The following is a 72,089-nucleotide window of genomic DNA, read 5'->3' on the forward strand; positions in this document are numbered from 1 at the left end:
ACTCATCAGAATCTATGATTAATAGCTCCGATGGGCCCTTGTGAGATTAAACGAAACTACTCTTGGCCCCACACTGTATGCAAGAGCGATACCGAGTCAGCTACGATTTTTTAAAATCGAATTGTATACGAACTATATGGGTATGAGAAGGGGACAGCTACAACTATTTAAGACATGGGTATATCTTCATGTGAGTATATGCTGCACAGAACGAGGCGGAACCGTTTGGCAGTTCTTGCACCGCAGTAGAGGCCTCTGGCCGCCTCGCGTCTTAGTTTCTTGCTCTTTTTTCAGGTTATTTTGGGTAAATTGTCAACGCCAACACCAACATACGTTAATGAATTGTATTCGTATTTGCCATAGATTATGAAAGCAGTTAAAAAAGGTATACCGTTCCATTTAGAAAAGCCGCACCGACTCCCATATGAAGAAGTTAATAACATTAACAAAAACAAACGAACGAACACCTCCGAACAGGCCTTAAAGGCCCAACGGTATTGACTGGCCGCCGAGTCATTCTCAGCCCTTCGGCGTCACCGGATGGGGAGGGTCACGTGGGCAGCACACTGCTCTCCCGGCCGTTGTCAATTATCGTGACAGGTGTCTCTATATCCCAATCAATTTGCTCCTCAATTGGTCTCACCCCGCATGCCAACAGCACTCGGCAGACTCAGACGGTAACCCATCCAAGCAACAGCGCTTAACTCCGGTGATCTGAAGGCAACCGATGTTACCACCATGTATCAAAATTACGCGGCCCTCTGCCTATTATAATTTGCCGAAAACATTTTTCGATTTATTGGAACATTTACGAAATACACTACTGGCCATTAAAAATGCTACACGAAGAAGAAATGCAGATGGTAAACGGGTATTCATTGGACAAATATATTGTACTAGAACTGACATGTGATTACATTTTCACGCAAGTTGGGTGCATAGATCCTGAGAAATCAGTACCCAGAACAACCACCTCTGGCCGTAATAACGGCCTTGAGCTTGGATGGCGTGCACAGGTACAGCTGCCCATGCACCTTCAACACGATACCACTGTTCATCAAGAGTACTGACTGGCGTATTGTGACGAGCCAATTGCTCGGCCACTATTAACCAGACGTTTTCAGTTGGTGAGAGATCTGGAGAATGTGCTGACCAGGGCAGCAGTCGAACATTTTCTGTATCCAGAAAGGCCCGTACAGGACCTGCAACATGTGGTCGTGCATTATCCTGCTGAAATGTAGAGTTTCACAGGGATCGAATGAAGGGTAGAGCCACGGGTCGTAACACATCTGAAATGTAACGTCCACTGTTCAAAGTGCCGTCAATGCGAACAAGAGGTGACCGAGACGTGTAGCCTATGGCACCCCATACCATCACGCCGGGTGATACGCCAGTATGGCGATGACGAATACACGCTTCCAACGTGCGTTCACCGCGATGTCGCCAAACACGGATGCGACCATCAAGATGCTGTGAACAGAACCTGGATTCATCCGAAAAAATGACGTTTCGCCATTCGTACACCCAGGTTCGTCGTTGAGTAGACCATCGCAGGAGCTCCTGTCTGTGATGCAGCGTCAAGGGTAACCGCAGCCATGGTATCCGAGCTGATAGTCCATGTTGCTGCAAACGTCATCGAACTGTTCGTGCAGATGGTTGTTGTCTTGCAAACGTCCCCATCTGTTGACTCAGGGATCGTGACGTGGCTGCACGATCCGTTACAGCATGCGGATAAGATGCCTGTCATCTCGACTGCTAGTGATACGAGACCGTTGGGATCCAGCACGGCGTTCCGTATTACCCTCCTAAACCCACCGATTCCACATTCTGCTAATAGTCACCACAACCAACGCGAGCAGCAATGTCGCGATACGATAAACCGCAATCGCGATAGGCTACAATCCGACCTTTATCAAATTCGGAAACGTGATGGTACGCATTTCTCCTCCTTACAGGAGGCATCACAACAACGTTTCACCAGGGAACGCCGGTCAACTGCTGTGTGTGTATGAGAAATACGTTGGAAGCTTTCCTCATATCAGCACGTTGTAGGTGCCGCCACCGGCGCCAACCTTGTGTGAATGCTCTGAAAAGCTAATCAGTTGCATATCACAGCATTTTCTTCCTGTCGGTTAAAATTCGCGTCTGTTGCACGTCATCTTCATGGTGTAGGAATTTTAATGGCCAGTAGTGTAAAAAGAGTTTTACGCCTAACGTCAGTTATAAAAAGTTGTCTGTCTCGATTTCTAATCACCAGTTGCTTCAAATTCTGTTTACACTCCACTCCGTTTCTGCTTTCTCCATGCTGATAACTTTCTTAAACATATAGTAGCGTCAAGTTTTAAATATTTGAAATAATGTAGGCAGGCAATAGAAAATTTTTTGTCTACTCACCGCTGTACTGAGCAAAATCAGGTACGAAACACGAGCGCGCTTCAAGTTGACATCGTCTCACCGAGACTGTTACCAGAACAAGGACGAGCGATTATCGTCTTTTTTTTGTTTCGTTCTTTCGTCGGTGACAAATGAAAGTGAGTCGGTAGCAGAGATATACTTGCTCGGGAAAGAGCCTCATCGTTTTGAAAAGAAACGTGAATGAAAAACCGATGAAGAGAACGCTGAGTTAAAAACGCTGATGTAAACAGGGTGCTCATATGTCACAGCCGTGTGATGCGTTACAAAGCCACCCTGTCTACAGTATACAGGCCGTTTCAGCCAAGTTCTTCGCCTCAGATTTTTTTCCAGAACCGTTTAGGACGCCATAATAAAGTTTTCAGCCAGGCGATTTGTTATGACGTTCTCTGTAAACCAGGCTTAGACTGTAGCCATAGCTATCTGTATTGCTGGAACGCTATTCCGGGACCCGGTGTTCCGGAGCCTTTCTAATGGCTTCCAGCGCCAACAAAAGTTTGATTGTCAATATTTCGTAGAGTTATTGGCTGAATTTAGAAATTCAAAATGCTGTCGTAATCTACTTATTTAAGGCATATAATCTTACGTTGAAAGTTTAACGCAGTATGTTAATATTGCAGTTAAGAACGGTGCAATGTCTTGTTGCAGCATTACCGATCATGCGCAAATATGATGAGAACACTTAGCGACTTTCAACAAACTTTACACATAATTTCAAACCTTTACAAAATCTGTAGTCCCAGAATCCCCCCCCCCCCCCCCCCCCTCGAACGATGAAGGTAAAAAGTGTGTCGCCTACTACATTTTCGCTGTTCATGCATTCAAAATTCATCACAGGCATACCGTTTTAGTATTTCTATACTACCGATTCTATTCGCACCATAGTTTGCAGACAGTATTCACGTATACCGCTGACATTATCTGCAAAATTATGTCATTGTACGACAGATAGTTCACGAGATATGACGTCATAAACGTTGAGACGCGGGGAAAAATAGGTTTTGCGTAAAACGGCGCGCAGTAAAACGCCAACATGACGCATAATGTGTGAATTTATTTCTTCTTTTCTACAAACTCTCTTCGCAACACAATCTGCGGATAGTATTTGCATACATTACGGAATGTTCCGCCCGCCCCTAGTAGCTGAGTGGTGCCGGCACGGTAGCTCAGTGTGTTCGATCAGGGGGTTTAGCTACCCTCTATAATAAAAAAAAAATGAGTGAACGGATCAACGAACAACCTGAACGGGTGTCATCGGTCGCCACGAACAAATTCAACGAACAATATAGAACAAAATGAGATAAAGAGAAGTGGTCAGCGCGATAGAATGTCAATCGTAAGGGCCCGGGCTCGATTCTCGGTTGGATCGGAGATTTTCTCCGCTCGGGGACTGGGTGTTGTGTTGTCCTAATCATCATCATTTTCATCCCCGTCGACGCGCTAGTCGGTGATGTGTCGTCAATCGAAAGACTTGCGCCGCGAACGGTCTAACTGATGGGAGGCCCTTGTTACACGACATTCACATTTTACTGACAGTACCAGCAAAATTATATAATTGTTCCACACTTTTTCAGGAGATATGACGTCATAAACATGGAGATGCGTCAAATATTAGCTTTCGTTTAAAGTAGAGCGCAAATTACCCAGACTAAAACATAATAAACGGCGAGTCACAAAGTAATTACAGAATTTGGTTGCCAGCGAGCATTGATTGAAATCAATGGAGAAATCTCTCACAATTTTTTTAATGAAATTGCCAAGGTAAAATGATATCTTTTGAATAAATTTGCATCAAAAATACTACTTAATATTCTGTACGATGAAATTGAAAAAAAAGAGAAAAACGAAAAAGTGTACGGGTTTGGTTTGAACCCGTACTGCTAGTGTTCTAACCGTGACCGTTTTTTGACAACCTTTTTTTTTTTTTTTTTTGAAGTATTGTTATTAAGAGTAGGAAGTTGTGTTACATAATGGTGTAACAAATAATAAACATAAACAGCTTCTTTCAGTAAAAAAAATAATGGACTGATCTCATGTTGTAGCTGGAAACGTCTTCACATTTTTTATTTTGTTTCATTTTTTTTAAATTTTTACAACTCAAAAGCAGGAGAGGAATTAAAACTGTTTGAAAAAGGGACATCTGAAAATAAACAAAATACACCTTCTTTTTGAGTTAACAATATCATTCACAGGGCGCTCTTCATTAAGAAAATGATACGTGTCCTCGAATAACTAAGGAGAAGAGAGAAAGAAAAGAAAATCTCCGATGGTGGGTGAGCATTGGAGCGGTCCTCTCTTGCCTCCGGGCACGTCGTCTCGCAGAAGTGAAGGAGATAACCTGTCACTGTGTGCTTCTTCATCGTGTTCAAACTCAGCTTCTCATACCCCAGGAAATAAGAAAAAAAACATTGTTTGGTATTTCGAGTCGAGCATAATCGCCGTATGTCGTTCATGCAGGTGATTCCAGAGGTCCAGCATATTCTTCGGGCCATCGCGAAGCAAATAATGCACCGCTTGCGCTCGTAACCATGTTACTGCTATCACCTTAGCTAGTGGGTAGGTCGTTCTGTCCGGAAAAAGAACAGTCATAGTGTCAATGGCTCGGAGAAGGAAGGAAACATATTCGTGATTAGCTGCCACATTTCCGTAGAGGGGCCGCACGTAAACTGGTGGGCATAACGGAGAGTTCAGTGTATTGATGGCGTGGAGGCGGAATGCAGTACCTTGTTTACCGTTAACAAGCAGGTACTATGTTGTTCGTGTTTTTGCGTCAAGGGTATTAGGATGAAGTGTCCGCTATATCACCGGCCAGTGGGTTGTGGGGTGCTGTGCTTCCACAGGGTTGGCGGAACGCCTGTTCCTGAGTATTCGATCGATGTCGCGCGCCATCGCCGGTCTATTGAGCGGTAGATCTGTCATAACGTAGCTGTATTCAAGAAAAAAATCTCTGATATGATGAAATGGTTAGGAAATGTTCTTCACCATCACCAGCGCAATTCGAGAAGCTGGTGCCAGTTTGTCTATCAAGATCCCGGCAGTTGTCTACACCACGTTTTCAACATCGCGCTGAGATAAAGCGCCACCATACGATCGTGAACGTGTACGAGCCCGGGGCCTCCTCTACAAGTGATTAGGATCAAGGCATCGTATCGGATCTTGAACAGTAATCCTGCGCTGACGAAATATCCAAATGCTGCCAATATGCGTCGAGCGATCGTCTTCGACATCGGAAGAGACTGTGCATAGTGGGGGATACGTGAAGCTAAGTTGGTATTTATGTAGGCGACCCGTGGAGCAACCTCATGAAATTGATTGCCGCCGTGCCTCTAACGTCATTTGTGAAGACGATCCCCTGAAACTTTATGCTTTCTCCTATCTGGAAGGGTACAACGCAGTCATCAGGTAATCTAGTCGCAATATTCTGTGTGACCGATTTGTCTACGTTCATACGGCTATTTTTAGCGGCGCCGTATCTATTGATCCAATTCAACGCCGCGTTTCTGTCGTTGCCAATCCACACCACCAGTAATAGTGTAAGTCCCGTGAAGTCCCATCAAGCGTTGGCGAATGCCGCTGAGAAGTGGTTCAAGGACCAGTGCATATACGATAGTGGATAAGGGACATCCTTGTTGGATTGATCTCGTAATAGTAAGGGGCCCAACCAATCATCCATTAGCAAACACTTTAGACGTGGCTCCGAGTAGTAACCCCATCAGCGTGGCGATGAAGGGCTGTGGGAATTTCATCTGTTCAACACTTTCTTAATGCAGGTATGGCTGACCCCGCCGAAGGATCGATCGAAGTTTATGAATGTCAGACCTCCATGTAGTTGACATACTTTCGCCAATGCGATCGAATCGCGGTATTCACTGAGTGCCATCTGGATGGTGCTATTGCTGCCTAAGAATGTCTGGTTCAACCACTGAACCATCAGGAAACAGTGGTTACAGCAGATGCCCTAACTACCCTAGCACCCTTCCCGTCAGAACCAAATTCTCAACTTATCCACACATTATCCCCACTACTCGTGGCATTTCACCGACTCCCGTAAGAGTTTCAGCCTGGTGTGTATCTGCTCTGAAGAGATCATTGGCCGTCTCCCCTTAGTTACACAGGGAGTTCGGATATTTTCGTTACGCACTTCAAGGACTAACAAAAGGGAGCGAATACATAACATTTTGAATAGGAACCCATGTCCGGAAGCATCATCCAACATTTTTTCTTTGTTTGGTCCATACTGCTGCCTCAGAAACTTGCCTACCCTACAATCTTAGAACAACAGTACCAGTACATACACTATGTGATCCAAGGTATCCGGATACGTGCCTCAAAATGAATTAAAAGTTCGTGGCTCCCTCCATCGGTAATGCTGGAATTCAATATGGTGTTGACCCACCCTTAGCCTTCATGACAGCTTCCACTCTCGCACGCATACTTTCAAATAGGTTTGGCAGGTTTCTTGGGGAATGGCAGCCCTTTCTTCACGAAGTGCTGCACTGAGGAGAGGTATCGATGTCAGTCGGTGAAGCCTGGCACGAAGTCGGCATTCCAAAACACCTCAAAGGTGCCAGAACAAGATTTTTCACTCTGCAGTAGTGTGTGTACTGATATGAAACATACTGGCAGATTAAAACTGTGTGCCGGACCGAGACTCTAACTGGGGCCCCGAGTTCGAGTCTCGGTCCGGCGTACAGTTTTAATCTGCCAGGAAGTTTCATATCCTAAAGGTGTTCTGTAGGATTCAGGTCAGGGCTCTGTGCAGGCCAGTCCATTACAGGGATGTTATTGTCGTGTAATTACGAATAACACGACCACACCATAACACTATCGCCTTCGAATTTTACTGCTGGCACTACACAAACTCTCAAATGATCTTCATCGGGCATTCGCCATACCCACACCCCGCCATCGGATCGCCACATTGTGTACCGTGATTCGACACTCCACACAACGTTTTTCCACTGTTCAATCGTCCAATGTTTATGCTCCTTACACCAAGTGAGGCGTCGGTTGGCATTTACCGAAGTGATGCGTGGACTATGAGCAGCCGTTCGACCATGAAATCCAAGTTTTCTCACCTCTCGCCTAACTGTCACAGTACTTGTAGTGGATCCTGATGCAGTTTGGAATTCCTGTGTGATGGTCTGGATAGATGTCTGCCTATTACACATTACGACCCTCTTCAACTGTTGGCGGTCTCTCTCAGTCAACAGACGAGGTCGGCCTGTACGCTTTTGTGCTGTACGTGTCCCTTCACGTTTCCACTTCACTATCACATCGGAAACATTGGACCTAGGGGTTTTATGAGAGTGGAAATCTCGCGTGCAGACGTATGACACAAGTAACACCCAGTCACCTGACCACGTTCGAAGTCCGTGAGTTCCGCACCCCATTCTGCTCACTCACGATGTCTAATGACTACTGAGGTCGTTGATAAGGAGTACCTAGCAGTAGATGGTTGCATAATGCGCCTAATATGAAAAACGTATGTTTTTGGGGTGTCCGAATACTTTTAATCACATAGTACATGTTATCCTTGCTTTTGTCCGGACACATTGGCTATACACTATCCATTTGTTCTGTGTTCTCGGCGAGGAAGAAGATGGCCTTAACTCTCCTCCTTTCTAAAAGGCAGCTGTTTTCTCAGAATAACCAGCACCCGATACACATGAACTACGCCAACGGAAGAGAATGAAATAGAATGGCAGTTGAAGATAGCAAAACGAAAGTTGAAGTCTTAAATTTCACTTTCAAGAAATCGTTCGCGCAGGAGAATCGCACAAAGATACCATTGTTTGATCACCGAACAGACTACCGCATGGGCGACATCCCTGACGTACAGAAACAACAGAAGGGTTTGAGAAAAATAATTCTCCAGTTCCGGGGGTGGAATCCCAAGTAGGTTTTTCAAAGAATACTCCCTTTACCTAGCTTGCATTTATCGCTAATCTTTCGCCCAGTGCAAAGTCCCAAACGATTAGGAGAAAAAGTGCAGGTGACTCCTGTATGTAAGAAGGGTAAAAGAACAGACTCACAAAATTAGCGACCATTATCACTAACATCAGTTTGCTGCAGAAACCTTGAATACGATCTTAATTCGAATTTAATAAATTTTCTTAAGATCGAAAATATGATGTCCACGAATCAGCATAGTTTTAGAAAGCATCGCTCGTGCGAAACTGAACCTGTCCTTTTCTTGCGGGATATACTGCAAATCACGGATGAAGGACAACAGGCAGCTTCCATATTTCTAAATTCCCGGTATGAGTTTGACACGGTACCCCAATGCAGGCTGTTAAAGAAGCTACGAGCATATGGACTACGTTTACAGACATGTGAGTGACTCGAAGACTCCTTAATTTGTAGAACCCAGTATGTTGTCCTAGACGGCGAGTGTTCGTCAGAGAGAAGGGTACCGTCAGAAAAGGATATAAGATTGGCTATAACGTCCTGTCGACATCGCGGTCATTAGAGACGGAGCATAAGCTTGAATTGGGTGAAGGACGAGGAAGGAAATCGGCCGTGCCCTGTTAAACAGAAACCGTCCTGGCATATGCCTGGAGCGATTGAGTGAAATTTGGATGCCCGGATACGGGTTTGAACCGTCGTCTTTCCAAGCGGGTGTCCAGCGTACTAACCACTGAGCCATCTTGCTCGGTTTATCGTCAGGAGTGCCGCGGGGAAGAGTGAGAGTATCCGTGTTATCCTCCATATACATAAATGATTTGGCGGACAGGGTGGGCAACAGTTTGCGGTTGTTTGCTGATTGTGCTGTGTTGTATGGTAAGATGACGAAGTTGGGTGACCGTAGGAGGATACAAGATGACTTACACAAAATTTCTAGTTGGTGTTATAAATGGCAGCTAGCTCTGAATGTAGAAAAATGTAAATTAAAACTGATGAGTTGAAAAAACAAACACGTAATTTTCGGATACAGCATTAGTAGTGTGCTGCTGGACACAGTTACGTCGTCCAAACATCTGGGCGTAACGTTGCAAAATCATATGAAATGGAACGAGCATGCGAGGGTGTGGTACAGAAGGCGAAAGATCGACGTCGGTTTGTTGGGAGAGTTCTAGAAAAGTAGTGTTCAGCTGTATAGGAGAGCGCATATAGGACACTATTGCGCCACATTCTTGAGTACTGCTTGAGTGTTTGGGATTCGTACTAGGTCGGATTAAAGGAAGTTTTCGAAAAAATTCAGAGGCAGGCTGCTAGATTTGTTGCTGATAGGTTCGAACAACACGCAAGTGTTACGGACATTCTTCCGAAACTCAAATGGGACTCTCTGGATGGAAGGCGACATTCTTTTCGAGGAACACAATTGAGAAAATTTGGAGAACCGACATTTGAAGGTGACTGCCGAACGATTTTACTGCCGCCGACATAAATTTCGCGGAAGGGCCACGAAGATAAGATACGAGAAAATAGGGCTCATACGGAGACATATAAACAGTTGATTTTTCCCTCGCTCTGTTCGCGAGTGGAACAGGAAAGGAAATGACTCTGCCACGCGCCGTACGGTGTATTGCAAAAAAAAAAAATGGTTCAAATGGCTCTGAGCACTATGGGACTTAACAGCAGTGGTCATCAGTCCCCTAGAACTTAGAACTACTTAAACCTAACTAATCTAAGGACACCACACACATCCATGCCCGAGGCAGGATTCGAACCTGCGATCGTAGCGGTCGCGCAGTTCCAGACTGAAGCGCCTAGAACCACTCGGCCACTACTGCCGGCGACTTGGAGTATTTCCTTACTTGGGTACGAAAGCACTAAGTTATGCATAACTCTGCGGTTCTATTCTCAAATAAATCTGATATTTTAAAAATTACATTGTTTTTCCAAACTACTTATCGGATTTTGGAGAGTGATACAAAGCCTGAATTCGTCTCTTTTAGATCTGCGATACCGACAGCAGAAATCACTAGTGTTCCATTCGCAAAATCGAAGCTTACACCAACTACCTGTTTGTCGCTTAGGCCTATCGTACAATTAATCTGAACGAAAATATAATTACGATATCTTAAAACGGATCCGGAAGTGTTTATCCACGACTCAGCCGAATCACCATATTTCAGACCAAATATAGGGGCAATTTTTCTCAGAAACTGTGTGTCCGACAATGTTCGGCTCAAATACGTTTTCGGCAAACCGATAAGGGCAAATAGAATCGTAAACCTTACATTGCCTGGAAACTGATGGGAAATTAAGAATACAAACTAGTTTCAGGATCCCAAATGCGAACTTGGAAAAAAGTTAGCATCGTTGACAATATCTCAAAAAATGAATATATTTGTCTAAAATCATTTTTCTTATGATAAGCCCCTTTTCAATGATCATCAGAAAACTCTTTCTGGAGCTGAAACTTTGAACAACGCTTAAGGAAAGAAAAAGGAAAGCTATAGGATAATAAATGTGTTTTTTTTAATGTCGCACGGAGGGAGAAACTTTTTCTTTCACTTGCAACTTTGTGTAAACTATATTTGAAGTTTTAACACTTATAATTGAAGAAAGCACTTTAAGGTGCAACACCTTGCCAAAACATATGTGCATATGGTGACATGAAATGAAGTAAAACAAGCACAGATTGTTGCACCTTCTCATGAGAGTACTACATTTTGCACCTGTCCTCTTCTGCTTCTTGCTTAAGCATCTTTCTCCCGATTTTTATCTGCGTTTTAATAGCTTAGACTTTTTTCTCTCTTCTTGACTAGGATAGTCAATAAATATTAAAATGAAATTTATGGAAAGCACTAGTACTTGTTTATACCCCCAGCAAAAATAGTCAACCTCAGTAACAATGGCCTACCTGTTGCTGTGAAATAAAATATATAAAATGATGCTGCAACAGTCGAAACATGAATTTAGTCAGTGCTGGCATTAATTTAAAGGTTCCTGTCTATAGACTCTGTATTGTCTTCTTGGCAATATCAGTGGTTTGCCAGTGGTTTGTCACAACAGAATCATGCCGAAGGTTAAGAAAGAGAAGAAGTGTGCTCTCTCAAAAGAATTCAAGATTCAGTTTATGTATTCTTATGGCATCGTTCACTGATGTGTCGTCTGCAAACTGAATATTGCAGTCGATGGCAAGCATCAGAGAAACAATAAACCAGCACATCCAGAACAACAAAGGTTAAAGAATATTGAACTTCTAAGTCGAAACCTAAGCAAACTATTCTGATACACGCCTTCACGTCATTATCTGAAAAACATTGACTGAATTTAATGCGGATCTTGCCATGACATTAATCCACTCAGGATTCCAATTCACGGGGTAAACAATCCTGCATTCAAATCATTTCTTGAGAAGTAAACACAAAGGTCAATACCGGATGAGAGCACTCTAAGAAAAATTTACATAAAGCCAATTTATGAGAACGTTTTAGAGAAAATAAAAGAGGTGGTCGGCAAACATAAAGTGGGATTCGTTTTAGAAGAAACTGTTAATGAGCTGCAGAGATATATATTGAATGAAACATCCTGGCAGATTAAAACTGTGTGCCCTACCGAGACTCGAACCCGGGACCTTTGCCTTTCGCGGGCAAGGGCTCTACCGTCTGAGCTACCGAAGCACGACTCACGCCCGCTACTCACAGCTTTACTTCTGCCAGTACCTCGTCTCCTACCTTCCAAACTTTACAGAAGCTCTCCTGCGAACCATGCTGCCAGGAAGTTACATATTAGCGCACACTCCGCTGCAGAGTGAAAATCCCATTCTGGAAACATCCCCCGGGCTGTGGCTAAGCCATGTCTCCGCAATATCCTTTCTTTCAGGAGTGCTAGTTCTGCATGGTTCGCAGGAGAGCTTCTGTAAAGTTTGGAAGGTACGAGACGAGGTACTGGCAGAAGTAAAGCTGTGAGTACCGGGCGTGAGTCGTGCTTCGGTAGCTCAGATGGTAGAGCACTTGCCCGCGAAAGGCAAAAGTCCCGATTTAGAGTCTCGGTCGCGCACACAGTTTTAATCTGCCAGGAAGTTCATATTAGCGCACACTCCGCTGCAGAGTGAAAATCTCATTCTGGAAACATCCTCCAGGCTGTGGCTAAGCCATGTCTCCGCAGTATCCTTTCTTTCAGGAGTGCTAGTTCTGCATGGTTCGCAGGAGAGCTTCTGTAAAGTTTGGAAGGTAGGAGACGAGGTACTGGCAGAAGTAAAGCTGTGAGTACCGGGCGTGAGTCGTGCTTCAGTAGCTCAGATGGTAGAGCACTTGCCCACGAAAGGCAAAGGTCCCGATTTAGAGTCTCGGTCGGGCACACAGTTTTAACCTGCCAGGAAGTTCATATTAGCGCACACTCCGCTGCAGAGTGAAAATCTCATTCTGGAAACATCCTCCAGGCTGTGGCTAAGCCATGTCTCCGCAATATCCTTTCTTTCAGGAGTGCTAGTTCTGCATGGTTCGCAGGAGAGCTTCTGTAAAGTTTGGAAGTTAGGAGACGAGGTACTGGCAGAAGTAAAGCTGTGAGTACCGGGCGTGAGTCGTGCTTCGGTAGCTCAGATGGTAACTCCCGCACTTTTACGGTTACGCCACACATGTGACGCCCGGTAGCCCTGCAGACACCAGAGTGGCAATATTAGTGAGTGAAGGTATTGAAGTTACAGACGTCACGTTTCTTCGCTCCGCGCGAGGAATAGCATTTACGGCACTCAACACCCGATTCATTAATGTTTTCGCGCCGTCGGGTACCACAAGACGTCACGACCGCGCCAGATTCTACTCCACAGATGTCGCTCCCCTTTTCCTTGGACGATACGACCACAGCGTCTTCCCCGGCGATTTTAATTGCGTACTTCACCCCAAGGACCAAATCCCACATTACATGCCTTGTCCGGAACTGGGTGCGATGATCCAAGAACTTCACTTGCGCGACACGTGGGAAAAAGTCCACGGTAACCGCTCTGGCCACACTCATCTTACCAGTCATTCGGCCAGCCGACTTGACCGCATATATGTGTCACAAGATCTCACACAAGGTGTGGTGGACGCCGAACTATGACCTCAAGCTTATTCTGATCACAGTGCCTATATCTGCACTATTCACCTACGCCCCCAAAAAGTCTGGCACAGCAATGGCTTTTGGAAGCTCAACATAACTCATCTCCAGGACCTGGATTGCCGTCGGCAAGTTGCAGCAACGTGGACTGACTGTGAACGCCGCCACCCACGATACACCTCGACCCTGGAGTGGTGGCTCCTCTGTGCCAAACCAGCAATCCGTAGGACACTTATGCAATATGGCAAGTACGTGACTGCGTGGCATCGACAGACCCTCGATTTTTACTACGTGGCACTCAGGGACGTCGACGCCTTACCCCCTTCCCCGGGGAGACAACATGACCAAAGCAGAATCAAGGCTCACATACTATCATTGACGACGCGCCGACTAGAAGGTGCAGTAGTCCGCTCGCGACGGCACGACCGAACGGTTGCAGAGGAACCCACTATGCACCACGTTGTGGCGGATAAGCGCCGACAATGCAACATTTAATCACACAACTCAGGACACACGACGGTCGCTTGCGTACGACCCAAGCAACCATACTAAAGGCGGTGGAGGATCATTTTCGCCATCTGTACAAGGAAAGAACCGTCGATGACGAGGCCACTATTGAAGTGTTACAGCAGGTAACACGTACTATCGACGAGGCTACTGTGAATGCACTAATAGAGGAAATCTCACTCGAAGAAGTCGAAGACGCCGTGGACAAAGGTGCGGTCAATAAGTCTCCTGGACCTGATGGATTGCCCATCGAATTCTACCGGACTTTCCGTGACATCATGATGCCTCGCTGGGTTATAATGTTCCGCGAACTTATGTCTCCAGACTGTGTTGTGCTGCCAGCGTTTGTAGAAGGTCTTCTCATACCGGTACACAAGCCAAGTGGAGGGCTATCGATTAACGACTATCGGCCGCTTACAGTGCTGAATGCCGATTACAAGATTTTCACCAGGATTATGGCGAGCCGTATTAAGACGATTACACATGGCCACCGGTGACTGCAGGGACGTAATAGCGATCGCTTCTGCGTGCCGTCTGAGAGCGGCGATCGTCTCCGTCGATTTCAACCGCGCCTTTGATAGAGTGCACCACAACTTCCTCCTACGAGTGATGGACTGTATGGGATTCCCCCCGGGCCTCATCGACACCCTACGGCGTCTGTGGACCGCAGCCAGCTCACACGTCCAGGTCAATGGAAGGACGGTAGGACCAGTACCCATTAAGAGGTCTCTACGACAGGGTTGTCCCCTTTCTACCTACCTTTATGCAATCGCACTCGAGCCACTCCTAGGGGGCCTTAACCACCGCCTATCTGACATCACGCTGCGGGACGTCACCTTTCGCTACAGGACATACGCTGACGACCTGCTACTGCTGGTTCGTTCCAATGACGAAGTTCAAAGCGTACTAACCTGGATTGAGCGATACGGACAGGCCGCAGGCAGTCTTCTGAACATCAACAAGTCGGCGGCGTTGGATATTGGGCGTGGTCTCGGACCGGAAGCCCTCGTTCCCCTCCCACCAGTTTCTGATCTGCGATATTTGGGAATCACGTTCAAGAAAGATGTACGTAAAACAGCTGCAGCAAACTACCGACGGTTATTACAGATCATACGCGCAATGGTGCGACAGATCCTGCTCCGGGACTTGAATCAGCTACAACGTGTTGAATACCTGAACCTCTACGTAGCATCAAAACTCAACCACGTGGTACAGGTCCTCCCACTACCGCTGGAGATAGGTCGCCGGCTTCAGGCGGCCTTCAGTTACTACGTTTCCGCAGGTCATATCTTTAAAGCACGGTACGACACTCTTACCCTCCCAGTGCACAAAGGAGGCCTGGGATTGGTCAACGTCAGGGCGAGAGCAGCTGCCCTTTACATGAGCAACATGAAGAAACGATGGAAAAGTCAATATACCTCTCTCACGGGTCGTTTACTACAGGTTCTGATGCCAGTCTCTAACGTCCCGCCGGTGTCGGTTGCGCACGTCGCACCACAGCTCTCCCATGTGTCGACCTTCATTCTTGATTACAGCTATGTCAGCTCGAACCTCTCCGCCACACGTCCACCAAAGGCGAAAGATTTTTATACCAACCTTCTGCGGGCTGTTCCCCATAACGTGGTGGAAAACAAGTACCCTACAATTCACTGGCCAAGAGTGTGGAAAACGATACACACAACTTTCTGTCATCCACGGTGCGTTCGAAGTGGTATCAGATCGCCAACAAAAAATACGCCACAAGACAACGACTTCACACTATTGGACTGGCAGAATCCCCTTATTGCCCAGATTGTCACCTTTCGGGTACCGATGAAGATGGTTTTACTTGCGCATCATCGTCCGGAGTTTGGCGACTAACACAGAAGATATTGGCTTGTTACCTTCGGGTCACACCTGATATAATTGAACCTCAGACCCTACTCTGTCCCGATGAAACTTACTTTCCGGCTGCAAAATATCATGCGCTTACATGGTTCAAAGGACTTAACCGTCGCCTACATCTTTAGCGACGGAGAGAAAGAGCAGCTTGATTATTGGTGGTTCCTACAAAATGCTCACAATGCCCTCGAACGCACACCGAAATACCGTACGCTCTTCGCAAATTATTTAAGCAGCGTTTTCGTTAACCCCCCCCCCACTCAGCTGGGGAGTGCCAAGCTGCGGTTAATGTTCTGCGCCGCATCACACTAACGGCTGAACGTTCTGCCTTGTCAGCCATGAGCGAACGAAGAGACAAGCTGCTGCAAGGATGCTGTTTTCCTTGAGGCACTAGCGAAGCAGAATGCCTCCGTTGCAGATGCCCTTCAAAGGCGCTATTGGAGATATCAGATAACGATGGCGAGGCTCCAAGTGGAACCAGCTACATTATTGAAGAACATTTTAGTTGGAATTACATCAGTGATTTATATTTTTATTTTTTGATTACTCTTTTATGCCACCTTTGTTGTTGTAACATTTACTTGTAACACTTAGTTACTAGAATTCTCATTTGTACAAGTTCCCTAAATGTAATCATGTAAAAAAAAAAAAAAAAGTGGCAAAGGATAGCCCTAACCTTGATTTCCCATATTTCCCCTGGTATATAGGCAGCTCTCTGGGGTGGGTTTACTCGGGAGCCAACGCCTGAAGTTGATCAGATTTTTTGTTATAGGATGAAAAGTTTTTTTAGTTCCATTTTCCTAAGGGGCTTTTCAAAGGGGAAAAAAAATGATGGTAGAGCACTTGCCCGCGAAAGGCAAAGGTTCAGAGTTCGAGTCTCGGTCGGGCACACAGTTTTAATCTGCCAGGAAGTTTCATATCAGCGCACACTCCGCTGCAGAGTGAAAATCTCATTCTGTATATATTGAATGTTTTTGTTTTTTCATTTTCTGGTGAACGAGTAAAATCCATGCTTTTTAAAATGTACCAACTCGAGAAGACAAATTCCTGCACGATAACGCAATCGTTCAACGACTCATGTATGACCTGTGGCCGGGCAGTATACAGTACGAAAGTGTCAGGCTTGTAGTAACTGATCAAGCACGCTACATGCTTTCGGCTTTCCAGCAATTGTCGGTCACATACCCCAACCTCAACCACGTGACATTTGTCGCACAGGGTCTACACCATGTTTGCGAAAGTATCTGGGAGAATTACTGCAGGATAAATGACTTTACTGCTGCTGCTGTGAAGAAGATTCTGGTAAAGGCTTCCAGTCGTCAAGTTTTGTTTCGAGAAATGACAGAGCTCCACCTTCCAGTTTCTTGTCATCCCAAGGTGGTGTACTTGAATAACATGCGCAGCTTTCTTATGCGAAAAATTTGATAAAAACAGGCCCTTCATGTGTGTATCTGGGAGAATTACTGCAGGATAAATGACTTCACTGCTGCTGTAAAGAAGATTCTGGTAAAGGCTTCCAGTCGTCAAGTTTTGTTTCGAGAAATGACAGAGCTCCATCTTCCAGTTTCTTGTCATCCCAAGGTGTGTACTTGAATAAGATGCGCAGTTTTCTTATGCGAAAAATTTGATAAAAACAGGCCCTTCATGTGTGTCCTAGAGTCAATGGATGCAGCTGCTATCAAGCAGGCCCAACTACTAGTCAATAACGAGTTGGAACTTTTTACATTGTATGGCTACAAGTATTTTTCTGGTGTAATTCAGAGTTTGGAAGAAGAAGGTATGGAGAAGGTGGAACAGTGGAAGAAGCTGATGGGTATTAGGGCATACTTGATGATTTTGCTCGAGACTAATTCGAATTAAATTTGAAGAACAATCCAGATGTGTAAATCTTTGCAATTGACTGAATTTCCTTCATAGGTGCTTTCAAGATATGCTCCATTGGTTTCTGTAAATGTCGAGCGAAATTTCTTCGTATGTAAGAAACTATTGAGCTTAAACGCCAGGTACTTAATGTCAAAAACATTGAAACCATATGTAGCGGGCAAGTGCTCTACCATATGTGTATAACAAAACCATGTAAATGAGACAAAGAAAGTTAATGTAGGTGGCTTCACCGCAAATAAAGTAATTTCATCAGCACATTTTTAGACCTTTTCGTATATATTTTCAGAACCTTTTACCCCCTTTTCCTGATCATAATTGGCACCTTAAACTTTTTTCACTACTGACGCAAATCATTAGAAAAGCCACATATTACGGTTTACAGTAGTAGATGTTCAAAATGTTTTCTGCCTCTTTGAAACTGTGTGTGACAGGGAGGCGTATCTTTCGTATCGTCTCGCATTGTAGGACAGAACTGATGGGACAACGTCTTTGACGAGACCTCGAAATGAACAGTCAAGGAGAGCTGCATCTGGCGACCCTCGTGGCAAAGTGAATCGCTCCTCCTCTATCGATCCACTGATCAGCAAAAAGTCGGTTTAAGGTTCGCTTGCACACCGAAGAAAAGTATGCTGGACTCCCGTCTTCCTGCAGTTACATACCAGCCGTGACGCTTGTGGAACATCCAGTAGCGACTTTGTCAGTGCATCTTTGAGAAGTTAAGTGTAGTTCTCACATTATATTGTTCATCAAAACACACCAGGTCTTTACGCTTCAGGCGTGGTCGTTGTGTTACTGACATTTACGTTACATTTATGTGCATTACATTGTTTTGAAGTTTGTACAAAAGATATTTTATTGTATCCTAGTATATACTTGTGATTTTACAATTAAATGAAAACTTTAAAAAAGTTAGATTGAGAAGTTAGAAGACTTTAACTTAAGATTATTTGATTAGGAAGAAAAAAGTAGAACATAAGATAGACAGTGCCATTCCAAATGCGTGGACCTCGGCAGTAAACTTCGAGCCACTTGCCTCTGCATGGTATACTGATTTCTAATCCTAGTGATCTCGGGTATCTGCTAATGTGGAGTCGCTGCCTCAAGTCTGTCTACTATGAGATTCTGTTCCAGTTTAATCAAAGTCCTTGTATCGTTCTGTGTGTTTGGTTAGACTGTTTCGTTTATCTCCGATGTACTGATCTAGTGCTACTACTTCTACATTATAGCTAGTTACAGGTTTAATGTGCCTATTTAGGAAATAGTCCGGAGCGATATTAGCTACTAGTTATGGTCTACATATGTTACTTCTTGGCGTCTCCTGATTTGGGAGTTATTAACTGTCAATATGTCAGTGTTGTGCGCCCCGTTTTGCTTCCACTGCATCGCTCATTAATTGTAAATTGTCATTGTCAGAGTCAGTGTTTTCGTTCCTTCCTGTGTCAGATATTTCCCATTTGTTATGTTCATCTCAGGTAACTGCATGTCAGGTTCGTCTGTACGGTCTTGCTTCTGTGTATTCGCCATGAAATATTGTATACATGATGTAGTGTCAGCGGCTCTGTCTATGTCATGCTCTTCGTGTGGATCTCTTATCAATTCATAGATGTCGTCATGTATGAAATATGGTAAAGTAAAGTTGCGGTAAGATCTTATGGGACCAAACTGCTTAGGTCACTGGTCCTAAGGTTACACATTACTTAATCTAGCCTAAACTAACATACGTTATGGACAACACACACACCTATGTCCGAGGGAGGACTGGAACCTCCTACGGGTGGGATATGAAATTTAATTGTCGGGTCGACATGTGCAGTGTGCAGTGTAAAAGTACATGATCAGGAGCTCCTGGTTCACCACAAGAGCACTCCATACACTGACTGAGGTGCATTCGCTGAAGGTGCATCGGCTGTGGGTCCTGTTCTCTTAAAAAATGCTCCATGTGTCGGCTGTGGTTTGCATGCCACCTTTTTAACCGCTCCCGTATGTTGGATAAATAAGAGTAAACTTTACGGCCTTCAACACTGGTTGCCCATTGTTGCTGCCATGCATTCACTCGCCACTGTTTAATTGGCTTCCCCCGTGTTTTCCATTATCTTCTATAGTCTTCCCTCTTCAGCCAGTTTTTCTCAGCTTCCAGTGACGTTGGGCTGAAACCCCCTGGGAGTCTGAGCAGACACTTCTTTGAACACGCCTAACGACAGTTCTGGTCGTTGTGAGACAACGTGTACGCCCATCTGCTCGCCGCGAAGCGTACTGCTGATTCAGACAAGGAACAGCTTCGTATGGCTTGCAGTAAGAAGCTGTAGGGGTTCTGGTGATACGTCCGAATTTGTGTACAGTTTTTCTCGTTTATCACTCGACTGTTTCACGTGTTGGTTAAACGTCAGTTGATCATCAGCCTGTACCCTACGTTTGTAATTACGTGTTTTCTGCAAATATTTGCGTTGTGCAGTTTTGTAATCGGATCTCTTTGTAGTTTTCCTTTCAGTAATACGAAGACCGTCTTGTCCAGAGCCACATTGAGCTTGGCTTCCAGGTACCGTCTGTTCATCCTGTGTACAAAGCCACTGGTTTTGGTTGCCAGTTCTCTTCTTGAGTTGGTTGCCAACGCAACCCACAGATGATCAACGTACGTGAGTTTCTTTGTCAGTGAAGAGCGATGGTTTGTTTCTCACTGAAAAAATTTTAATGAAAATTTTATGAGCTCATTCGTTACAATAATTCCATATTAGAATAGTGTGATGTTTAGTTTAACGACATGTGTTAACAGGCACAGAGAACCAAGAAGGATGTCTGACAGCCGGCCGGAGTGGCCGAGCGGTTCTAGATGCTACAGTCTATAACCGTGCAACCGCTATGGTCGCAGGTTCGAATCCTGCCTCGGGCATGGATGTGTGTGATTACCTTGGGTTAGTTAGGTTTAAGTAGTTCTAGGTTCTAGGGGACTGATGACCTCAGAAGTTAAGTCCCATAGTGCTCAGAGCCATTTGAACCATTTGATGTCCAACACCCCAGCCAGTGTAATAACACTATTGCATGGCAGTGTATATAATAGACAGGCAGACTGCATGGCACTTGTAACGACAACTAAAGGAAAAAAGTAGGGCAAGGAAGAAGTGGCGAACAAGTGTTCCTTGATTTTATGTCTCTTCTCTTGTTATTGATTGCATCAGGGCAGACTGTCCGATATAACCTCCTCAGTTCCATTAGTAGAAAAATATGTTTGTCTCTTTTCTGTTACATGCATCTGACCACACAGAGTGCTGAAAGCTGCTGCTGCAGGAAATGACTGCTAGTGGAAACCAAGCGAAGTTCAAATGGTTCAAATGGCTCTGAGCACTATGGGATCTAACATCTGAGGTCATCAGTCCCCTAGACTTAGAACTACTTAAACCTATCTAACCTAAGGACATCACACACATCCATGCCCGAGGCAGGATTCGAACCTGTGACGGTAGCGGACGCGCGGTTCCAGACTGAAGCGCCTAGAACCGCTCGGCCACACCGGCCGGCGCAACCGAAGTATTGGCGCGTGTACCTTTGGTGTTAAACCAAATTTGTATGCAAATAAAAGTCACCAATGGAAGCTAAGAGGATAAAGCACAGTGCTGGTACGTTCCGGCTAAATCTCAGATCATCGCGTTTTATGCAAAATGGCCTGATGTTTCATTTCGATATCCCTAACACGATAATGTCTTCTGCACTGTATGTACTGCGCTTTAGGATTAAAAGTACAGCCAGTTCCAAAGTCCGCCAGTGCTCAGCGTGTCTGCGAATAATTGTGCACAGTGCCTCGCTCCTTAGTCAGTCGGTGCTGGGGATACTACTCACTATTCGTGCTTTTCAGTCGCTGCTAACACATATCATTAAATCGTATAGCGTAGTAGAGTAGTTAGGTACCGATCTGACGACTTGGCACATAAAATAGCTGTTCAAAGAACATTTTGTTTATAACAATAAGCAAACCGACGTTTTCCGTTGTCATTGGACGTCAATTAAAACACACGATGGGCAGTATTTGTTTGGCTGACGATCTACAAATTGAAAGAACGTAATTTCTAAAGTTGTAAGGTCAAAATTATATTCACGATAAGGAACTCTATAGTTTGTACTCTGAGATAATGAATGAGCAAATAAATATTCAAGACTGTACGAGGTTATCAATAGAACGTGTGTTCGTAAGCCACTTAATGTTTCATAACAAACAGTTGCCTACCACTTCCACTTCTGTGGTGCTACCTTGCGGAACAGTATACAGTCGCCTGCGCTGTACTGACATTGCATTTACGAGTGTCGACAATTCAGTTTGAACATTAATAAAACTGACTAACTGCAGGGATGTATTTCTGACTATAAATGAAGGAAAAAAGGTCCTTTGAACATGTGTTCAGAAATGCGTTATTGCCACGGCAGATGGCACTGACGAATGACAGTTCCTCTGACCACGCGCGGTGCTTTCCGTGTGTGTTGCAGGCTTTGTGATTGCGGCAGCGTACTGTAAACAGTAGAAAGGTCAAGTATTTATGCCGGGAACAAGCCGGTATGGTAAGGCCAAGCAGATGCAAACTGTCAAGAGACAGCAGGGCAAAACTAAAACAGGCACCCCCACAGACACCGACAGCATCATACAACATTTCAAGCCCTTTTTGAGCTTTTGTGTGATCATGGGACCTTTCAGACAGACGAAAGTACATGGATGAAGGTGACTGTGCGTACACCAGATTCGGAGGAAGGAGTTCTACAAGATTGACATGATCCCTAGTACATGCTGCAAAATACGATGTGTAAGGCAAAATACGATTATGTGTATCCTGCGTGACGACCGTTACTATTCCTATCACCTGCAATCCCACGGAGAACACTTTGAACGTCTGTTGTGACGTGAATGTGATGGAGCTCTGTAATGTGTTCCGGAACGGTTTGTTGTCGTTGCCTGCACACCTTCCATTTCCTGACACATGTTCGTAGAACCTTTTCTCCCCCACTTCCAGTTAGGAATCCGTCCCTACAGTTTGTCCGTTTTATTAATGTTCATCCTGTAGGTATCATGTCGGAAAGAACGGACACCATTTTGATCCAGCAACTATTATGAATTAAGAGGCAAAGGAATTACAGACATTGGCTGCGAATGGGCACTGAATGAAATCAATGGGGAAAGTTGAAAATTTGTGTTGGATCGGGCTTCGAGCCCGGATCTTCTGGATATTAGGCAGACGCTCTGACCACTGAACCATCCGAACACTGCAAGTGTGCGTACTACCGTAGCACGCCTCCCGCCAGACCTAAATTCTTAACGTATCCACACACTAATGATGTAGCGTCCTTTGCCCACTATCCGTTCCGCCAATTCCAGTAAGAGTTCGAGCCTGGAGTGCATCTACACTGAAGAGACCACTGGCCGTCTCCCTGAATTACCTGAATTATATAGTGCGTGGATAAGCTGAGAATTTGGGTCTATGGGCGTCGCGCTAGGGTAGTATGTGCAGTTCGTGTCCGGACGGCTTAGTCGTCAGAGGATCTGCCTAGCAAGCAGGAGACCTGGGCTCGAATCCCGGTTTGGCACAAATTTTCAACTTCCCCCTTTGATTTCATTCAATTCCCATTCGTAGTGAAGGTCTCTAATTACTTTTTGCCTTAATTTAGTGTTGGTTGTCGAAGTAGGAGCACTGCTCGCAACGTGGACCTGCAGACATGCGTTTAATGTGTGGCGCAGGAAGCCGAAAGTATGTCCAGAGAATCGTTTCCACACTTGAAGAAATCTGTTGCCCTCCATAGAAACTCATTCTAGCCACATAGTGTTTTCAATTTTGAGACGTAAACAGTTTGTACAGTAAGCAGAACCTGAGGAGAAGATGGAGGACACCATGGGAGGAGATCAGCGGTAAGGAGCCGTGAAACCCACGCTTGGCAGTGCAGAGTGCGGGGACTGCTGGGGCAAAACGTATTACACCTGTTCATACACGACGTGTCCAGGAACTGGGCCTCGCGGTTTTCAACCCAGAGTCCAACTCCATTAGTGGATTACACAGCGCAGCACCACAGTGGCGAATTTCCTGCGGTCTGTGTTGCTCGCGTGTGTGGCTTCTTACAGTGATGGTGTTTTCAGTTGCCGCAATGGCCACATATCGAGTGATGAGAATCTGTGTCAGAATTGTACGAGGTGCACTAATGACCAGTTGTTGTAAAATGCAACTTGATTGTCACAATATAGAAACTAATCAATTATTTCCGGACGTTAGTTCCTTATCTCGGAGTACTTGATTTCCTTGATCTGCTGATTCAATATTTTAGAAGCAACATGTTCCGTTGAACCTATAGATCCCGGACATTGGGTTCGACTGGTGATGTGTAAATGTTCTGACGTGTGATGTGATACTTGCACATCTGCACAAACAGAGAAAATCACTGGCAATAATTCTTTGCTTCTGTATTACTTTTTGGAGTTTAGGTTGCGGTGAGAGATAGGTCTACAGTCCAACCCAAGTCCTAGATAACGCTGCAATGCGAGAGTTTATTTGTGAGTTGGCGGGACACCAAGACGACCCACATTTGTTGTCACGGCTTCATTTGATAAACATGCTTGACGCAGAGGCGGTCAGCACAATTTAGTGGGAAGAGAAGCGCTAAGAGAGAGAGAGAGAGAGAGAAAGACTCGCTCTGCGCATCGCGGTCTGTCTTATTCGCAAAACTCCGAGAACTCTTACGTTCAAAAATTATGCAGCTGCAATAAACGTTCCGCTCCCTCAAACACACACCTTGCGTATGACAACGACACTAAATTTTGAGGATGTATAAAGTTGATCTCTTTTTCAGAGGGCTACGGACATGTTCCATCATAGGATGATGCCGGCCGCGGTGGCCATGCGGTTCTAGGCGCTTCAGTCCGGAACCGCGCGACTGCTACGGTCGCAGGTTCGAATCCTCCCTCGGGCATGGATGTGTGTGATGTCCTTAGCTTAGTTAGGTTTAAGTAGTTCTAAGTTCTAGGGGACTGATGACCTCAGATGTTAAGTCCCATAGTGCTCAGAGCCATTTGAACCATAGGATAATATGGTGTTAAACGATACGCGTAGACATATTTTTTTCCGTTGTCTTCTGACTGGTTTGATACGGCTTGCCATGATTTCCTCTCTTGTGCCGTATAACTTGTACCCTACATCCTCGAAAATTTGTGGATGTATTCCAATCTCTGTCTACGGTTGTAGTTTTTACCCCCTGCAGCTCCCTCTGTTACCATGAAAGTTATTTCGTGACTTCTCAACACACTATCATTCTTCCCTTTCCTTTTGTCAGTGTTTTCCACATGTTCCTCTCCTCCCCTAATATGCGGAGAACCTCTTCATTTCTTATCGGTCTATCTAATGTTCGACGTTCTTCTATAGCACCACATTGCACACACTTCGATTCTCTTCTTTTGTAGTTTTCTACATCCAATGAGTCACTTCCATACAGTTTTTGCTCCAATCGTACATTTTCAGAAATTTCTTCTTCTAATTAAGGCCTTTGTTTGACACTAGTGGTGTCATCTTCGCCTGTGCTGGTCTGCTATTTACGTCATCCATACTTCGTCCCTTATGTGTAATTTTGTGTCCAAGTTAGTTAGTTAGTTAGTTACATGTTCCACATATCATTTGAACGATTCTTTTATAGAAATGATGTGGAACGAGGCAGTTTATATGGTATGTATACATGACTATTTTAGTCCTACTCGTGCACTTAAACTTAAAACAAAGTTTTTTTTCTTGGCTGCCAGTTTTTAAGTAGAATTTCGTGAATGGAATATAATGAGATGACCAGGGGAAATGATTTTAAATTAGATTTAAAACTTGCTTTGCTACCTGTCAGACATTTTATGGTATTGGGCAAATGATCAAAACTTTTTGTTGCCGCATATTGGGATCTTTCTGAACAGGTAGCAGAATACCTTTATTTCGTGGTTACCAGTTTTCGTGTCCAATCTCATTTCCGCTACTCCTCATTACATTCCTATCTATTCGGTTTGCTCTCAACTAGTAGTGTGTGCTCATTAGAGAGTTCAGTCCATTCAACAGGTCCTCCTGTTCTTCGCCGGCCGCTGTGACCGAGCGGTTCTAGGCTCTTCAGTCAGGAACCGCGCTGCTGCTACCGTCGCAGGTTCCAATCCCGCTTCGGGCATGGATGTGTGTGATGTCCTGAGGTTGGTTAGGTTTAAGTAGTTCTAAGTCAAGGGGACTGATGACCTCAGATGTTAGTGCTTAGAGCCATTTGAACCACCCTGTTGTTCTTCAGTTACACTGAGGACAGCAACGTCATTGTGGTGTCATCGCCAGACACCACACTTGCTAGGTGGTAGCCTTTAAATCGGCCGCGGACCGTTAGTATACGTCGGACCCGCGTGTCGCCATTATCAGTGATTGCCGACCGAGCTCCACCACACGGCAGGTCTAGTCTAGAGAGACTCCCTAGCACTCGCCCCAGTTGTAAAGCCGAATTTGCTAGCGATGGTTCACTGACTACATACCCTCTCATTTGCAGAGAGGACAATTTAGCGTAGCCTTCAGCTACGTCATTTGCTACAACCTAGCAAGGCGCCATATTCAGTTAGTAATGATAGTATCTTCAAGAATGTATTCTGAACAGTTAATATTGTGAATCATGCACCGCCAAGAGCGACGTTCATCATTAATGGATTAAAGTTAAGTATCAAACTAATTACGTCCGCATTCTGAATTCTAATTCCTTGTCATGTTCCAGACCTCACGTCAGTATAGTTCTTCCCTCCTCACGCCAGCCTGCGTGAGCTAAAACGTGTGCGTTTCGGCCTCCATTAGTAACACGGTGTTGGCTCTTCTGCCAACACAACAATCATCAACGAATTTTAACATTGATGTCGTTTCTCCCTCAGTTTTAATCCATTTTTTTACTTTTGTTTTATTTCCATCATTGCTTCTTTGATATATAGATCGATCAGTAGGGGCGAATAATTGCATCCTTGTTTTACACCGATTTTAATCCGAGCACTTTGTTCTGTGTGCAGTGCATGGTGGAGGGTACATCACCCCAACATTATCGTAACGAGCGAGGGAGAAATATCCATGTGCCTCTGAACTTGTCGTAATCTCTGTCGCCTTGTTGTCATGATACCTGGGCGAGAGACACGAGGTGTCAGCGTAGTGGTCGCACAGTCTTCCTCGAATACAGCTTCTCTAAATTTACCGAGCATGGTTTCTCCAGAAATGCGTCGTCTTTCTTGCAACGATTCCCATTTAAGTTGTCAGAGCATTTTTCTTACAATTTCTTACGGACTGTACCAACCTGTTACAATCGTTACAGAGTGTCTCTGGACTCGTTTTATGCCTGCTGTCATGGCCACTCGATATGGACTCCGAACACTGGAACAGAAAACTAGAACTGATCGCAAAAAAATGGTTCTAATGACTCTGAGCACTATGGGACTCAACTTCTGAGGTCATTAGTCCCCTAGAACTTAGAACTAGTTAAACCTAACTAACCTAAGGACATCACACACATCCATGCCCGAGGTAGGATTCGAACCTGCGACCGTAGCGGTCTCGTGGTTCCAGGCTGCAGCGCCTAGAACCGCACGGCCACTTCGGCCGGCAGAACTGATCGCACTAGCGTCTTTTAAGTGCTTTCCTTCGTAGGTGTATTGCATTTTTCAACAAATCTAAGTATTCTATCTGCCTTCTCTAAAACTGACTTTATATGATCGTCCCATTCCTTATTGCTGTTTTGCATTAGGTCTGAATTTTAGTTACTGATTCTGTACTCGGGTATTTGCTGTAGGGATTATCATATACTTACGCACATTTAAAAGCTTTCTGACATTCATTACAGGGCAGGGGTTCCCAATCTTTTCCTCTGATAGAACGCTTTGAGAATCCTGATCCTTTGATGGAATATCTTGTTATTTTGAAGGTTAATAAAATGTTAACAAACGAGAAGACATTATTTTATTCAGTGATTACTACAATTTTAAATCATAACTAATACCACAGAAATCATAGTAATTTTTAAAAAAGAATTAGTACCGTCAAAATGTCGAAAAAACCGACATGTTATTAATAATTTTTCGCGGAGTACTTATTCACGTGAACGGTTGGGGAAAACCTGCATTTGGTGCGCATTATCCTAGTCTCCCTGCGTTTCCTTACGGTTCACCAACGACGATACAGTTCTTTGGCAACAGCATCGTTGTCGAATAATCGTATAGTGCTGCTGGTAAATCGTTCATGTAAGGACGCTTCCCACGGGCACACCCGATATTACTTTCGTTTCAGTGGAACGTTGACCGTATCATGGTTCTCCTAGTGATATGTTCCTCGAACCAATCGTGGATCTGTGGAGATATTCCGTATGATCGTTCGTTAGTTACGAGTGGACGGGGAGAGACCTATCGAACGTGTTTGACGCGTTCGGGAAGACGGAAACTACCTGTTTGTCTGTCTCTGTCACAGCTTATGAGAATACAGACGTACACTACCTCATCAAAAGTATCCGACACGTATCAGCAGACGTTGATATGAAGTGTGTCCACCCTTCGACGTTATGACGGATTGAACTTCGTTGTGCACACTTTCAACCGGTCGTCTGAGTGTCCGTGGCGGAATGGTAACCCACTCTTGCTCAATAGCCAACACCAACAAAGGTGCTGATTTTCGACTTTGGGGTCTGGAGGGAATCCCAGATGTGTTTCTTTGGGTTCTGGTCGGGACTTTCTCAACAACGGTTGAGGAATGTTGTTGTCCATAAGACAGTGGCTCCCAAATACAGGGTGCATTGTCATGCTGAAGTAAACAACCATCGTCTACGAACTGTTCCTCTACCGTAAGAAGTACACCACTGGCCTTTAAAATTGCTACACCAAGAAGAAATGCAGATGATAAACGGGTATTCATTGGACAAATATATTATACTAGAACTGACATATGATTACATTTTCACGCAATTTGGGTGCATAGATCCTGAGAAATCAGTACCCAGAACAACCACCCCCGGCCGTTCAAAAATGGTTCAGATATCTCTGAGTACTATGGGACTTAACTTCTGAGGTCATCAGTCCCCTAGGACTTAGAACTACTTAAACCTAACTAACCTAAGTACATCACACACACCCATGCCCGAGGCAGGATTCGAACCTGCGAACGTAGAACTCGCGCGGTTCCAGACTGTAGCGCCTAGAACCACCCTCTGGCCGTAATAACGGCCTGATATGCCTGGGCATTGAGTCAAACAGAGCTTGGATAGCGCGTACAAGTACAGCTGCCCATTCAGTGCGTTCACCACGATGTCGCCAAACACGGATGCGACCATAATGATGCTGTAAACAGAACCCGGATTCATCCGAAAATATGACGTTTTGCCATTTGTGCACCCAGGTTCGTCGTTGCGTACACCATCACATGCGCTCCTGTCTGTGATGCAGCGTCAAGGGTAACCGCAGCCATGGCCTCCGAGCTGATAGTCCATGCTGCTGCGAACGTCGTCGAACTATTCGTGCAGTTGGTTGTTGTCTTGCAAACGTCCCCATCTGTTGACTCAGGGATCGAGACGTTGCTGCACGATCCGTTACAGCCATGCGGATAAGATGCCTGTCACCTCGACTGCTAGTGATACGAGGCCGTTGGGATCCAGCACGGCGTTCCGTATTACCTTCCTGAACCCACCGATTCCATATTCTGCTGACAGTCATTGGATCTCGACCAACGCGAGCAGCAATGTCTCGATCCGACCTTTATCAAACTCGGAAACGTGATGGTGCGCATTTCTCCTCCTTACACGAGGCATCACAACGACGTTTCACCAGGCAACGACGGTCAACTGCTGTTTGTGTATGAGATATCGGTTTGAAACTTTCCTCGTGTCAGCACGTTGTAGGTGTCGCCACCGGCGCCAAGCTTGTGTGAATGCTCTGAGAAGCTAATCATTTACATATCACAGCATCTTCTGCCTGTCGGTTAAACTTCGCGTCTGCAACACGTCATCTTCGTGGTGTAGCAATTTTAATGGCCAGTAGTGTACATAAAGCTGTAAAATGCTTTGATATGCATGCACATTTTGCTTTTTCTTAATTTCAGTAAGGGGACCGCAACCTTACCACCAAAAACATCTGTGTACTGTAACACCACCTGCTTCGTACTGCACAGTTGTCACTACATATGACACGGCAGGTAACCTTCTGCAGGCATTGGCCTAACGGAGACCCTGCCACAGGACTGCTTTTGTGTATAGCGTGATTCAACGCTCCAAATCATTCGCTTCAAGTCATCCACTATCAAGTGGCGCTTAAGATTGCCTATAGAAATATGTGGCTGATGCGCATTTGCTCCACCGTTATGCCCCTTTCTTTTTAAGTACCTACGCACAGTCACTGTTCTATCTGGACTGTTGGTAGCGTTTAAGGAATTCGCGAGTGATTCTTTACGCTGGTTTCATGCAGTTTTTACAACCACCCGCCGCAACGTTCGACGATTCCTGCCCGTCAGTACATGAGGTCTGTCAGATCTCGGTTGAGTTGTGGTTGTTCCCTAGCGTTTCCTCTTCACAACCACATCACCAGTAGTCGACTTGCGCAGCGAACGGTTGAATATCCCTGATGGTTTTCAACTAATTTAGAGAATCTACTTCAGTTGTACAAGTGATCTGTTCAAAGTACGTACGGTTTCGAGGTTTTAATATACTATCTTCAGGTACACAAACCTACAACATACAAAAAAGAGGAGGGAAGAAACACATCTTGCAGTCAGGCCAGTCAATGTGAGGACTCCGATTACTACATCTTAATCGGATCTTTTTTTTTTTTTTTTTTTTAGAAAGAAGGAGAGGGCCTAATAATCAAACGGACCTAAAAACGTAACGTCCAGGCGGATAGGACGAAGGAAAAAGAAAGCGAGAGAGAACACAGTACTCATACTGTCCACCGTCGGGCAGCCGCACAGTTTGGACGCCAACCACGAGTGAGCGAGTGCCACGGCGGAGACCTGGAGGTGCGATGCAGCGCAATCAAACTGACGTCCTTATTAGTGAAGAAACGGAAAATATTAACTGACTGATTCAAATGCTTACAATACTTCGTTCGCAAGGACTGTAGATTATAAACGAGCCGGCAGCGTGAGTAAATGTTTTTGGTTTCTTTCTCCTTCGCGCTACCCATCCCGATGTTACATTTTTAGGTCCGTTTTATTAGTAGGTCCTCTCCCTTTTTCTCTAGTTTCGCCTAAGATACAGTTATCGGAGCCCTTGCACTGACTGGCCGAACCTCATGTTATTCATTTGCAAATACAACAAGTGAGTCGCCTTGTTTCATTAGTCTCCTCATCAGGCTTTTCCAGATATCTTGTATTATATTTATTACCACCTCTTCTTTGTGTGTTACAGTTTCACAGCCGCGAAGATGATTTTAACAACCCTAGACTGGTCTTGGATTGAGTAAATCATTACTACGACTGAAATGGATCTCTTTAAATTAAATAATCATGCCTCTCAGTGGCGGATGTCCTAGATATAGTATCTTGTGCCTGCTGAATTTGTTACTCTGGTGACATCCAATGACTAGTCCACATTCGAGGTCATTGAGGTGTCCATCCATTCTGTTGTTACTTCTTCTCCGGTGATAACATTTCTACTGGCGGGTCTGCTTTTCGTGACATATTGCACAGAGCTGTGCCCGGATACTTACGTTCAGATAGTGTGTACGAGCGGCGTTTGAAAAGTCTGTGCAAAGTCCGAGAGATGGCACCACCGGCGCATATCGAGGTCATGTCTTGTTAGTAGCATCTTTTGAAAGAACGGAAACCACGTTTCAGCCATATTGGTCTATTTCTTTGTCTTTGGCATTCGCGTGAATCAAGGAAGTCGAGTGATTGTCAAAAAGTGGACGAAACAGAATTTCATGTGGTGATTAAACATTACTTTATGAAAGGCAAAACGCCTCAGTAAACTAAAGAGAAGCTTGTTAAACATTACGGTGACTCTGCACCTTCGATTATAACAGTTCGTAAGTGGTTTCAAAATTTTCGGAGTGGCCATATGGGCACAAGTGCTGCTCAATGTTCTGGACGCCCTGTGGAGGTTAGAACTCCAGAAATCATTGATAAAATCCATGATATGGTGATGGATGTCAGAAGAGTTAAGGTGCATGAGACTGCTAGTGCTGTGGGCATCTCGAATGAACGGGTACATAACATTTTGCATAAACATTTGGACATGAGGAAGCTATCTGCAATATGGCTTCCGCGATTGCTCTCGCTTGACCTAAAACGGAATCGTGTCAAATGTTGCAAGATGGTTTCCAGCTGTTCAGGAAGAAACCGAAGGACTTTCGTCACTGTGGATGAAGCATGGATACATTACTATACTCCTGAGACCAAAGAACAATCTAAACGACGGGCTACCAAGGGAGAATCTGCACCGCAAAAGGCGAAGACCATTCGTCCGGAAAGGTCATGGCGACTGTCTTTTCGGATTCGCAAGGGATAATCCTCATCGACTATCTGGAATAGGGTAAAACTATTACAGGTGAATATTATTTATCGTTATTGGACCGTTTGAAAACCGAGCTGCAAGAAAAACTCCGGCGATTGGACCTCAAAAAAGTCCTTTCCCATCACAATAATGCACCAGCACACACCTCAGCAGTTGAGGTCGCAAAATTAATGGAAATAGGATTCCAACTCGTTTCACATCCCCCCTGTTCTCCAGACTTGGCTCCCTCGGACTACTATTTGTTCCACAATTTGAAGAAGTTGCTGGCGGGACAAAGATTTTATTCAAACGAAGAGGTGATTGCAGCAACTAATAGCTATTTTGCAGACTTGGACATTTCCTTTTATTCGGAAGGGATCAACAAATTAGAATAGCGTTGGACGAAGTGTATAAGTTGTAACGTATTACTATCTTTACGACGTTTCTCATCGAGCCATATACGTTATCTCTCATTTCTAGCTGCTTTTCTCACACAAATAATGATAAAAATTCAGAAATTCAGGGTCGGCACCAGCCCTAGCCATTTAGAAAAACAACGGAGATGGAAAATTAGTAGTTTAATTACTTTAACAACTTAATTACAAGTATGCAAATTTATTTAAGTAGCCAGATAAATAGCACTCCGTCTCGTGCATGTAGCAACTTGATTAATTCAGGAATGGAAATCGGAGTAAGTGGGTACGATCAACACCACAGAATTTATCTTTCACGTAAATTATTTGTTGTATCTAAGTATTTGGTTGCAAATCCTAACTACACACACAAGTGGTGCCTGACTAGAAATCTTTAAGTAAGCATTACGTGAGAATGTAGCAGACCACAATTTAACTACAGCAAGTAGAAACACAGAAAACGGGGGTGGGAGACAATGATACATCATCTCCTTTGCATTCATACCATAAAAATATCTCAGTGGGATTTGCATTGCGATTCTACGCATGCACTATTCTGGACAGAGGTTTAACCATTGCACGAGGTTGTGCGATAATTATTCAACATACTAACTGCGTCTGCTGCTTGCAAACGACCGAACTAGAGCACGTGGTGCATTCTGAATCAATCTGTTGTGCTGATTTCGAGAAAGTGCACGAAAGAACAGATATTCTTGCAGAAATTATAGCTCATTAAACAAGCAAACTGTTAAAATAAAGCCTATTGCGGTGCCGTGGTGGACCAGAAGGGTCACTGATTACTAAACACGTGGCAAAAAATCGACACACAAAGACAAAAGCAACTTCCGCAAAATATAAGATTAAAAATCATACTCGCTTCGACACAGTATTACACTCACGTACGGTTGAAGTGATCCTAACCAGCATTTCCTAATCAAATTTACCGTTTGAAACTCTACTTCATCGTTGTTCAAAATGAACAAATTAACTTCCACACTTTTAAATCAAACACCTAAAAATCGCTTATTTAAAGTAATATAACTATGGCACTTTCGGAAAAATAACTCGCTTCACACGCTTCAATTAAGCTGAAGTTCTTAAGTATTTCAACAGTTAAACATAACGAAGTCCTAACTCAATCTGCTTCCTATCACCTGCAACCCCCCTTAAGAGCACTCTTGGTGCTTCGACATCTTCTGCGAATGGTAAAAAGAACCTCAATCTGCTTCCTATCACCTGCAACCCGCCTTAAGAGCACTCTTGGTGCTTCGACATCTTCTGCGAATGGTAAAAAGAACGAAGTAAGAGGAGTAGGTAAAACTACTCAATTTGTTCTTATTCATGCACCTACTTTATTTTATGGTGCGAAGTTAAATTTTTCTTTAATGAAAGTTTCTTCTTCATCCAGTTTGGGTAACGGATGGATAACTGTAGCTTTCGTTGCTTGTAACAATGCAGGAAGAGCCGGTTTGGAATACTTTGAAACTCGTGAAATCTTATCTTGCCGTACTATACTTGTTTCAGAGATTATTATTGCTAGTGAGGGTTTCCTACCTTTTACCGCACGGGAGTTTGTCTTTGTCTTGTCGTAGACGTTTTAAGATAAATTCCGACTGTAGTATTCACTTATGGGTGAAGGCTAGTGGTCCTTCTTCTTTGGAAGATTGTCGCATTGTGGGTGATTGTACTTTATATAATCATTGAAAGCAGTTGTCAAAAACGGCCGTTTTAAGGGCCACAAATACTACACATTGATCTTGCCAAAAGCCGAGAAGCGATTCTTCTTGGTGTTTTAGCTCTCTGGGGCACTCTGGGATGCTCTCTGGGGCACTCTGGGATGCTCTCTGGGATGCTCAATAGATGTCGAGCACAGTCTCTGATTGGTTGATGTGTTTTTGGCGCGTGTTTCAAATTGCGTTGTACTCACCAAGCGTTCACCGAAGAGTGCCCCTTTCTCTTTCGATATTACCTAGCTCCTTGTACAGCGGAAGCTACCAGAGGGGTAGCCCTCCGTCACCAACCTGACACACAAAAACAGCCTTCGACTAAGATTGGTAAACCTTTCTGTTCAGGTATTGGAAACCTAAGTTGGTCATCCTGTGCTCTCCTTCGAACGAGAAGCAACATCGTCTGCTCCCAGCAGACGATAACCAACTCAGCGTTTCCCACAAAACAAGACCGAAAACCCCACATTAAAATACACATATAATATTCAATAGGCCTTATCTGAGTGCTCGGTCTTTCTGGAAGAGTTAATGAATTGAGCTAAAAGTAGGCAGTAAAGTGAGTAAGTTGTACCGAATTCGACAAGCGTCTTCTGAAACGACTTCATAGAGACGTTTAAAAGTCTAAAAGGAGACTATGTCGAAAAATAAGAAAGGTTCACCCCAAACACGTAAGTAGTTTTTATTTTTGCACGGACTTTTCAAACGCCCCTCGTATTTTGAGAAGATAGAGTACAGCAAATTAGGATGGAACTGTATTCAGGTCGGGACGTGAGGCGGCGGGTGAGGCGTGGCGGCGCGCATATCCAATGAGCGCTCGTCGCAGGTGTCGCCTCGTGTCGAGCAATAAGGGTGAGGGGGGGGGGGGGGGAGGGGGGATGGGGTGCGCGGACGCGCCTCTTTGATGAGGCGCCCCGGTCATCAAGCTGAGCGCCTGGCCTGGGGCTGTACGCTGATTGGCTGTTAGCTGCGCCGGCCTCGCCTGGCGGTGCAATTTCGTGCCGGCAAGCGATTGGCGTCAGGCGGCGAGCAGCCCTGCTGACATCGCGCTAGTCTGTGCGCTTGCCCTCGCTATCCCCCTGTGAGCTGTATCGTAAGTGTTCCTCCGTGCTGCGGTTCCAAACAAGTAATACACTACTGGCCATTAAAATTGCTACACCAAGAACAAATGCAGATGATAAATGGGTATTCATTGGACAAATATATTATACTAGAACTGACATGTGATTACATTTTCACCCAATTTGGGTGCAGAGATCCTGAGAAATCAGTACCCAGAACAACCACCACTGGCCGTAATAACGGCCTTGATACGCCTGGGCATTGAGTCAAAATGAGCTTGGATGGCGTGCACAGGTACAGCTGCCCATGCAGTTTCAAAACGATACCACAGTTCATCAAGAGTAGTGACTGGCGTATTGTGACGAGCCAGTTGCTCGGCCACCATTGACCAGACGTTTTCAATTGGTGAGAGATCTGGAGAATGTGCTGGCCAGGGCAGCAGTCGAACATTTTCTGTATCCAGAAACGCGCATACAGGACCTGCAACTTGCGGTCGTGCATTATCCTGCTGAAATGTAGGGTTTCGCAGGGATCGAATGAAGGGTAGAGCCACGGGTCGTAACACATCTGAAATGTAACGTCCACTGTTCAAAGTGCCGTCAATGAGAACAAGAGGTGACCGAGACGTGTAACCAATGGCACCCCATACCATCACGCCGGGTGATACGCCAGAATGGCGATGACGAATACACGCTTCCAATGTGTGTTCACCACGATGTCTCCAAAGACCGATGCGACCATCATGATACTGTAAGCAGAACCTGGATTCATCCGAAAAAATGACGTTTTGCCATTCGTATACCCAGGTTCGTCGTTGAGTACACCATCGCAGGCGCTCCTGTCTGTGATGCAGCGTCAAGGGTAACCGCAGCCATGGTCTCCATGCTGCTGCAAACGTCGTCGAACTGTTCGTGCAGATGGTTGTTGTCTTGCAAACGTCCCCAGCTGTTGACTCAGGGATCGAGACGTGGCTGCACGATCCGTTACAGCCATGCGGATAAGATGCCTGTCATCTCGACTGCTAGTGATGCGAGGCAGTTGGGATCCAGCACGGCGTTCCGTATTACCCTCCTGAACCCACCGATTCCATATTCTGCTAACAGTCATTGGATCTCGAGCAACGCGAGCAGCAATGTCGCGATACGATAAACCGCAATCGCGATAGGCTACAATCCGACCTTTATCAAAGTCGGAAAGGTGATGGTACGCATTTCTTCTCCTTACACGAGGCATGACAACAACGTTTCTCGTGGCAACGCCGGTCAACTGATGTTTGTGTATGAGAAATCGGTTGGAAACTTTCCTCATGTCAGCACGTTGTAGGTGTCGTCACCGGCGCCAACCTTGTGTGAATGCTCTGAAAAGCTAATCATTTGCATATCGCAGCATCTTCTTCCTGTCGGTCAAATTTCGCGTCTGTACACGTCTGCTTCGTGGTGTAGCAATTTTAATGGCCAGTAGCGTACAAAAATTCTGGTTGAGCGGCTCTCACGAGTGTCAGTCAATACGTAGCACAACATATGTTTTTCTGAAAGCAAGTATGTCCTACCCAGATTCCAATACCATATTATTCCCCACTCTTTTGGCTACAAAACCCTATTTTTCAACACACTCTCCGTTCAGTGCGACGGCGTTACGCGACTTTACTGGGGGGAGGAGGGGGGGGGGGGGCTGTATGCCCGCATGGTACCACTCTGCTGCTTGTGGTCGACGTCGGATCAAATGTGTTGCTGCATCAATAACCTCACCATTATCCACGTACGGTTTCCTGCTTCTTTCATTAGGCCAAACATATGGAAGTCGGACGATTAGAGATGCTGGGCTGTAGGGTGTTGGAGGAAGAACCATCCAAGTAGATTTCTGAACTCCTCTCAGGTGCGCAGACTTGTTTGAGGCTTTGCGTTGTCGTGGATTTTCCATTTCTGTGTAGTCAAACACGGTGAAGACGTCTCTTCGATTTCCTGAGGGTAGCAGAAGACAGTTCCTAGTTGATCTTTACGTCATGAACGATGTCATCAAACAGAACAACCCCTTCAGAATCCCAGGAGACCCTCGCCACGACGTTACCGGCTGATGTTGCGACATTGAACTTTTTCTTCAGAGGAAAGGTGGTGGACGCTACCTCATGGACTGCAGTTTTGTTTCCGGTTAGAAGTGATGAGCCCATGTTTCATCGCCTGTGACAGTTTAACAGAGAATTGTCACGATCAGTTTCGTGATGCGCAAGCAATTCCACACAGATGGTCCTCCATTGCTCTTTATGCTCTTCTGTTTGGTTGCCAGGAACTCAGTGGGTACACACCTTTTAGTATGCCAACCGGTGGACCAGTGTGTCAGGACTACCAATAGAGACTTCCAGTTGTGCAGCGAGGTTGTGATCCGTCCATCACCTCGATTGAGAGTGTCCGCACATTCCAGCATTGCAGGATTGACACCTGTGTGCGACCGGCCGGCACGCAAGAGTTCTGACAAGTTTGGCGACCTTATTGCAATGATGAGAGACGCCTTACCCAATGACTCACCGTGCTTTCTTTTGACTGCCAGGTCTCCTTAGACATTCTGCAAGTACCTATGAATATCTGCGATGTTTTGGTTTTCCACCAAAACAAACTCAAACACAGCTGTCTGCTTCGAATGCACCACCGTTGAGGATGCTATTTTAAAGGATACGTACAGCGCGGCGACCTATCGGATCTTCATGAAACTATAGGGAACGAGGCGGGAATATTCCACGATGCCCCACAACAAATTGGCTGAGGCAACAATATGATGCATTACTTTATTGGACACCCCTCGTAGAAACCTCAGTCGGCCTTGGATAATGAGCCAAGAAATTAGCACTCCGTCTTCAGGCCACAAGTGGCCAATCGGGACCATCCGAGCGCCGTGTCATCCTCGGCCGAGGGTGCGGATAGGAGGGGCGTGTGGTCAGCACACCACTCTCCTGGTCGTTATGATGGTTTTCTTTGACCGGAGCCGCTACCATTCGGTCGAGTAGCTCCTCAATTGGCATCACGAAGCTGAGTACACCCCGAAAAACGTCAACAGCGCAAGGCGGCCATGATGGTCACCCATCCAAGTGCCGGCCACGCCCGACAGCGCTTAACTTCGGTGATCTGACGGGAACCGTTGTACCCACTGCGGCAAGTCCGTTGCCCAAGAAATTAGGGTACATCAAAAATGTGTGCTACGCTGGGAGTCGAACCGAAAACCTTGTCTACGGCAGGCAAAGTTCTTACCTATTCACCCATGAGGACACGACTAACGACGCATCGCCTTAACTTGAGGTGAGAATTGAATTGACAAAATTGCGGCTGTGGGGACTGGTTGTGAGTGCTATCTGGATGTCTCAATCAGTAAGAAATTTCCCCGCAAAATATAAGGGTCCGGATTCGAGTCGGAGTTTTGTAGACAGGTTTTTTTTTTAATCTCCGGAGGTTTCAAAAGAGATGAAGCTTCGCTCTGGAAATTTGGGAAGAGGTCTGGTGATGAGTAACGACTCATCCCTCTCCCCTGTCACAACCAGATATCGGTGCCTCCCTTAGTCAATTGCTATATATAGGAGATGGCGCAGCATTGCGCTCGGTGTCCGAAGCTATGCGGACACCGGAGATTTCCGGATATCACCAGCTCGTGGAAGAACTTCCCTCATCCCGAGAGATCGATGCGCAAAGTATCTGGCAAAGGTGGTTGCAAGTATCCGGCAAACTGTACTGTTCGCATACCTCGGTGTCCGCATTTCTGCGGCATTCGTGCTTGCGGGACCTCGCATAAGCAGGGGGTGGGGCTGATGGCAGCTGAGGAGGGACGAGGTAAGCTGCCCATTCCCCCCACCCCCTCTCTCTCTTCCAGCTGGTGCCGGCGTGTTGCTACGTCACGGCACAGCAATTAGCGCGCCGGCCGCCGCAGGCCGGATCAATAGCAACCCGGGGCCAGGGCGTCTGCCGCTGCCACGGCCGGCGCAAGGCGGCCCGTGTTGAGCGCCGCCACAGCTACCTGCCGTCTGCTGGCGCGCTGAGCGGCTGGCGTCCGAAGACAAAAGTATCATACCCAATTTATGCTATACATCTTCTAGCCCCCCCCCCCCCCCCCCGCAGTTAGCCTAGCGGTCTAACGCACGGCTTTCCGGAGTGGGAAGGAGTGCCTGGTCTCCGGCACGAATCCGCCTGGCGGACTTGTGTCGAGGTCCGCTGAGCCAGCCACTCTGTCGATGGATTTTAGGCGGTTTTCCATCTGCCTCGGCAAATGCGGGCTGGTTCCCCTTATTCCGCCTCAGCTACACTATGTCGATGATTGCTGCGCAACCAAGTTCTCCACATACGCGTACTCCACCATTACTGTACCACTCGTCTGGCCTGAGACGTTCCCTGGGGGGGTCCACCAGGGGCCGAATCGCACAATAACCCTGGGTTCGGTGTGGGGCGACGGAGGGTTGAAGTGGACTCTGGTAGTCGTCGTGGGGAGCCTCTCCGTCGGTTCTAGATCCCCAGTTCACATACCATACAATAAAATTTCTTCTAAATGAAATGAAATTTGTTATGTACCCCAAGTATTTAATACTACAGTGTCCTGTCACATTAAAGTGGCCACCTGTCAAAAGACTGAACAACTACCTTTTGCAGCTTGGACCGCTACGAGACGTGCAGGAAGAGAGTGAATGAGTTTCTGGAAGCTACCGACAGGGATGTAGAGCTATCCCCATTCCAGTGCTGTAGTCAGCTGCGCTAGGTTTCTCGGTTGAAGATCCACAGCGTGAACAGCCCGATCGAGGTGGTCCCACAGATTCTCGATTGGGTTTTAATTCGGGAAGTTTGGTGGCCTGTGGAGTACGATAAACGTATCCTGGTGCTCTTCGAATTACGCGTCTACTTTGCGAACTGTATGACATGTCGCATTGGCCTGCTGGTAGATGCCATCATCCTGAAGAAAAACGGACTGCATGCAGGGGTGGACATGGTCCCCAAGGATAGATGCATACTTATGGTGATGCACTGTGCATTTCAGAATGAGTAGATGATCCGAAAATGCCACGGAAACATTAAGCAGACCATAATGCTCCCTCCTTGTTTGTTTTCATGCGTTTCACGCCTTACACGTCATTGGCCATCTGTCCGATGGATCATAAAACGTGATTCCTCTGAAAAGGCCACCAGTTGCCAGTGCAGTACTATCGTGGAAAACTCGGGCCTTTGTCGCCGATGAACAACTGCCAGCCTCGGGCGCTATTCTGTATCTTGCCTTCATTTTGCCGAACGGTTCGGTACGCTAGCGCACCAAACAGTCGAACAGAGCCCGAATATTATTCAGTAAGCATTTCAAAAGCGAACCGAAATGCTGTTGTCAGTTCTCCTCACGCCAACCAATGAAAAGCAATTTGCCTCACATCCGCGCATGCGCACTGCAGCGCCACAGCAGCACGAACTCGAAGATGCTAGCAGCCGACATTGGCATGCCATTTTTCACAATACCGAAAAGTGTGGTTAGAGTACGTAATACTGTTCAAATTTCCCTGACTACGGGCTTCCATGAATGCATGATAACGATAGAATATTGACTGTATTCTGGAAACTGTCATAAATGTCACATTATGTCATTTTATTCTCATTCGCATCAACATCTTGTTTTGGATTTTACGTTTCGGGACATGAGTTAGGACTGGTGTGTAGTATCACACAGTACAAATATGTGTACAGAAACACCCGAAAAATTCGTCCTTTCCTTTTTGTTTTACATCGTTCCTTAGTTACTCCAAAATTCATGGAGATCGTTCCGTCTATGCAACCAATTGAAGGCAGCTTGTTTATTGCCATACGCATTTCGCTTCCTTTATTCGTGATGATGCTTCACAAATAAAAGAAGCGAAACGCTTATGGGAATAAGCTGCCTTCAATTAGTGCATAGACGGAACACATCTCCAAGAACCCGAAAAATTGTTTAAGAGAGTGTCAAAGAATAAAAAGACGCATAGAATGTCGTTGTAGCACGCTCCTAGAGATCCAAATGATGATCTAGCCTACTTCCCTATATGATACATCAACGATTTGGTTCATAAAAAAATTTAAAAACTAGCCTTTTGCTCTGCAAAGCAGGTTGATTTGGCAGGCCAGTACCATTCCCACACAACAAGCCTGTTGTGCAGGGCAGCCTATGCTCCAGGGGCTCAAAAAACTTGCTTTGCCCTATCTCTGGTCCTATTGGAGCCAGGAGGTTTAAGCCCCACCAAGCTTGTGGTATATGAAATTCATCAGCCAGATAAATAGTGGCGGGTGAGTATGGTCCCACCCTTTGTACAGCAGGGCAGCGTACAACAAACGAAAATCGTACCAAAAGGTATTAAATAAATAGAGGACAATGTGCTTCCTGTAACAAAATACTTCATTAGCTTTACAAAGAAATTATTTGCAGAGGTGTGCAAAGCTAATCTAGATAACACGTTTCAGTTACCCTTGTTGCTCGTTTACTGGGTGCAATCTGCATCTGTGTTATCACGTATTTACATTTTGAAATCTGTTGCTTATAGCGAGTTAATATGTATTCCATTTATATGTTATCGCGCTCAGGGCGTTTTTAACTGTTCCTCTCTCTGCTGCAGAATAGCATTGTCTGTGGCTGTATAGGGCATCGACCTGTGTGAAGTGATTATCGCATATGTGTCAAATGCTTATACCGGCGGACGCAGCGAGTCCACTTCCTGTCCACTTAAGCGGCGTGGCTCTGGTATCTCGTTGCAAAACACATGGTGGCAGCGGCAAAATCCGTCTTATAGTTCACTCAACGTCCACTGATGCAAGCTGGCGTTGCAGCAGCGCTGGAATTTAAATAGTAGACAATGAAGTTCAGCATTTAACAGTCGCTTTAATGGGTTGGGTACACGTCGCGTGTTTTTCGTGTTTGTTCACGTGAATTGTGTGACACATCAGTATTTTGAAATTGTTCACTTTTTTGCAACCACTCCGATCAGGACATCACCAGATACAGCTTCCTTAGTGTCGCAGTTTGCAATATATATGTAAGTACAAACAATAGTTTTTACTGTGTAGCTTAGTTTGGCGCCTCGTATAACTTAAGTTAGTGGTAGGGATTATTCAATTCCGACGAAACTCAGCACGGATAACGACTCTTCATTGTAATTTGTATCTCATCCGTCAGAAGGATATGGTCGGTAATATCCAATTCCAACCATAACTGACAGGAAAAACAAGTTTTCTGTAACTGTATCTCGCACGTCTGAAGAGTAGGCCATGCAATGTTCAGCCTGATTATAATCGACAGTTTGATGCAGCAAAAGCATCACTGTGTTTGTACCGGCGGTTATAAGAGGGGCGTTCAATAAATAATGCAACACTTTTTTTGTCAGAGCAAGTTAGTTTTATTCAGGATTCCAGTACGCCATATTATTCCCCACTCTTTCGGCTACAAAAACCCATCTTTCAACGTAATCTCCGTTCAATGCGACGGCCTTACGTCACCTTATTGGGAGGGCCTGCATGTCCTCATGGTACAGTTCTACTGCTCGATGTCGCAGTCAACGTGTTGCTGCATCAGTAACCTCCCCATCATTCACATACGGCGTCCTGCAGAGTGCACCCTTCATTGGGCGAAACAGACGGAGGTCGGAAGGTACGAGACCCGAGCTGTAGGGTGGACGAGGAAGAACAATTCAACGAAGTGTTCTGAGCTTATCTTTGCTGTGCAAACTCGTGAGGCATTGTGTTGTCATGGAGAAGAACTTCGTTTGCATATTTGTGGCGACGAAATATGCTGAATTCGTTTCTTCGAGGGTAGTGCAGAACACTCCAGAGTTAATCGTTATACCATGAGTGAGCCCATGAAACAGAATAACCCTTCCGAGCTCCAGAAGGTTGTCAGCATGATTTTACCGGCTGATGGTGCGACTTTGAAGTTTTTCTTCAGAGGAGAGGTGGTGTGGCGCCACTTCGTGATTTGCCATTTTGTTTCCGGTTCGAAGTGATGAACCCATGTTTCATCGCCTGTGACGATGTTAAACAGAAAATGGTCACGACCAGCCTCGTAACGCGCAATCAGTTCCGCACAAATGATCCTTTGTCGCTCTTTCTTGCCTTCTGTTAGGCGGCGAGAAAACCAGCGGCCACACACCTTTGAGTACCGCAACTGATGGACGAGTGTGTCAGCACTACCAGCAGAGACGCCCAGTTTTGCATCGATGTGTTTTATTGTGATCCGTCGATCATCTCAAACGAGAGTGTCCGCACATTCCAACATTGCAACTGTTGTTGGGGCCGGCCGACGCGCGGGAAATTGGACAAGATTGCGCTATCTTGATTAGATTAGATTGGATTAGTACTTGTTCCATAGATCATGAATACGACACTTCGTAATGATGTGGAAAGTGTCACGTTGCGATGATGACAGACGCCTCGCCCAACGACTCAGCGTGCTTTTATTCACTGCCAGCTCTCCGTGTAAATTCTGCAGGCGCCTCTGAATATGTACGATGCTCTGGTTTTCCGCCAAAAGAACCCAATAACAGCTCTCTGCTTGGAACGCATCTCTGTTACAGACGCGAGTTTGGAGGTTACGTATAGCGCCGCCATCTACGGAACTTCATGAAACCATGGGCGCCGAACCGAGAACAATCCACGATGTTCCACAATAAATTCCGCATTCAGCCGAAATTGGCCGAGATTCCTTCACCAAAGAAGCCGAAGTAAATATTCCAGAATTCGAATCAAGAATAGCTCCCATCATGAGTAATATAGAAGTAGATAACCGCGGAATATGAAAGCAACATAAATCACGTAACAAAAGCAAGTCTTCCGGTCCAGACTGGATACCAATTAGGTTCCTTTCACAGTACGCTGGCGCAATAGCTCCACAATTAACATTCATCTACTGCCGCTCGCTCGGCGACAGATCCGTATTCAAAGACTGGAAAGTTCCACAGGTCAAACCAATATTCAAGAGAAGCAGTAGGAGCAATCCACTGAATTACAGGCCCATATCATTAACGTAGATATGCAGCAGGATTTTTAAGCATAGATTATGTTCGAACATAACGTATCACCTCGAAGAGAAAGGTCTATTGACACATAGTCGGCAAGGATTTAGAAAACATCGTTCTAATGAAACACAACTACCTCTTTACACATTCTTAAAGTTGAGGGCTATCGACAAAGGATTTAAAATTGATTCCGTATTTCTAGATTTGCAGGAAGCTTTTGACACCATACCTCACAAGCGTTTTGTAATCAAATTGCGTGCTTATGGAATATCGTCTCTGTTACGCGAATGGATTTGTGATTTCTTGTCAGGGAGGCCACAGTTTGTAGCAATTAAAAGTAAAACAGAACTGATTTTTGGAGTTCCCCAAGGTTGTGTTATAGGCCCTCTGTTGTTCCATATCGATATAAACATTTTAGGAGGCAATTTGAGTAGCTGTCTTAGGTTGTTTGCTGATGATGCTGTCGTTTATATCTAGTAAAGTCATTAGAAGATCAAAATCAATTTCAAAACGATTTAGGTAACATATCATTATGGTGCGAAAATTAACAATTGACCCTAAATAAAGAAAAGGGCGAGGTCATCCATATCTGTGTTAAAAGGAATCCTTGTAACTTCGGTTACACAATACATCAGCCGAGTCTAAAGGCCGTAGATTCAACTAAATACCTAGGAATTACAATTACGAACTACTTAAATTGGAAAGAAGTGAGACGTATACGTAACAAATGCTAAATATCTCAAGAAAACGCTTTCTCTAAGTTGTAGATAGCATCTGCAGTAGCCCAGAAGTTCATTACTCGCTTCGAAACAGATAAATGAATTAACTGACAGCACGATACAGCAGTAATTAAATAAGGTCACTACAATGCTGTATACAATTTTATTATTATTATTATTAGAGCGGTTAGATAAAAAGCATTAACAGCCTGACGTCGTCCAATTTCTACCACTTCAGTAATGAAGTGTTTCACAAACAGATATGTGAAAGGAGGTAATATTTAGTTCCATAGGTCATGTTGTTCTCAAAACACAGAAATTGACGAACAGAGTTTTCGAGAGCAAGGTAGAGAGTTAACAGGTAGAAGATAAGGAGTGATATCATTACCAAGAAAATTCGAATGGACTTATATTTGAGAATATTTATTTGTATCAGAACATTACGAATCGTATAAGGATGAATTTATAGTTATCTCGTAAAAACGCATTGTGGTGGTCAGATCTACAACTCTTTGAATGACGGAGATGTTGAGACGACAGAATTTTAATCTCACTAAAAAAGTTTTCTCTAGAATCAACGTTTTCTAATGTATTACGTTTCTTATCTTAATGCTGTTTCTATATCTATACTGGATTGAAAAACGTATGAAATATCTTATAAAAGCACAATAAAACAGTTCACAACTATTTCTAAGTTATTTTCAGAAAACTAAACTGATATTTCGTCCTTTATTTATCTAAAAAGCAGTGAACTAAACGACTGGACAATACAACAGATCAGGAATTCACTGGAAAGCTGCAATTCTGTCGCTCATAAAAATAAAGATCCTTCTGTAAAAACTGTTTGTTATCCGTTTACTTGGTCAAATGTTAATGTCTGAAAAATTATATTAGCTTTACTGCTTATTACATGTGAGATACTAATATAGCGAGTCGCTCATCTGTTAAAATCAGCTATAAATGAGAAGAAGTGTGACTGTCGGTCCCCGTTTCGTGGTTTCGACATTTTTTCCAAGCATTAACTCAGCAGAAATAGGGGCTTGCGCTGTCTATACGTCACTATGGTCTAAGTGTGCTTGTCATCAGCCCCACTGATTTTAGAAATTCCAAAGGAATGTCATCTCTGCCTTCCACCTCATTTGATCGCAAGTTTTCTAAAATTCTGTTAAACTCTGACTCTAATACGTGACTCCCCGTGTCTTATCACATCGATTCCAATTACTTTATCTATTATACCATCAGACGGTTTACCAATAGACTTTTTTTTGCACTCTTGATGTTAACTCCTTCACTTTTAATTTCAGTAAAGGTTATTTTCATTTAAGTTTGTGCAGTGAAATAAATTCGTTTAAGAGCGCAAGAAAAATAATGCTGACCCAAATAGTTACCCTGCTAGCGCTGTAGAAGATACACTACTGGCCATTAAAATTGCTACACCACCAAGATGACGTGCTACAGACGCGAAATTTAACCGACAGGGACAAGATGCTATGATATGCAAATGATTAGCTTCTCACAGCATTCACACAAGGTTGGCGCCGGTGGCGACACCTACAACGTGCTGACATGAGGAAAGTTTCCAACAGATTTCACATTCACAAACAGCAGTTGACTGGCGTTGCCTGGTGAAACGTTGTTGTGATGCCTCGTGTAAGGAGGAGAAATGCGTACCATCAGGTTTCCGACTTTGATAAAGGTCGGATTGTAGCCTATCGCGATTGCGGTATATCGTATCGCGACATTGCTGCTCGCGTTGCTCGAGATCCAATGACTGTTAGCAGAATATGGAGTCGGTGGGTTCAGGAGAGGAATACGGAACGCCGTGCTGGATCCCAACTGCCTCGTATCACTAGCAGTCGAGATGACAGGCATCTTATCCACATGGCTGTAACGGATCGTGCAGCCACGTCTCGATCCCTGAGTCAACAGATGGGGATGTTTGCAAGACAACAACCATCTGCACGAATAGTTCGACGACGTTTGCAGCAGCATGGACTATCACCTCGGAGACCATGGCTGCGGTTACCCTTGACGCTGCATCACAGACAGGAGCGCCTGCGATGGTGTACTCAACGACGAACGTGGGTGCACGAATGGCAAAACGTCATTTTTTCGGATGAATCCAGGTTCTGTTTACAGCATCATGATGGTCGCATCCGTGTTTGGCGACATCGCGGTGAACGCACATTGGAAGCGTGTATTCGTCATATCCATACTGGCGTATCATCCGGCATGATGGTATGGGGTGCCATTGGTTACACGTCTTCGTCACCTCTTGTTCGCATTGACGGCACTTTGAACAGTGGACGTTACATTTCAGATGTGTTACGACCCGTGGCTCTACCCTTCATTCGATGCCTGCAAAACCCTACATTTCAGCAGGATAATGCACGACCGCATGTTGCAGGTCCTGTACGGGCCTTTCTGGATACAGAAAATGTTCCACTGCTGCCCTGGCCAGCACATTCACCAGATCTCTCGTCAATTGAAAACGTCTGGTCAATGGTGGCCGAGTAACTGGTTCGTCACAATATGCCAGTTATTACTCTTGATGAACTGTGGTATCGTGTTGAAGCTGCATGGGCAGCTGTACCTGTACACGCCATCCAAGCTCTGTTTGACTCAATGCCCAGGCGTATCAAGGCCGTTATTACGGCCAGAGGTGGGTGTTCTGGGTACTGATTTCTCAGGATCTATGCACCCAAATTGCGTGAAAATGTAATCATATGTCAATTCTAGTATAATATATTTGTCCAACGAATACCCGTTTATCATCTGCATTTCTTCTTGGTGTAGCAATGTTAATGCCCAGTAGTGTAAATGGTCAGCATATTGCCATGTTTTCACGGAGGGTGGTTCTAGGCGCTACAGTCTGGAACCGCGCGACCGCTACGTTCGCAGGTTCTAATCCTGCCTCGGGCATGGGTGTGCGTGATGTCGTTAGGTTAGTTAGGTTTAAGTAGTTCTAAGTCCTAGGGGACTGATGACCTCAGAAGTTATGTCCCATAATACTCAGAGATATTTGAACCATTTTTGAACGGCCAGAGGTGGTTGTTCTGGGTGCTGATTTCTCAGGATCTATGCACCCAAATTGCGTGAAAATGTAATCACATGTCAGTTCTAGTATAATATATTTGTCCAATGAATACCCATTTATCATCTGCATTTCTTCTTGGTGTAGCAATTTTAATGGCCAGTAGTGTATTTATAAAATGTTCCAAGCTGATGTACAGTAGTCAAGTATTAGTTAAGGTTTCGTGAGCGACCTGCTTTCTGTGCCGTTTACCCGTCCTCTGAATTCTTCCTATAAATCTCGGTGTGTCACGTGCCTTTCCTGTGTCTTGATTTACGAGCTAGTTCACGAGAACAAATACTCTGACACTTGACAGATATGACTTATTGCAGTGACTGATCGTCTTTCCGTCCGTGTAGTGAAATGTTTTCTGTTGTTCTTCTGTATTCACGGATACTACATGAAATTTTCTTATATTCAGGTCAGCTGCATGTTTTTACATAGAGTGCTCATAGGTCTTAAAGTCATTCCGCATTTCGTAAGTTAGTTAATTAAATCATTTGAACGATTCTTTCATCGAAATGATGTGAAATGAGCCAGTTTACAGGATATGAGTAAAAGTTTTTTTCTAACTTTAATCCACACCTTAGCTCATGCCACCATACTTAAAAACTAGGTTGTTGTGCTATTCATTCTTTCTCTTTGTTGACAGTCTACAGGTTTTTAAAAGGAAATCCCTCGGTGGAATATGAGTTCTCCTGGAGAGGTGAGTTGCGGTTAGATTTACAACTTGTTTTGCTATCTGACAGACATTTCATGGTATTGGGCAAATAATCAAACCTTTTTTTGCATCATATTGAACTCTTTTCTGAGCCGCTGATAGCTTTATCTGTTATATAAACATATACATATTACAGATTATACACTGAAGCTCCATATAAACTGGTATAGGCATGCACATTCAAATACGGAGATATATAAACAGGCAGAATGCGGTACTGCTGTCGGCAACGCCTATATAAGACAAAAAGTGTCTGGCGCAGATTTTAGATCGATTACTGCTACTACAACGGCATATATATACATAGGACAACGAGTGTCTGTCGCAGTTGTTAGATCGATTACTGCTGCTACAATGGCAGCTTGTCAGGAGTTAAGTGAGTTTGAACGCGGTGTTATAGTCGGCACATGAGAGATGGAACACAACGTCTCCGAGACGGCGATGAAGTGGGGATTTTCCCGTACGACCATTTCACGGGTGTACCGTGAATATCAGGAATCCAGTAAAACATCAAATCTCCGACATCGCTGCGACCGGAAAAAAATCCTACAAGAACGGGACCAACGACGACTGAAGAGAATAGTTCAACGTGACACAAGAGCAACCTTTCCGCAAATTGCTGAGATTTCAGTGCTGCGCCAGAAACAAGTGTCACCGTGCGAACCATTCAACCAAACATCATCAAAAAAAAATGTTCAAATGTGTGTGAAATCTTATGGGACTTATCTGCTAAGGTCATCAGTCCCTAAGCTTACACACTACCTAACCTAATTTACCCTAAGGACAAACACACACACCCATGCCCGAGGGAGGACTCGAACCTCCGCCGGGACCAGCCGTACAGTCCATGACTACAGCGCCTTAGACCGCTCGGCTAATCCCAAACATCATCAATGCGAGCTTTTGGAGCCAAAGGCCCACTCGTGTACTCTTGATGGCTGCCCGACACGAAGCTTTACTCATCTTCTGGGCCCGTCAACACCGACATTGGACTGTTGATGACTGGAAACATGTTACCTGGTGGGACGAGTCTTATTTCAAACTGTATCGAGCGGATGGACGTGTACGAGTATGGAGACAACCCCATGACTCAATGGACCCTGCATGTCAGTAGGGGACTGTTCAAGCTGGTGGAGGCTCTGTAATGGTGTTGGGCATGTGCAATTGTAGTGATATGGGATCTCTGATACATGTAGATACGACTCTGACAGATTATACATACGTAAGCATGTTGTCTTATCACCTGCATCCATTTGTGTCTATTGTCATTCCGATGGACTTGGACAATTCTTGCAGGACAATGCGACAGCCCACGTGTCCAGAATTGCTGCAGAGTGGCTTGAGGAACACTCTTCTGAGTTTAAACACTTCCGCTGGCCACCAGACTCTCCAGACATGAACATTATTGAGGATATCTAGGATGCCTTGCAACATACTGTTCAGAAGAGATCTCCATCCCCTTATACTCTTACGGATTTATGGACAGCCATGCATGATTCATGGGTCAGTTCCCTCCAGCTTGATTCATGGTGTCAGTTCCCTCCAGCACTACTTCAGACATTAGTCGAGTCCATGCCATGTTGTGTTGCAGCACTTTTGCATACCCTCAGGGGGCCTACACGATATTAGGCAGGTGTGCCAGTTTCTTTGGCCCTTCAGTGTTCAATTTTAGCTCCAGTAGGAGTGGAGATATGGGAAAAACGTGTTTTTACAGTCCCTGGCGTATAGGCTGCCCTTCAAAATAGGGTTGTTGTGAGGGAAAGGTATCGACCTGCCAAATTAATCAGCTTTGCAGGGCAATCAACATGTCAGCAGCAAGAAACAGTTTCCTAGGCCGTGACATGTAGGCTGGCTTGCTTGACAGGCATGTTGTGTTGGAGTAGTATTGGCCTGCCTTAACGAACTTCTTTACATGGCAGCCTTTACATCAGGGCAAATAAATTATTTTCAAGCCCCTGACGTGTAGCCACCCCTGCATAGCAGGCATGTTGCGGCAGTAGTAGCATCCTGCTTCCTTGAACTGTATTGCAGGAGCTATACATGCCAATGAGCAAGGCTAGGGGCAGGTTGAGATAGGTATCGGAGGGAGTAGACAGAACAAAGAGGAGGAGAAATTGGATGGAGAAAGGGGAGGAAAGGGAGAGGCATGAGGCAGATCGAAGATGTAGTGGGGTGGTGGTCTCGTGGGAAAGGAGGGGTGGGAGGTGGAAATGAAAATAGAAGAGAGAGGGAGAGGACGATGTTTCAGAGGGAGGGGGAAGAAAGTACAGTCAGGGAGAGGGTGTGGAGGAAATGGATAGAGAGGAGGGAGGAGTGGGAAGAATAGATAGATCGACAGAGGTGGGAGGATGAGATGAAGAGTCAGAGGGAGGAAGAGGTGCACGTGTAGGTAGGAAGAAGAGACGTGTTCAATATATGTATCGAATGTATTGCAGGTGAAGCTGTGGGGAAAAGGCTAGTGAGTGGAAATAAGTGTCATTTTTTTCCTCTAATAGTGTAGGTACAGGCATCACTGTTCTCAAATTGTGATGGGTTATTTATGATTTATTTCATTAGTATATATATATATACATTGTGATTGTACAGATAAATCTCCGAACTCCTTGAACAGGTTCTGTCGGCTAACACCACATATTATCCTTACTGTGCACTTTTGTGCAATCAATACGTTCTTTCTAAGTGATGAGTTATTCCAGAAATTTATTCCATAAGACTTTACTGAGTGGAAATGTGCTTAGTATTTCAGGAGGTTGATTCTTTTGTTTCCAAGACAAGTAGTTATACGAAGAGTAAAAGTAGCTGTAATGAATTTTTTTAGAAGCTCGGCAAAATGCCTCTTCCGACTCGAGTTTTCATCAATATGTCCACTCAAAAATTTGGTGCATTCTACCCATTTACTGACTCCCGGTAAAGTGCTACACCAGTTGTTAGACCAACATGTCTAATTTCGATAAAAAAATTTAGTAATACTGTTTATTGTACAGAACTGAATATAGTGTGCTTTCTTCAAATTTTAAGGAGTGTTCATTTTCAGAGAACCACTTAATAATTCTTTGTAAAACGTCATTAACAATCTCTCCTGTTTCTTTCTCTGCAACGGGATTTATTATTACACTGATATTGTGTACAAAAGATACCAATTCTGCTTGTTGAATGTTGTGGAAGGTTATTCGCATGCAGGATGCAACGGATGTAAGTGCAGGTATTTCTGTTGGTGGCTAAGGACAGTGTACTGAACAACATCATGTCATAAGCAGACTAATAATAATAGGTATTACAAGTCATGTTTTTAGGTTAGTAACTGCAAACACATGTGTGAAGAGCAAGCCACTAATTTATATTTGTCACAGGGCAGCAGATCAGGCGTTGAAATGTGGACACATAGACGCAAAACGATTAGTCTATATCAGTTGAACGGAATGGACAGCGTCTTGAAAGGAGGGTATAAGATGAACATCAACAAAAGCAAAACGAGGATAGTGGAATGTAGTCAAATTAAGTCGGGTGATGCTGAGGGAATTAGATTAGGAAATGAGATCTTAAAGTAGTAAAGGAGTTTTGCTATTTTGGGAGCAAAATAACTGATGATGGTCGAAGTAGAGAGGATATAAAATGTAGACTGGCAATGGCAAGGAAAGCGTTTCTGAAAAAAAAATTGTTAACATCGAGTATAGATTTAAATGTCAGGAAGTCGTTTCTGAAAGTGTTTGTATGGAGTGTAGCCATGTATGGAAATGAAACGTGAACGATAAATAGTTTAGACAAGACGAGAATAGAAGCTTTCGAAATGTGGTGCTACAGAAGAATGCTGAAGATTAGATGGGTAGATCACATAACTAATGACGAGGTATTGAATAGAATTGAGGAGAAGAGGAGCTTGTGGCACAACATGACTAGAAGAAGGGATCGGTTGGTAGGACATGTTCTGAGACATCGAGGGACCACCAATTTAGTATTGGAGGGCAGTGTGGAGGGTAAAAATCGTAGACGGAGCCCAAGAGATGAATACACTAAGCAGATTCAGAAGGATGTAGGCTGCAGTAGGTACTGGGAGATGAAGAAGCTTGCACAGGATAGAGTAGCATGGAGAGCTGCATCAAACCAGTCTCAGGACTGAAGACCACAACAACAACATGTGTAAATAGCATTCTCAGTTAAGTAACCCTTCTGGAACCCAAACTGATAGATTCTAAGTAAATTTTTCCCATTAAAATGTGAGACTACTCTTGAGTACATTACTTTTTCGATTATTTTGGAAAAAGATGTCAAAAAGAAACTAGACGAGTATTATTTAAGTCTTTCTTGTCAGCACTTAACAAGTGCATATTTTGACCTGTATGAAAAAATTCCCTGTGCCAGTGCTGCATTACAAATGTTGCTAAGTACACTGCTTATTAAGTTAGAAAAACGTTTCAGCATTCTTTTTGAAATTGCGTCAACACCATATAATCCTTTGTTTTTAGAATTTTTATAGTTCCTTATTCTCGGTGAAGGATACTACTCGTAGGCCCTTCCTTTTTTAAATAGTCTCTTGCTAATTCAACTGAACTATTTAACCCTGCTTTTACTGCGGCCTTCAGAAAGTGATGTTGAAAGTACTTGTAACTTGTGAGTTATCAGTCACAACATTGTCATGTAGTTTCGTTGTTACTGTGTCTTGTACACTGACTAGCCGTCCTGTCTCCAGTATCCCATTTGCTGACGGCGTGATCTCTTTCTATGCAAATTCATTTCGGTGTGGCAAGGCACTGCACTCGGTTAAATGTTCTTCTTTTTTAAAATTTATGAACTGTGGCAGTAATTTAGAACGAAGTCCTCGGAATCCGCGCGTAGACGGTTAGAATCATTATGAAGTGAAGCTCGTAGCAGAGAGTACTTTCCTTTACCATATTTTGTAGTACTCGTACCTAAGTGTGGGAAGAATTATTTTCAGAACGCCTCTAATTTTATTTCTACGAGACTGACATGCAGGGGACTAAATAATATGCTTTGTTTCCTCTCTGAATCAGGTTTTTGCGATATCTTCGCCGTTATTCTTCGTGTAGCGGCCACTTAATATTTTTCAGTATTTCTTTCCACTGCATATTCTCCACGCTTTTATTCCCATGCATTTATGTGTGCCAACTGGGTACTTTGCTCGGACTTTTTCTTGGGTGATTTCCAGGTGCTCTTTCCACTGAGAGAAACCCTGCGTGGCAGGAAGTTTTGTTGAATTGGAGAGGCTCACCACGAATGTTTGTAAAGACTCCCAACGAAATCGTTTTCACAGGCTTTCATACACTTCGACAGGACTAGCCAAGTTGCATTTAGCAGGTGACGCTGTTTTGTGCTACGTGTTCACATATGTGTGAGTTCCCAGTTTCATTCCCACCATCCTTTATTCCTAATAATTTGCATATCCAGACTTTTTTCTTTTTTTCCAAAATTTCGCTAGTATTTCTTCTTCATGTAGGAACATACGTTATGGGCCCTGTTTGTCAACATTCTCATGACATATTCATGACAACGGTGTAATTGACTTTGTTATAATCTTTCATTATAGTTCTTTTAATGTTTATTCTATTATTAATTGTTTATTTTTAATTTTTTCCACTCTGTGTAGAGGACGTTACATAATATATATGTTTGGTTGAGGTACTCCTTTGCAAGTGCTTGTTGCTGTCTTTTTCTTGTTCCTTTCACTGCTGTTCAGTTAGCGACTCTCTGCTCCGGTTCATATGACTGCACCGTTTATGAGTTTTTAGTATTGAGTTTTTTCCCTCATCATCAGACAGTTTGGGTAAGTCGCCTCCTTTTCTCTTAATCTTAGATCACTTGTGTTCCTACATGAAACTACGAAACGTTTGAGGTCATTAATGTGCAGCAAGTATTGATATTTGCTGAAACTTCATGACAAATTAAAAATGAGTACATGAGTATCATATTGGGACTTGAACCTGGGGCTTTTGCCTTTCGGGGGCAACTGCTCTGCCAACGAAGCTATCGAAGCACGTACTGACAGCTTTACTGCAGCCATTACTTCGTCTCCTACCTCGCAAACTTCTCAACGTTCTCCTGCACACCTTGCGGACTTGGCACTGCCGTAGGAAAGGATACTCCGGAGAAATGGCTTGGTCACAAGCTAGGAGCACACAGTTTGGGTTTGCCGAAAGTTTCAATCTGGTGCACACTCCACTGCAGAGGAAAACTTTATTTTGGAACAATCGCCCAGGTAGTGGCTGAGGCATGTATCTGCAATACCCTTTCTTGCGGGAGTGCTAGTCCCTCAAGGCATGCAGGAAAACTTCTGTGAAGCCTGAAAAGCTCATGTAGTACGGCAGTTGTCCGAAGAAGACAAAGATTAGGGGTCTGAGGTGCATCGGTACACAAGTTTAATCTGCCAGGGAGTTTCAATTGGATAGGATGTTTACAGAATGAAGTTCTCAGTTCTTATAAGCACACATTGATTTTAATTGTTTAAGCTTATAAGATTATTTATTTGCATCATTTCATTTAGAATCATTACAAATACATCTGTTAGAGGATTTTTATTTTATGCAGTATAAAATTCCATGCAGTTGTGGACAAGTTCATATTGGAACTACGAAAATAAGTACAAACTACGGAAAGAAGTGCAATACCATTTTAGCTCTGTGTGTGTAATTGAGACCAGTGAACCTGGCAATGCTTCACAATTTCTGAATGTTAACGGGAATTAGATGTACGCACTCGTGCCCGTCTTCTTCCTCTCTCTGTCCTTCTCCTTGCCTCCTCTCTTCGTCCATCTCCTCCTGTTTATTTTTTCCCCTCTCTCTGTTCACCTACTCTTTGTTTATCGATGTTGCAAAGGAAACCTTGAATGGGAACTGAAGACGTTTAAAATGAATGAGTAAATCAGTTTGGGTCATTGATATATATTGGCATCTGCGAATTGGTAGGCTAATGATTTAAATACCTTGATATCGTAGTTAAAACTGACTGCGAGAGGGAACTAAACCACACATTTTCACACCACAGCACAGCACATAATTTTTCCAGTCGATTTTAACAGAAAAATTGTACAGTGCTGTTTAAAAATATATAACCTATGTCCGTCTGAATGTTTATTAGAGTTGTTGTTGTTGCTGTTGTAGTCTTCACTCTGAAGACTGGTTTGATGCAGCTCTGCATGCTACTCCATCCTGTGCAAGCCTCTTCATCTCCGAATAACCACTACTACTTACATCCTTTCGAATCTGCTTACTGCATTCCTCTCTTGGTGAACCATTACGGTTTTCACTCGCCACAGTTCCCTCCAGTACTAAACTGGTGATCACTTGATGTCTCAGAATGTGGCCTGTCAACCGATCCCTTCTTCAAGTCAGTTTGTGCCATAAATTTCTTTTCTCCTCAGTTATATTCAATATCTCATCTCTAGTTACATGATCTACCCAATCTTCAGCATTCTTCTGTAGTAAAACATTGCAAAAGCTCCTATTCTCTTTTTGTATAAATTGTTTATCGTCCATGTTTCACTGCCATACATGGTTACACTGCATACAAATACCAAATATTTAAATCAATATTCGATGTTAACAAATTCCTCTTCTTCAGAAGCTCTTTTCTTGCCATTCCCAGTCTACATTTTATATCCTTTATTAGAGAATTGTGCAAAAATTTGATGTAAATCAGTCAAGAATATTTCGAGATTTTTGTTAACCAAGTTTTCTCTTTATATATTACATATATATTTACGTTCAGTATATATTTAAAAATATGTAGCCTATGTCAGTCCGAACTTTTAAAAAAATATCATGTAAAAATCTGAAGTAAATCGGTCTGGAACTTTTCGATATTTTTGGTAACGACGTTAAACAATACATTGTGTTTATAAATTTACATATATTAAAATATACGGCCTGCGTGTGTCCAGATGTTCATTATTTGAACTAAATCATTGAAGGTTATATAATCTGTCTGTCTTAATCTTTATTAGAGTATTGTGTAAAAATTTGAAGCAAATTGATCAAGATTTTTTAGAAATTTCTGCCAACTACTTATCCCCTGTGGAGTGGTCCCTTAGGACACACCGAAATTACCATCGTAATCAGCTGAAGTTGCCATACACTTCTTTATTACAAATACATTGCTCATAATACATTCACAGCAACCATAATTACAACAAAGCTTGTCGTATAAAACACCAGAATCTTTTAAGATATCTTCCACATATCAGTTTCTTTCAACCACTTACAGTAATTTAAACCATGTCCATGGACTCATAATTAATTCAACATGACTGACAAATGACCACACCTACTTCATCACTTACATGGAAACTCTTTTATGTATCTTTTCAGCTCATACACGTTCGGAATTCAACAGACAGTAATGTTTTAAGGCTTCTTTGGCCAACTGTTCATAATTCAAATACAATATTCATAAAGCATGCTCGTAAAATATGACAACGTAACTGTCCCAGTTAAAAGTTCTGAGTTCAACAAACACCAAAATTTTAAGGTTTATTCGGCCAACTTTTCATTAACTAATACAATGTTAATAAAATCGTGATGCATAAAATGTGACTAATATGACTAACCCACACCAAAGTTCTGAGCTCAACAACCCCAAAATTTTTAAGGTTTGCTCCGCCAACTTCAGATTAATTAGAACAATACTACTTGCATATACCAGGTTCGTATGAGTCCAGTACTTGACTATAACGAGAAGATCTTCCCAAGAAAAATTAACAGGGGCCGTTTCCAAGCTACATGAGAATTAGTGATGGACGCAAGCACACCAAAAGATTTTAACCAGTCCAAGAAATCCAAGGGACAGGAAACGAAATAAAAAGGTACTCAACTTTGCATTGCGATCAAGTTCAAGAAACCATAAATCTCCACCGAAAGGATGGAATTACAGGACAGTAACCACATAACCCGAGACGTGGGTCGGGGCAGGGCCTTAAATATCACACTGCCACCGTGGTAGTCCGATCCCACTTTGCTCTCGTCAACCATCTATGTGCAACATAAAACACATCAGCGGCAGACAATAATCTGAGGTATGAGATACACAATCCTAACTGCACAACTAGTTATCAATATCTTGCAACGACATATTCCACAAATGAAACCAAGAGAATCAACCTCCGTGACTTACTTGGGCAGTCAAAGCTCTTAAAATCTGATTAGTCAAGCCCTTAAAACCATCACTAAAATAATGGCATAAAAGTTAGAATATCAAGAATAATCTCAGAGATATTTAAAGGCAAGACTAAAATAATGACATAACAGGTAGAATGTGAAAAATATTTCAGCGCAGCTTGGGACACCGAACACAGACTTACGCGCTACTTAGTTGCACTTGTAGCTACGTGTTTAGCCATGCTTCGTGTCTGTTTGATGGTCGTCATTACACTTCCTTAACTGCCGTCAAGTTATCAAGTGAGGACACCAGTTTCAGTGATAAGCCACTGGAAGAATTCCAAATGGTTTTTAGTACACTGGAATATTTAGTTAATATGAACACCAGCCACCGAAGCAACTCGACGACTCCAATTCATTCGGTCTGTGTAACTTGTAACCAACTCGACGGAACTTGTCCTTCCAACCTCGAGGAAATCCCCATCAACATGGCCAGAGGATTTGCATTGTAACGGTTAAACTCGCAATAGCGGCAGGCCACGCTCCTCGCCGTGCCCACTCGGCCTCTAGCCGTGCTGCACACAAACACAGTCCCACGTCACTCCACCTCACACCGCGGATACCCGCACACCAGCCACCAGCAGGTCGCGCGCTCTGCAGTTAAAATCCCCCGCCGCCAAAGATGCGAAGAAGACAAATAAGCATCGAAGTCGCCTCAGCGATGAAAAGACAATCGATGGAAACTGGCGCCAGCAACGCACCAACTCAATCCCCTTCATAGAGTATGCAGGTGTTTGTATACCGTATATATTAACAAACATGTAGCATATGTCTGTCTGAAAGTTTATTAAAGTTTCGTGTAAAAATCTGAAGTAAATCGATGAATAACTCCTAGAGATTTTTGCTAACAGTCTTTACCCTTATTGTTGTGTATATGTATTTATATATCACATGTATTGAAAAAAGTGTAGCCTATGTCCGCCCAAACGAATATAGAATATCGGGTAAAAGCCTGAAGTAAACTGGTCAAGAACTTTTCGAGATTTTTGGTAGCAACTTTAAACACCGACTTCTATTTATATAGTGGTGTAGATAGGGTTGATGTTGAAACCAGTATGAGTAACAAAACGACTTTATTTACAAGTAGTGGACACACGCATTGGCTATTTTCAGTTTCTTGCGCAGTCTGGAGAGACGAGAGCAACGACCCCTGACTGGCTGCCGACAACTGCATTCCTTGTGGAGCGCTGAGCGCAGAGCGGCAGGTCGGGGCCACTCAGCACAAAACAGCAGGGAGCGCTCTCCTTGTCGTCGCCTGTCCGCGCGAGCTGCCGCACGTCGCCCGACGTTCACTGATCCCAGAGCGGCGGAGTGCCTCACCCACTGTATCCAGCATACACCTCCCATGGCTACAACCACAACACATTCTGATCACCACGTGCCCTGACAGAAATGATTGTTAATGCCAGAGAGTTCCAGCAAGTGGTTGATACACTGGTTACCTCTATTCTACGCTGCGCAAAACAAAAAAATCACCTGTTTGAAACTTCGCCATTTTTCCCATTGCGACGGAGAAGTGTGAAACATCGCTTAACCTTCCTGTGCAGCGGTGCAAAAGCATGGCGGCCTGCGATGTTACCCTCGGGCTCAGCAACGATTCAAAGAGCGAAGTGTCGGCACATGCGAAAAATAGTCCAGAGCTCAGAAATTCGTGTGAGGAGTTAGGTGGGTTACTGATGCCTCATTGGCACCAAATTTCACAACAATTCTGCCGGACGCCAACATGGACGTTTCAAAACACGCGAAGGTCATCACGACCTCCTCGTCCACATCTGACCCCTTCTCTTGACGCCTCTGCAGAGGAGGTTAAAACAGCGACGCCCAGCGTTTAAATCACTCGCTTTTCTTACAGGTCGCCGAGAAAATCGTATGAAACACACCGCCACTCAGAATCGAAACGAAAAGGTCTCAGGAAGTGGCACAAAGACAGTCAGTGAAACAACCCATTCCCTTGGGGCGTTCGTTTACACACACTGCATAAACGACTGTTTGCAATGCGATGTACAACAGGACGACGTTCCTGGCAAACTGTGACAGTGCTGACACCTCTCAGACGCTCCAACTCTTCGTTAAAGACATCGTGGGGGCTGCAACACCATTGAAAGTGATCTGACCCCTTTGGAGTGTAGAGCGACCTCAATTTTTCCCTCTGGTGAACAGAGTCGCACCACCAGGGACCGTCCAAAATCATTCGACGAAATCTGAACGTTATTCTAAGCAGTAAAGTGTGTTTATGCTTTTTCGGCCCTTCTGCTTCGCTAAACATGTACCTATACAGATACAACCATTGACAGAGTCTTAGCCACCTGCAGGCAGGCAACCATTTTGACACCGTTAGCTGAGTGGCGGTACGCTGCTGCTCTAGCACCTGCTTTCGGGCATGCAGAATCTGAGGGGTGTCGGAGTGGTTGTCTGCCTACAGGCGCTTAGGAATCCGTCAACGGTTGTCAGTATACAGGTACCGTTTTGAAGTGCTCAGTAAAGTTGTGCAGGTGGCACTGAGATTTTCAGAGGGTCCCTTTGCCTTCTTATTCACACATGTGTCAATGTCACACACCGCCATGACCATGCCACATGAGGGCGCGAGATAGGGGGCCTGATAAACCGAAAACACACTTTGCTGTTTCAGTTCACGTTCAAATTTCTTCGAATGGTATTGAACGGCCCCTAGTGGTTCGACTCAGTACACCAGACACAAAATTGCGCTGCGCTCCAAAGCGGTCAGATGGCAATGAATGGGGTTGCAGCTCCACGATGTCCTTAAGGAAGAGTTGAATGGTCCAAGGCTGTGTCAGCAGTGTTAAAGGTTGTAAAGAACATCGTCCTGCTGTACATCGCACTGCAACCTGTCGTTGCCGACTTCAAGATGTGTGTAAATGAACGCCCAAGGGAAGGGGCCACCTCCTGACACCTTTCCGTGTAGTTACTAAGACATGTTTTCCTCGACCACCCACGAAAAACTGAGAGGTTTCAACCCCGGACGTCGCGGTTCTACCTCCATTGCAGAGGTGTCAACAGAAGGGCTGAAATGTGGGTTATGAGGCTGTGATGAGCATTGCATCGTGTGACACGACCGCGTTGGCGTTGGGCAGAATTGGTGCCAATGTGAGATCAGTAACCCACATGAATTTCGGGGCTATTATCTTTTTTTCGCATCCTTCGACGGTTTGCTCTTTGAACCGCCGCGGAGCCCGAGGGGGCGATGCAGGGCACCACGCTTTTGCTCCATTACAGAGGAAGGCTGCAGGCACCTTTCAGTCAAATTTTGCATTTTTGTGTCGCAATGGCTGTGGTTTCAAATAAGTGACCTTTTAACTGTTCTGCGCAGTGTACAAAGTGTAGCAAAAATATGGGTAACTCATAACGTTGAAAATTGCTCGAACAAAATGTATTTGCACCCCCGTTTAAACTACTACAATCTTTTCTTTTTTGATAATGGGGGGGGGGGGACTTGTTTCTCTATTATTATGTTTCTCTATTATCGCCTCGTTCAGAGCCACTTGTGTCATGGAGCAGAATGTATACCTGCGTCCTCAGTACAATTCAGTAGTGGATCCAGCCGTAAATGGGATATAATGAGATTTGTGTTCGCTGTCCAGTCTGCCAGTCTGCCTAGAGGGCTAATTTTGAACTTACACAGCGAGCGTATCATCAGTTTACAGCAGGGAGCGTTGCCAGCAGTGGAAGTTCACAGCGGCGTCATTCGAGCATCCGTTCGCTGCTGAGACACAAGAAAACATTCAAAACCTGCCTCAAAAAGTGTTCGATGCAGCTCCCAAGAAGTCTCGAGAAAATCGTCTTTGATCTTCTCCGTCCATCGTTAACATGCTAAAACTAGGTCTGTTACTGTCAACAGACCGTGTGGCCGTGTAGTAGAATGCTTGCTTGCTACGTAGGTGGTTAGGTTCGATTCTCGGCTTACGGAAATTTTTAGAGGTGCATGTCCTACTACTAATTCTGTCAATTTAAAATAGATAAAAATGGAAAAAAATCAGTAACGCTTGCCACTGGTAATCGCTGATTCGAGTCTCCTTTCGATTATTATTTTTTTCGTTTTTTTCCCTTTTATAGGGGATACTACGCCATTTAAATATATAATTCATCGAATATATGCGAATTAACAGATATCGTATGGCCATTTTTATGAAAAATGAACGTCTTCTTTTTGGAACATGCACCTTTAGTTTACTCATTTTGAGCTGAAAGGGGCAAGCTGCAGAAAAAATTCTTCGCCAAGATCGCTATGCAAGAACCCGTCCGCCGAGATCTAAAGACAGTAACATTGATTACCGAAACCGGTTATCGAGAAAAAGAAGTTTATCTTCTCTAATCTACATGCACCTTTGTAAACGAGCATTCTATCACGCAGGCACACGACCTGTCGTAGAAAATTGGCCTTGGTTTGGCACTTTGAAGAAGGTCGGAAATCTTGAAAGTCGATTTTCTCTAGAATTTTTGAGAGTTGAATCGAACAGTTCGCATTTGAGTTCTGAACTTCACGTACCATAAATATAAAAAATTACAAAACTTCGAATGGTCCCCTTTTTAGTGCTCGACCGCGGTCAGTATCACCAGCTGATGGCACATGTAGCTAGAAGTTATGATCCGTATCTTCCTCAAGCAGACTACAACAGAACTGCACGCTGTTTTGTTAGGGGCAAATAGGAGGATTGTGTTGACTGCTGCACTGAGCTCCACATGTCGGACCCACTAGAACATGGTTACGGCCATTGGCATCTACATTAGTTTATCGTGGGCTGCAACATGCTTTTTTACGAGGGATGACGAAAAGTAATGCCTCCACCTTCGTAACTCTTCAACAGTCGTCACCATTTGTATGCGGAAGGTACTGGGTTGTTCCGTAGCCTCTTCTCTACAGCTCCAATTGGCAGGAAGCTTTAGCATTCAACGGTTGTGTTGTTACAGTGTAAAGTATGGAACCCTGCGCAGACGGTCGGTCAATGCATTTTAACCAACGTGCAGTCATTGTATTCTTGACAGAAGAAGGTGTTCAATGGTTCAAATGGCTCTGAGCACTATGGGACTTAACTTCTGAGGTCATCAGTCCCCTAGAACTTAGAACTACTTAAAACTAACTAACCTAAGGACATCACACACTTCCATGCCCGAGGCAGGATTCGAACCTGCGACCGCAGCGGTCGCACGGTTCCAGACAGGAGCGTCTAGAACCGCTCGGCCACTCAGGCCGGCGAAGAAGGTGTCACCCCAAAGGAGATTCATCAGAGAATGAAAGCAATTTATGGTGATTGTGCTGATGTGAGTACTGTGCGTCGTTGGGCGAGTAAGTTTAAAGATGTTGAGGCGGGAACATCTGACCTACGTGACAAACAAAGAGTTGTACGTCCTGTGACAGCAACCACCGAGTTTCACAAGCAAAATGTTGACATATTGATTCAGGACGATCGTCGTATCACGGCTGACAGGGGTCCGAAAGGAAAAGGGAAATGTTTACCTGCAGCATGACGGTGCCAGACCACACACTTCACGTGCCACCACAGCAGAACTTCAGAGACTGAATCTCACCACCGTATGGCATCCTCCATACAGTCCATATTTAGCACCGTCTGACTTCCATTTGTTCTCGATAGTGAAAGACAATTTGCGGGGACATCACTATGCTTCTGATGAGGACATTGAGAGAACTGTGCGACTGTGGTTACGGAAACAGTGTGTCAACTTCTTCCGTGACGCCCTCAGAAAACGTGTTCATCGTTGGCAGAAATGTATCAAATTGGCTGGTGATTATGTGGAAAAGTGAATATTGGTAATGAAAGATCACATCCTAAGGATCATTTCTGCTTTTGATTTTTTAAAATATTCCCATCCTAACCCAATTAACGAAGGTGGAGGGATTACTTTTCATTGAACCCTCGTAGAGTGGAGTGAAATTCCAGGAATCGGGGCAAGAGTTTAATGTGAATCACACTCCAGTATAATTTTGTAATTGACTTCACCTGATGATGTAACTAACCGTTACGAATTTGGTCGTGCTTCTGAAATAAAGTAACCGTACAGCTGCGGCGGTTTTTTTGCTCGACGCGCAAGTATGCGTTGGTCTACTACTACTGTGATCACCAGATAGTTACCAAAATAAGATACACACAACTAATTATCTACGTATATACCTGAATAATGTTTGTAGAGTAGTTCAAACAATAGATTATTCACTTAGAAAACAAGGCGAATTCTGAGCAGAATCTACATCTACATACAGGGTGTTTCAAAAATGCCCGGTATATTTGAAACGGCAATAAAAACTAAACGAGCAGCGATAGAAATACACCGTTTGTTGCAATATGCTTGGGACAACAGTACATTTTCAGGCGGACAAACTTTCGAAATTACAGTAGTTACAATTTTCAACAACAGATGGCGCTGCAAATGATGTGAAAGATATAGAAGACAACGCAGTCTGTGGGTGCGCCATTCTGTACGTCGTCTTTCTGCTGTAAGCGTGTGCTGTTCACAACGTGCAAGTGTGCTGTAGACAACATGGTTTATTCCTGAGAACAGAGGATTTTTCTGGTGTTGGAATTCCACCGCCTAGAACACAGTGTTGTTGCAACAAGACGAAGTTTTCAACGGAGGTTTAATGTAACCAAAGGACCGAAAAGCGATACAATAAAGGATCTGTTTGAAAAATTTCAACGGACTGGGAACGTGACGGATGAACGTGCTGGAAAGGTAGGGCGGCCACGTACGGCAACGACAGAGGGCAACGCGCAGCTAGTGCAGCAGGTGATCCAACAGCGGCCTCGGGTTTCCGTTCGCCGTGTTGCAGCTGCGGTCCAAATGACGCCGACGTCCACGTATCGTCTCATGCGCCAGAGTTTACACCTCTATCCATACAAAATTCAAACGCGGCAACCCCTCAGCGCCGCTACCATTGCTGCACGAGAGACATTCGCTAACGATATAGTGCACAGGATTGATGACGGCGATATGCTTGTGGGCAGCATTTGGTTTACTGACGAAGCTTATTTTTACCTGGACGGCTTCGTCAATAAACAGAACTGGCGCATATGGGGAACCGAAAAGCCCCATGTTGCAGTCCCATCGTCCCTGCATCCTCAAAAAGTACTGGTCTGGGCCGCCATTTCTTCCAAAGGAATCATTGGCCCATTTTTCAGATCCGAAACGATTACTGCATCACGCTATCTGGACATTCTTCGTGAATTTGTGGCGGTACAAACTGCCTTAGACGACTCTGCGAACACCTCGTGGTTTATGCATCGCACGGCCGACGTCTTTAATTTCCTGAATGAATATTTCGATGATCGTGTGATTGCTTTGGGCTATCCGAAACATACAGGAGGCGGCGTGGATTGGCCTCCCTATTCGCCAGACATGAACCCTGTGACTTCTTTCTGTGGGGACACTTGAAAGACCAGGTGTACCACCAGAATCCAGAAACAATTGAACAGCTGAAGCAGTACATCTCATCTGCATGTGAAGCCATTCCGCCAGACACGTTGTCAAAGGTTTCGGGTAATTTCATTCAGAGACTACGCCATATTGTTGCTACGCATGGTGGATATGTGGAAAATATCGTACTATAGAGTTTCCCAGACCGCAGCGCCATCTGTTGTTGAAAATTGTAACTACTGTAATTTCGAAAGTTTGTCTGCCTGAAAATGTACTGTTGTCCCAAGCATATTGCAACAAACGGTGTATTTCTATCGCTGCTCGTTTAGTTTTTATTGCCGTTTCAAATATACCGGTCATTTCTGAAACACCCTGTATATACTCCGCTAGCCACCAAGCGGTGTGTGGCGGAGGGCACAATTCGCGCCAAAGTCATATTTCCCCCCGTCTGTTCCACTCGCCGATCACGCGAGGGAAAAACGACTGTCTGAACGCCTCAGTACGAGCTCTAATTTCCCTTATCTTTGAATGGTGATCATTGCGCGATTTGAAAGGTGGTGGTAATAATATAAGCTCTACATCCTCGGCGAAGATCGGATTTCGGAATTTAGTGAGCAGCCCCTTCCGCTTAGCGCCCCGTCTATCTGCAAGTGTGTCCCACTTCAAACTTTTTTTGAGATTTGTAACGCTATCGCGATGGCTTAATGTACCAGTCACGAATCTTACCGCTCTTCTTTGGACCTTGTCAATCTCTTGAATCAGACCCAACTGGTAAGGGTCCCATACAGACGAACAATACTCTAAGACTGGACTAACTAATGTATTGTAAGCTATTTCCTTTGTTGAAGGATTGAATCGCTTCAGGATTGTACCAATAAACCGCAATCCAGAGTTCGCCTTGCCCGTTACTTGTGTAATCTGTGTCAGCCACAGAGTTCAATCACAGCATAGTTTAAATAAAACACTTTAGAAGATACACAATTAATCACTGTCACAGCGTCTAGTCAACAAATTTGAACTGGTCTCGCTCAAAGTGTACACAAACGGACTCAGCCACTTGTCACTCTACATCCACTGACGTCTGTGCAGAATTAGTGGCTACATGCATGCTGTACCGCTCGTGTTTTGCACAGAGCGTACTGTATCGACCACCAGCGCGCACACCTCAGCTTCAAAACCACTCCGGTAGTGCTCCATTTGGTATGCGGAATCCCCCTTCTCCGTCTCTGCCGGGACCGCTGTCCGTCCGGCGGGGGAAAGACGGCTCCTCCAGGCCGTGCTGCCCACACAGCGGCCACGCCCACAAAGACAGAAGTGACGTCCGGCTGACTGCTGCGCCGCGCACCAGCTTCCTGAGACCCAGAGCTCGCTCGTCCGTGTCCGTCCAGCTACCGACTCCACATCTCCGCCAGCTCGGCCACGGCAACGCTCCCGGCCAACATGTGTCCGCGCTGTGCGTACTTCGCGACCGCAGCATGACGCTCAGCACGCACGTCTCTCTGGAAACGATGAAATAACCGTACTGCTCGACACGGCACAGCGTAAGTTAGCAACAGAAAAAGCACCCGTAGCTCCGCATACGATCCAACAAGGGGAGGCCACGACGTTTGGCACGCGGATTTACTGCAAACTTCGTACACTCGTAGTACTCCATTAGGACAACAAAATGTGTAAGCAGTAGCGCGTACTTCTCAAGCGTTATTGAGAAAATTGAGAGATAATTTCGGTCGTGAAATATATACCTGAGCGTGGCCATTTTTACCATGAAGCGGCGGCAACGGAGTGATTAGCGTTCAAGCCCCGTAATCGTTGGGTCGCTGGATTGAGTCCCGTTCGTCAGTTTTTTTTTTTTAATTTTCAACACATTCATTTTCTTTACTATTTATATTACAATTGATATAATGGGAAAAAATACGTGTAATCGGATGATCTTTTATTAAATTTATAATGTTATTTGGCAGTCTACACATTTTATTATCACAAATAATATAATATTCATAACTACCGACTGGTAAACGACCAAACGCATAAAGTGATACTGAAACTGTATGCTTGTCCGTGACTTGAGAAATCCCTCATACCTGGAAGGAGCCCGTAGCGACTTGTTAGCTCCAAGTTTATGAGCGGCACAGACGGCTTTCGAAAGATGTACAATTAATCGATGCTTTCGGCATTACTATTACAAGTTTCAGGATGGTATTTTTCGTAAAAACATGGAAAACAAAGTTAAACGGCACCAGCTGCATTGAATAAATGCTATGTTTCCGCATATGCAAGGTCTTTTGAGGTTCTCCGTGGGGAAACAGATCTCGTTAACATTATCAAAAACCTCTCTTTCAGACGATAATTTGGAAGTAAACCATGCATAACGCAGCATTTCCTTAAATATCGGCGCTGCGAATTGGTCGTGCAGTATCGACTGTATTTTAATAGCGTCTTCACGAGAAGCAATTTCTCGTTCTCTTTCGATTGAATACGAACAATTTTGAAGACACGGACAAGCATACATTTTCATTATCACTTTATGCGTTTCGTCGTTTACTAGTCGATAGTAAATTATATTATTTGTGATAATAAAAATTTGTAGACTGACAAATAACATTGTAAATTTAATAAAAGTTCATCTGATTACACGTATTTTTTCCATTATATCGATTGTAATATAAATAGTAAATAAAATGACCGTTCAAAATAGAAAAAACTGACGAACGGGATTCGATCCAGCGACCCAACGATTACGGGGCTTGAACACTAACCAGTCGGTTGCCGCCGGTTCATGATAAAAATGGCCACACACACGTATATATTGGACGACCGAAATTATCTTGCGATTATCTCAATAACGCTTGAGAAATACGCGCTACTGCTTACACATTTTGTTGTCCTAATGGAGTAATACGAGTGTACGAAGTTTGCAGTAAATCAGCGTTCCAAATGTCGTGCCCCCCCCCCCCCCCCCCCCCTTGTAAGACAGAAAAGGACGCACCACGAAGCATTTATCCGAATGAGACGGAAGTCAGTAGATGCCATATGTATTTACACACAAACAGAGAATTATCATTTTAGAAAAACCGGACGATTTATTCCAGAGAAAGAGATTCCCAAACTGAGCAAGTCAATAACGCGTTGTTCCACCTCTGGCCGTTATGCAAGCAGTTATTTGACTTGTCATTTATTGATAGATTTATTGCTTGTCCTCTTGCGGCATACTGTGCCAAATTCTGTCCAACTGGCGAGTTAAATCGTCAAAATCCCGACCTGGGTGGAGGACCATTGAGATAATGCTCCAAACGTTCACAACAGGGGAGAGATCCGGCGACATTGCTGGCCAAGGTAGGGTTTGGAAAGCACGAAGACAAGCAGTAGAAACTCTCGCCATGTGTGGATGGGCATTATCTTACTCAAATATTTGTCCAGGATGGCTTGCTATGGAGGGCAATATCATCGACGTACCGCTGTGATGTAAGGGTGTCGCTGGTGACAACCGAAGGGTTCCTGCTATGAACTGAAATACCTCCCCAGACCATCTTTCCTGGTTGTTGGGCCCTATTGTGGGTGACACTCAGCTTGGTAACCCATCATTGTCCAGGACGTCTCTAGACACGTCTTTGCTGACACCGGAGCCTGGAATCTCATTGACTGAATGACCAACGAAAACTTGTCTTAAGACGCCACAGACAGCGGTGGATATGTTCCTGACGGTCACCCGCCGTATGGCTCCACAACCAGGGTGGTGGCATGTGGTGCCACTAGAATTCCTGTGGTTGCCATCTGTGGCACCCTTACGATATTCTACACCTTGTTGCCCTTCGTCGCAAGCCATCCTGGGCAAGATTACGCCCGCTCGCACATGGTGAGAGTTTCTACTGCTTATCTTCTTGCTTTTCAAACCCTACCTTGGCCTGAAAGGTCGCCGGATCTCTCCCCGATTGAGAACGATTCGGCATTATGGGCAGGTATCCGTAGCCACTCCGAGATTTTGACAATCTAACGATCCAATTGGACAGAATTTGTCACGATATCCCTCACCACAGCCAACAACTCTATCAATCAGTGCCAAGCCGAGTAGCTCCTTGCATAAGGACTGGAGGTGGACCAAAGCGTTACTGACTTGCTGTCTTAATAAATCACCCAATTTTTCTGAAACTGTAATAATTTGTTTGTCTGCACCTGTACTTCACGTCTACCTATTTCCCTCCCATTCGGACAAATCCTTCTTGGTTTAAGTGAAAAAATGGTATAAAGCTTTTCTACTCCTTTGAGCATTATCAGCAAAACATTTCGTTTACTGAAGACATATAAAAGTCACCCTGTATGAGGTAATCAAGAATGAAAGTCTATAATTATCAGTGTATACTAGCACGCCGTAATTAGCTGTTAGCGCTCTGCAGTGGATGCTTACGCCTGTTAGTGTATAGCTTTTTTCAGATCTAGAAAGATTCTGCTTCATTATGGGATTTATGGAAGACGATGTGTGAACGAGTGAATGAACTGACGGCCTCACTCCATGATTTGCTCTCTGTGGGGTGGTGAGTGACATTCTTAAAGCACTGAAGTGTTCGCATCTTCATGATTGCGTTATTTTAGGATGGCCTGCAAAGGCCTTGACACTCGTGACACGCAGTGCTATGTGTGCCTCAAACTCCTCACATGGGACGTGAAAGCAAACGAGACGCGGAGCTAGTCGGGTTTTGTGACGTCAGAACGTGGAATTCGATGTTTCAGAGCATTCGCAAGCGTGCAAGAAGGAGGAGGAGCTCAACGGCGAGGCTATCAGCGAAGCGTGAAAGAAACAATCACACATGTCAGATCTCAGCTTCGTAGTCTGTGTGATACAAGGTGCCTTCATACTATACGTCACAAGCACAACTAAGAAAACGCGTCATTTTGCGTAAAATTTGTAGTAGTAAAGTGATGGGAAATGAAATATAGTGCCTAAAAGATGTTCTTGTTTGTCGCTTTTCATATTATAGCTTACGTGCTACGAAAGTATGCCGTTTCAGGCACTGTCGCGATGGAGATTTATCGAAAACGCGTTTCTATTTTGGTTCGACGTGTTATAAATAAACGGCAGATAATGACGTACTGGTGTTTAAGCTTTGTTACCCGTAAGATAAAAGACATAGATTCCAAATTACATCTGTCAACTATAGTTTAGTAGATGTAAGCGCTGATTGTGTTCTGTTTTCCTGCATTTATTTTTTTTTTTTTTTTTTTGTTCACCTTCGTGTTTTCGTTAAGATTCTGCAATTTTCGATGTTAAGGGTATGAAAGGGTGCTCTCCGTTCAGGTGTGAGCATGTTCCGATTTTGAGAACGTGCCACGGATCATTGACCAATGAATTTACAGGATTACTGTGAACGTCAATGCGTGATTCAGTTTTAATTAATTTATGTTCAAGAAAGGGTTGCACTGCTTGCCCTGGGAGGTGTTATACACTTTGCTTGCTTCGTATTTCTTTTATTTCACACATTTTATAGATTATGTTGCTGAATAGAAACATAGAAGCAGTGAGCAGTATAAATGCCCATAGCGTTTTAATAAAAGGTGAGGCTGAGAATACAATTTCTATCTGATGTGGAAGACTAGTGTAAAATTCTGTTGCACTGTTTTCAATGAAAGTCTAGGCTGCCGTCCTTTCTGGACGAACATGCAACGTTTCTATGTTCCTTGTAGCATTGTCATAGGTATTGCAATTTTTAATATACAAATTTTTCATTATTTACACCACAGATAGAACCACGTGGCTAGTATATGAATAAATGAATAAATGGCGAAATGTGTGTTTTAATACACTGAGGTGACTAAAGTCATCATATAGCAATATGCGCGTACGTAGATGGCGGAAGTACCGCGTTCGCAAGGCGTAGGTCGCGCAGGATACGGGGGCCGAAGGGCAGTGACCAGTTTTCATCCAAAGAGCTGCGCGCGTTCGTTCGTTTGTTCAGAAGGGGAGGCCGACAAGCGTTTGCACCTGTCGTCCCATCGGCGATGACAGAATCGACGCGCACGTCCTGCAATCTTTCTCCAACGATTTTACAGAAACTATTCGGTAAAAAAAAATCACTTTTGCTTTACTTGTAGCTTTATATGTCAGGTTCATTGCGACGTGGCCACCATTTCGTGAATGGTCATAGTTATTGTGATACTTCTTAGGAAGTATTCCAAACAAGCTGCAATGAAAAATAGGGGTCGCTATGATGTTGCTGCGTATGAAATTTAGCTAACATGTTGAATTTTTCATTAGACTTTGTTGGAAGTCTCTGTCACCAATCTCAAGAAATCTGATCTGATGTAGTGCACTCATTTGCGATCGCACTGTGCCAGAGTGAAATATCAACAACATTCCTCTTATTTCATAAACGGTTTGAAATATCGAAATGAGATGTTGGCAAATGATAGAACACAAAGAGATAGACTTTTCCGATGAAAGAATGTGTAATTTTTAAGAGCCATCGATAGCTGGTGAAACGAGATTATTTTGTACTGAGGATGTGCTATCTCATAAGATGGTCACCTTACCTTTCCTCAGTTCCACTCTTAATGAACCACTGTTTGAGAATTTTCTCGCAATTGCGTCTGCACAACATGTTAGTGAGGTGAGACTGTCTAGTCTCCGCTGAGGTTTGACAAAAGAAGCAAATTTTAATATGGCAACAAGAGATGTGTAGGCTTTACTCAAAATTCCCCGCTCAAGACTCTTCT

Source organism: Schistocerca americana, chromosome 6 (genome assembly GCF_021461395.2).
Source record: "Schistocerca americana isolate TAMUIC-IGC-003095 chromosome 6, iqSchAmer2.1, whole genome shotgun sequence".
In the NCBI taxonomy this organism is placed as follows: Eukaryota; Metazoa; Arthropoda; class Insecta; order Orthoptera; family Acrididae; genus Schistocerca; species Schistocerca americana.